Raw genomic sequence first — 72,089 nt, 5'->3', positions numbered from 1 at the left:
TCTACTCCAACCTTTGAGTCTTGATTTCTTTAGAGGGACAGAGATTTAAATAAGTTTTCTTAGTAGCTTTCAAAGAATAGGCACCTAAGGGAACAGAATTCCCTCAGGCTTCAGCTCTTGGGCTCTCAGCAGAGTGGCAGTTGCTGGATAGGTTAGCTGTAGCTTAAAGGGCAATTACAATGAAAGCAAACAACACTGGCCATCTTGTGTGGTCACAGAGTCACACTTGGCATCACCTGAGGGTAACACCAGCTATTCCCATGCCCCTTTCTCCTCTGCAGCTGCACAGAAGCCAGACAGACTCAGTTCCTGTCCTTTTGTACTTCTCAGGGTGGCTCAGACACTACCTCACAATTCCCTTAAACTGCCTCACACACACTAAGCTCACAGTAAATAGAAAGCAACAGTCACCTTCCCACAGGTAAGGGTTGGTGTGGTTGAACAGCTCTCTCTCCAAATTCTTTCCCCTTCTCCAACACTTCTCAACATGGCTTATCTGTTCACCGCTGGCCAGTGCTTGAAAAACACTGTACATTCTCAGCCCTAAGACTTCCCACTCCAAAGCCTGACAACATGTTGATTAAATTTCTTCTATCATTTTGAAATCTGGTTTGCTTACAGTTATTCATGGTCATGAACAAACCGTGACCAACTAGACTGTCATCTACTTGAGGGTCTGTCTTATTCCTCTGATGATCCCCAGGACTCAAACGAGTGGTGCTGATGAGGCGTTGGTGGAATTTCTTGAGGCCATTTCTAATCTAACGGAGAATTACAGTCAGAATGGATTCTTCATTTTCTGGCATCTGTTCTTTTTTATTTTGTCCACATTATTGGTAAGGAAAATGAAACAATGCCACAGGAAATATAAAGCAGAAGGCAGCTAGGAATGAGAGAGTCCAACGCTCTCAGGCTGAATGCGACTCTCGAATGAGGCTGTGATGATTTAAGAATGTCATGAGCCTGATCCAGGAGAGACAGCTGCAAGTTCAAGACAAGTTACTGCCTGCATCCATCTGTGCCATCCTTCCTTGAAGCACACCAGGAACATTGGTACCATCATCTCCGGTACTTCGGACTCTTGGGATCACAGAGCATCTGTGAGAATAGGCGTTTCAGACATCCTTTGGACTGGAAAGGAACAGGTGTGATGCCCATGCATCTGGCTAACTAGTGGTGAACTCCTTTCCATGACTTCTTTCAACTCCTGGGCCAGTGTCCCTAAACTATTCAGTCAATGTGCCGGGCTGTCACAGAATGCCAAATCCTGATAGATACAAGGATGACTGACTAGGAAGAGAGACTTCAAAGGAAAATTTTTCAGAGATACAGCAAGAACAAAGGCAAGGAGAGAATGGAAGGGAGAAGGGAGGCTGGGGAGTGAAGAAAACAGAATGGTGCTATGAACACAAAAGCTAAAAATATGTTTGCAAACAAAGCAAAGCAAATCGGCCCCCTCTGGTTCCAATTGTTCTCCCACTGGAAGGCTGTGTGGCTTCCAGTGCTCTGTGGCTGAGTGGCAGCAAATTACCACAAACAGCAGCTTTTGGCAATTCTCTCTGGTCATATCAGAAGTCCTGGAAATCCTCAGATGGCCCTCAGCTCAGGTCTCACAAGGCTATAAGTGAAGGACTGGGCTAGTCCCCATCAAGAGTTGTCACATTTGTTTCAGTGCGTGGACAAAATTTGGTTCATAGTGTCTGAAGACTTGCATAACTCATTTCAAAGCCAACAAGAGAATATCTCTACTCTTTGAGAAATGCTCAAAACTGCCCTATTTAGGGAATTAAAGGACACTGGTCTGGGAGTCACAAAGGAGTCATAAAGGAAACGGGTGATTACGCACCATACCTGCCCTGTGCAAATGACAGACAGGCTAGTCTAGATGATGTCTGAAACTCCTTTTCACACAGGCCTATCACCATGATTACTGTTGATTGTTGACTTCACAGAATCTCAAATCGCCTTGGAAACAGGCCTCTGGGCATGTCTGTCAGCATCATCTTGATTACATTGTTGAAGTGGGAAGACCCATCCACTGTGGGTGGCACCATTCCCTTGCCAAGGATCCTGGACCATATCAATGGAGAAAACGAGCTCAGTGGCAGCATGCGTGCATTGCTCCCTGTATCTGATTGTCCATGGGATGTGTCTACCTGCTTCAAGCTCTTGACCTCTTTACTTTCCCACCACAACAGACTGGATCCTTCAACTATGAGATGCATCAATCCCTTTCTCCCTTAAGTTGCTTTTATTGGGGTATCTTATCAAAGCAACAGGAAAAGTAATTTTTAAAACACCCATTTAAGAGAATTTTCTATTGAAATTATCAAGTCAACATACTAGTAATCTAACTGTGGAGTAACATCCCATCACAATTTACTATCTTCTTGTACATTAGCGGTAGCGCCGCATTAGAGGGTAGGATTTAGAGCCGAATGGTCCAGGGCTCATGCTTCTTTGAAATACAAAATACATACCCTTTCTCTCAACTTCACAACAACCTCATCCTATCACAGCATCATGCAAAGTCCAATATCTATATATAGATATAGATATAGATATAGATAGATAGATAGATAGATAGATATAGATATAGATATAGATAGATATAGCTTTTCTTACTGCAATGGTTTGTGTATCTGTATCTTCCTCAAAAGTTTTCTGTTGAAACATAATGCTCAATGCGATAGGATTAAGAAGTAAGATTGGAGCTGAAGGGACGGCCCTATAGGTAAAGTTGCTTGTCACACATGTGTAAGGACCTGACTTCAAGCCCCCAGAGCATACATAAAAGCAGGGTGGGTAGTGTATGTGTCTGTAACCCATAGTGTTCTGACAGGGAATTTCGAGGTGGGGATAGGAGAATCTTCAGAAGCTCATATTCAGGAAATAACCTGAAATATGCAGAAAACAACAAAGAAATCATCTCACAAACAAGGTGGAAGGTGACCACCAGCATCTGAGTTTATCCTCTGATCTCCACATGCACCACGGAATACAGAATACATGCCTGCACATGCTCGCTCGCTTGTGCACACACACACACACACACACACACACACACACACACACACACAGAAAGAGAGAGAGAGAGAGAGAGAGAGAGAGAGAGATGAGATTTTAGAGAGGTGATCAGAACATGAGGAAAGACTCATATCCATGGTATTTGTTGCTTTATTAGAAAGGTCTCAGTGAGCTGCCCTGTTCCCATAACCACATGGGACACAGGGGAAAAGTGCAGTTGATGAACCAGACAACCAGACACACATTCTGTCAGCTCCTTCATCTTGCACTTCCTGCCTCCAGTCCCCATTGTTTGTGGTTGCATTATTTCTGTGTCTCTGTGACAGAAACAACTTAAGGTGCTCATGGTTTCAGAAGGGTTCAGTCTGTCACAGGAAGGCGAGGAGGCATGGCTAAGTTCACAGTGATAAGAACACATGGTAGAGTCTCCTTGTAGTACAGAGTGCCAAGAAGCAAACCTCAAGGTTGAATCAGAGGCCCAGACTATAACCTCCAAAGGCCCCTGTTGTTTTTATCTGAGTTGTTCTATTTTACCAATAAAGACTTGGGAGTCAGATGCTGGGGTGAAAACCTGTTAGATCAGAGAATCCAAGAAGCAACCAGATGACTTTCCTTTTAAAATGGCCAGGTTCTCAGCAAGAGAGCATGTCTTCACCTATCCTAAACCAAGTCCCTCCAAGTCCCTCCCTACTCCCTCCTGTGGGTCTCTCTGTCTGTCTTCCTGGGTCCTCACTATGGCTAATCCTTGTGATTCGAGATTAAATTTATTAACACAGTCTTAAAGTGTCACAGTGTGACCAAATATCCCCCAAAAGTCTCCACCTGCTAAAGACTCCACAGCCTCCCAAACTACATCTCCAGATGGGGACCAAGAACATGACCCTGTGCGAGACACTTCACATCCAATCCACAGTGGGAGGGCCAGTGTATTGCAGCTTGTTTCAGGGGCCTGACAGACTAAGCCTAGACTTTGTAAATTCAAAGGTAACAATTCTAGCCATCTGTCAGTTAAACAAAGGTAGATTTATTATTTCTAAATATGAAGACATTTGTTATACAGGTCCGTCACACCTGTCATCACGGGCTGTTCCCTGAGTGACACACACATCCAGGCTGCGATGCTGAGGATGCTGAGGTTCTACAAGCTGCATTGGATGTGTTCATAACCTGCCACCATCATGCACTGGGCTCCTCTATGGGCTTACAACACACTCCAGCTAGCTTCCTTAGCTCTTCCGCTCAGAATCATATCATCTGAAAGCAAAAATTTCAAAGTCCATTTAACATGTTTATGCCTTTTGTGTTTCTTTTTTTCAGTTTTAATAGACACTACTTCTAGGATTAATGAAATGCAGCTGAATAAAATCTAAAGGATAATTGATTGGTCTTGTCCCATTAATAACTTGAAGTATGTATTTTCAGTTTTTGAGTTGAGAAAATATTTTACTTTAAAATCATAAGTGGAATAACTTGGTCAGATAGCAGTTTTCTGTTTAATGAGATAATACAGTCTGAGTTTCATGGAACTACTACAACAATGCTATATGCCCATTTATTTCTAGATAATGAGGCATTCTTGAATTCCTGGAATGAGCTCACATGGAGTCAGGAGGTATAATTGTCTTAAGGTACCTCAAGTCCCTATGGGCTGGTGTTTAATAGGGTTTTCCACCTTCATGTTAGAAAGTATGTTTCATCTATAGTTTCCCTTGAAGCACTATCATTGCCTTTTATACTATGTTTTTATGCTGAAATTTTATAAAATAAGATCTTTCTTTCTAAGACATTGGAAAAGTTCTAATCACCTGTTCTAAAATTTGATGCAATTTGATTATCAACCTACAAAAGCCCACTTTCATTTTGTTTTTAATGGTCAATCTTGACAACTTTCAAAATGTCTTTCAGGATAATTTGCTTATTTTGTATGAAGAAAATGATGAATTTAGCATACCTACAATTTTACCATCCACAAGGCATCTTTCAGAGAAATAGGGGATTCAGACTTGGGAGCATCTGGTCCTAGCTGGTCAGTTTCTAAGCTTAGTCATGGGAGTTCTATGGTCAACTCGGAAGGTCAGGCTGTGTAGAGTAGGAGGCTGGCACACTTACAGCTGTCCTGGTCTACTTCCTGCAGCTGCATGTGAGCACTGGGGTCGTTGACATGAAAGTGCAAACCAGGTATAATCCTTGTAGGATCCCTTTTCCAGCATGTGATCGACACTGGGATCGGTCCTTTTCCCCCATCTTCTGGGCTCATGAGTCTGGATCTAGTACCAATGTCTGTTTTTATTTGGTTCTTGGATTTTCTTAATTGACAATTTATAATTCATTTATCAACTAAACTATGTTTATCAAAAAATTCACAAGTAATTCCTTATGCTTCTATTTTGTGGGATTTCCCCCTCAATTTGAAATTGGGTACTTAGTTAACTGACATTTACTCTTTCTTTAAAAAGAAATAAATAGAAAGTGTTCAGATATTAATTTAATTCTGTTTAATACCTTCTGTCATGACTGTAGGTTTTGATAGTCTCAGTATTTTTCTAGACCTCTCAGAAATGAAACTACTAAGTTATTTCAAATGGGTATGTAAATCTGTGGTGAGGGCATGAATTCTACTTTTGATGTTTAATCCTAATTTCAATTCATCCTTCCAAAATTATATAATCTATACTACTTTTATTTTGAGGAACTCAACTAGTTTCATCTAATGCTGTGGGGTATTTGTAGGCTGTGTGAAAATGCATTGCTGTGATTGGTGTAATAAAAAACTGAACTGCCAATAGCTAGAAAAAGGTTAGGCAGGACTTACGGAAACCAAGAGAACTCGGGAAGAAGGGTGGAATCACCAGTCAGATGGAGAGGCAACAGGAGTTGCAAGATGAAAGAAAGGTAAAGAACCATGAGGCAAAACATGGATTAGTAAAAATGGGTAAATTTAAGTTATAAGAGCAAATGTGACAAACCTAAGCTAAGGCCTAGCTTTCATAATTACTAAGATATTTCCATGTCATTATTTGGTATCTGGCTGGTGGGACAGGAAAAGACTTTTTACAATCTGATATATGGTCAATGTTTGCTTTAAAACTAAATGAGTGGCAAAAACATGCATTTTCTGGGGCTGCAGAGATGGCTCAGCAGGCAAGAGATGAACAACTCTTGTGGAGGAACTGTGTTTAGCTCCCACCACCCATGTTAGTTGGTTCACAGCCACCTGTGACTCCAGCACCAGGGGACCCACGGTCTTTCTCCACAGGCCATGTGCACATATCCACACAGATCCGTACATGCAACTGAATAAAATAAGACTTTTTATTAAAATCTGTCTTCTGTTTGGACATACAAAGTTTGGTACCTAGATTTTAACATCCGTATCCATGGATAAAGTATTCATATCTCAGCTGTTTTAGTTCCTAAATCTTATCAAGGCCTGGGAGATAAGGACATAACAAGTGCCACAACTAACATACTAAATTTTATTTATATTTATTTGCTTTTTGCACTTCAAAACTTCATTTGGCTTGTAGAATCCCATTATTTTAACTGCATCATTGAGAACCAAACTCCTTAACAGACTTCTTGATTATTCACTATCTTGGCTTCATGTTTACCTGGCAAACTTCTGCTTTAAAGTTACTTTTGTTGGCTCATTTGGATGCCATGTTGCCAGATATTTGCTTCTCAGTCCATCCTGGGGATGTTTTTTGTTGTTGTTAGGTAGCTCATCTACCATCAGTAAAAACTAATTCGTTTGGTTTTGGCATGCATTTAATCTCTTATCTTTCTAAAGTTTTTTTTTTTTGTTTTTTGTTTTGTTTTGTTTTGTTTTTGCTGCAAACTGCATGAGGCTTTATTGTTGTTTAACTAGCTAACCCCATGTTAGCTCGGGTCTTTCACCCACCCGCCCTGGCAGATGGCTAGCAATGACAGTTGGAATCGGCTGCATAGAGATCTTGTAGGGCAGCGTAAGGGGAGTATCTAGGGGTACGCACAGGCTCAGGATTGGTGTGCCTCCAGGCTTGGAGGGCTTGTCCTGTGTTGATTGGCCAACTGGTTGTTATGGCCCATAGGCCCTCCCAGAGCTAAAGTTTGTTTTTATTTGTATTTATACTTTTCTATTTTCTGTTTCTTTAGACTTTAGGTAGGTGTATAGCCTATTATGTTCTTAACGTATTTAACTGCAATTTAAGTTTTGTGCCTAAAGCCATGGTACTTAGTACTTCAATGTTTGACATAGAAGAAGAACCAATGAGAAAAAAAAAAACCAAAAATGCAGAATTTTTGTGGGAAGATGGGGGGGCGCTAAAAATAGTAGGACAGTGTGTTTTATATGAAAATCATGGGTATGTGTTAAGGATCCTAGATTGAAGGATAGGCTCCAGGTGTTCATTATAACATTATACCTTACACTTAGAGAATATTTGTACAGTCATGTATATATCAATTAATATTTTAAAAATAAAATATCACTTGGGAGATGGTAACATGTACCTGTAATCCCATACTTGAGTAGTTGATGTGCAGGGTAGAAAGACAAACTATAGACTGAGACTGTATCTCAAAATAAATGCATGTGTTAGTTAAATAAATATGCATGGTTTTGTCAGGAGCCAGCCCTGGTTAGATATAAAAGTCCCTTTTACAAGACTTGATGACCTCCATGCTAAACCGCCAATTAGTCAAGCACCCCACCCCTTAGGTTAGAGTTCGAGATAACCACAGCTACAGCTTCCCCTACACCTAACAAATGCTCTCTCAGGGTTTCCTACCGGGTCAAGGTCTTGGTAAACATGGTCAGGGTATAACTACCCCCCTCGCTTCACATCCAAAAAATGATCGCCATGGAATTGGATTTCAAATTTTTTCCTGAGGGCCATTGCTCCACCTGCACTCCAGGCTGATAAAATCACCTGGAAAAAATGATAGCCCTGTCTGGATCAACCAATGGCCCAAACTATCTACCTATAGTTAACTATAGGTAACTATAGTTACCTCCCAAAAACTATCCGCAGCCTTAGAGTTGGTGCAGGAACAACTAACTTCGGTACACATTGAACCCTCTACTTCCCCATGGAATACGCCCATCTTTGTCATCCAAAAGAAATCAGGTAAATGGCGCTTATTACAAGACCTCCGTGCCATTAATAATACTATGATGCCCATGGGAGCCTTACAACTCGGCCTTCCCTCTCCAGTAGCCATCCCTAAACAATATTCTCAAATTGTCATTGATCTCAAGGATTGTTTCTTTTCCATTCCCCTTCACCTTGATGACTGCAAATGCTTTGCCTTCAGTATTCCTATTACTAATCATATAGGCCCTATGCCTCGCTTCCAATGGTGAGTTCTCTCTCAAGGTATGGCAAATAGTCCCACCTTCTGTCAAAAATATGTCGCCCAGGTTATAGATCCCTTTCGGGTTCAACATCCTCATCTGTACGTCATTCATTACATGGATGACATCCTTCTGGCCGTTCCTAATGAACACAATTTGAGCCTTGTCACCCAAGAACTTGTTAAAGCCTTACAAACCCAAGGCCTACAGATATCCCCCGAAAAGATTCAAACTCACCCCCCTCAACTCTTTTTAGGTTACAAACTCTTCCTAAATAAAATTATGTCCCAAAAGGTTCAGATCAGAAAAGATTCCCTTACTACTCTTAATGACTTTCAGCTGTTACTTGGTGACATTAATTGGCTTTGCCCCCATCTAAAAATCACCACAGGAGAACTCAAACCTCTTTTTGACATTCTAAAAGGGGATTCTAACCCTCTGTCTCCCCTCACCCTCACCCCTGAAGCCACCCAGGCCTTGGCCCTGGTGGAGAAGCCATCAACCAACAACATGTTTCTTATTTTTACCCCAATAAACCCTTGAGCTTCCTTATTTTCCCTACACCATTTATGCCCACAGGCCTTTTTTGGCAGAACGATCCCCTCTATTGGGTCCATCTCTCTGCTTCACCTGGCCGAGTCCTCCTTACCTACCCCTGTCTAGTTTCTCTACTGATTAGGATGGGCAGAGAGCATAGTTTCAAATTATTTGGCAAAGACCCCGACATCCTTGTACTCCCTTATACCCCTTCTCAGGTATAATGGCTCACCCAAAATGAAGATACTTGGGCAATTAATCTTATATCCTTCCTAGGCCTTATTGATAATCATTTCCCCAACAAAAGACTTGTCCAATTTAAAAAAAAAAAGTAATCTTTCCAAAAGTAACAAAAAGGACTCCCCTTAATGACGCCGCACTGGTTTTCACTGATGGGTCATCACGGGAGGGCTGCCTATTCTATAGATGGCAAAATCTTTTATTTTTCAAACCTCTGCCTCCTCTGCCCAGATAGTAGAACTTTTGGCTATAATTAAAGTCTTTCAAACTCTCCCTGATGTACCCTTTAACCTTTATGCTGATAGTGCTTATCTTGCCTTCTCCTTTCCCTGTCTTGAGACAGTTCCCTATATCCGCCCATCTACAGGTGCGGCTCCATTCTTTTCCACTCTTCAGCACCTGATTTTAACCCGAACCTCCCCTTTCTTTATTGGTCACATTCGAGCACATTCCAGGTGGCCTGGGCCCCTTTCTTGGGCAAATTATGCCGTTGATCAAGCCACCCAAATAATTACCTTGGCTCAAAAGGGCCTCCCTCTTTCTGACCCCATATCCTTAGCCTGACAAGTCCATGCCACCCATCATCTCAATGCCCATACCCTACGCCTTCAGTTTGGCATTACCAGAGAACAAGCTAGAGAGATAGTGCGCTCTTGCAAAGGCTGTTTTACTCTCCTGCCAGAGCCCCACCTTGGGGTTAACCCCCGAGGTCTGCTTCCTGGACAGCTTTGGCAAATGGATGTCACCCACTTCTCCCAGTTTGGGAAATTAAAATACATATATGTGACTATTGACACTTACATTGGTTTCATTTACAGCACGCTCTAGGCGGGCGAGGCCACCAAAAATGTCATAAATCATATTCTTTCCTGCCTAACTACCTTACCCCAACCCAAGACTATTAAAACAGATAACAGCCCTGGATATACCAGTCTAGCTTTCAAACAATTTTGTTCTCATTTAAATATCAGCCATATTACTGGTATTCCCTACAACCCCTAGGGCCAGGGGATTGTTGAAAGAGCTCACCAAACACTTAAAAACATGCTGTTTAAACTGTATTCAGGAGGAGGAGTTCTATACCCCACTAATGGCAATCATAAGAACCTACTCAATCATGCATTGTTTGTGCTAAATTTTCTCACATATGATGCTACAGGAAAATCAGCCAAGGATCGCCTCTGGCATCCATCAATGGCTCAAAATTATGCTCAGGCCTTATGGAAAGATCCCCTAACTCACAAATGGCATGGACCAGTCCTCACTTGGGGAAAAGGACATGCATGTATTTTTGATATTTAGGCCAATAATGCTAGATGGTTGCTTGAACCCCTTTTAAAACTATATAATCCAACCAGGGAAGCCCCTGAGAAGTCTTCTAATTCTGCTTAATTTTAGATAAAAGATGCTGTCTTTTTGGCTACTTGTGTGTTTCTCACCTCCGATTGCCCTTGTTGCTGCAAGCCCTTATCAGATCTACAACTACACCTGGATGATCATCAACCAAACCGGTGATGTTGCCAATGCCTCTACATACATTGGACCTCAGCCCTCTTATTCCCCCCTAATAGTAGATCTTTGTGACTTGGCTATGGGAGCCGACCCTCTCTGGGGAACTCCCTCCCATTTTATGCTACAATCTAGACCTGTTATTACCTCCACGAGGTATGCAACCAACCCTAATTACTATAATCAGTTCACTAGAACTTATCTTACAAGGGCACCTATATACATCTGTCCTGGTTCTCACAGAGATCACTCTCTAGAGGCTCGCTGTGGATTTGAGAATGATTACTTCTGTGCCTCTTGTGGGTGTGAGACCACTGGAGATACATACTGGAAATCCTCCTCCAGTTGGGACCTTATGACAATTAAGAGACTAGACCCCCCCCCATCCCAACAACTTAATTCAGGGCCAACCTGCCTTAATTCCCACAGTGGCTCCCATTGGTGTAACCCCCTACAAATTACCTTTACCGATAAGGGAAATCATCCTCCCTTTGGCAAGGGAGAGGTGTCCACTGGGGCCTTCGCCTCTACATTTCAGGCCGTGACATTGGCCTTACCTTTAAGATCCAGCTGCTAAAAAACCTTCCTTTCACCAAGAAGGTAGCCATCGGACCCAACCCAGAGTTGCATCCCAATAAGGACACCAAGGGCAAACTTCCTCCACAGATACCCCCCTGCCACTAGCTCCATGACCCATCTCTCTACTGTGTTTCAGGCGACCATCCCCCCAGGACCTCCCTCCTCCACTGACCTTATTCTCTCATTAATTAACTCTACTGTTCAGGCCCTTCATCAAACCAACCACGCCCTCTTAGAGGACTGTTGGGTCTGCTATTCTTCCACCCCTCCCTTTTATGAGGGAATTGCAGGCGCTTAATTCCTACCTTGCCTGTTCTACTGGATTGACTACTTATATTGTCACCTCTACCTTCTTGTATAAAAGAGACTATTGTGTTTCAGTTCAGCTGCTACCCCGACAATCCTCCTAAAGGCCTAGATTTTTCAGGCCTTGAACATCAAACCTCTCAGTTCCCTAGGCCTTGGAGATGTCAATGACGGGATTATCATGATGCTGCAGGCCAGACACTGACCCATCTCACGGGCTGTAGTGCCCTCCATGATGGGATTAGCGTGAGGCTGACCCCAGGGGCCCACTCCAAAGCACTCTGGAGCTGCTAGCCTTATGAAAGGTCCCCGGAGTGCTGGGGGCAGATGCACCTAACGTAGCCTAAGACAGAGGCTCTACCCCTCATTGTCACTGTAGCCTAAGGAAGACACTCCATTCTATTATACATAGAAGGGGGAGATGTCAGGAGCCAGCCTTGGTTAGATATAAAAGTCCCTTTTACAAGAGGCTTGGCAACCTCCATGCTAAACCGCCAATTAGTCAAGCACCCCACCCCTTAGGTTAGAGTTCGAGATAACCACTGGGAAGTTCCAGACACCTGCTCAGGCCTGAGAGCAATTAACACCCATTCCTCCCCCACTTCCTCTTTCTCTACTTCCTCCTTTCTCTTTAAAAACTCCTTGTTTGCATTTAATAAAGTAGACCTTGACAAGGACACTGCTTGGTCTCACTTTTCTTTCCCGCCCATTATTTTCAGGCTTAGTCCACCTTGGACCCACGAATTACCGAGTTACCGGAGCCCCTCAGGCCAGGGCATGGTTTAATTAACAAAGTATCAGTTTGTGGGTTTCTTTCATCCCCCTTTGTTTTTCCACATTTTCATGCTCTCCCCTGTTCTCAGTATACCAAGCTTCCGTAACAAACTTGTGATTTCTTTAGCCTCTCAATTTGGAGTAAAGTATTATTTTGATACTGTTTAGTTAAAAGAATACCAAAACATGCACGCAATTATTTCAACAGTAATAGAAAACATGTTAAAACACACTGAGCATGTAAACAAGCACCAGAGGATAAGACATAATGTGAGAATATTTTACTAGTATTCTCAAATTATGTGCTCTCATTTTCTCTGGGAATTGTTCTATGTGAGCCAATTAAATGAAAAGAATCATCGTACACAACAGCACCCTCCCAACAAACTCCATGATGAAACAGTGTGTCTGGATGAATGATTTTTGGCAGATTGTGAAAGCATACAATTGTTGGCAAACTTGCACCTAAAAGAATTCATTTAATGCTAATTAGCTGTTAAACAGGTGAAAGTAAGTGAGGTGAGAAAGAGAACGACAAACCTATCCAAATAGTAACAACACAGGGACATAGACTACTCCAGAGCTAACGAATTAAAATATCCCAAACAAATGGAAGAGCGAACGCTGAAGTCTTTGTTCCATTAATGTAGAAAACCGGTGTTTCTAAGCGCTTATCTACCAAAGAGGCTGTACTTTTAATTAGTTCATGCTTTACCAATCAACTTCACATTAGCATAAGAGTTCCTACATGGAAAGAATTTAATTCTAGTACAGAGTAAAATTGCTTGGTATTTTAGTCAGCCTGAGGAGCCTGTGGTGGGTAAATGTGTACTTTCAGGATTTTTCAGATGTGACAAACAGCCCTGGACCCCCAGGGTCCGAGTCTGAAGCTCAGCAGATGTGGACTTTGCAAATCAAACCCCCATCAGTGATAGCAAATGTTACCCAGACCTTGAACCCACTGGAAGAACTGTGTGCCAATGGCTGACATTATCTTTATCTGAACTCACTCTCCAAATACCAGTGGCTCCCTGGGGTTGCCAAAATAAGTTAAATGCTCTTTATACAAAAAGCTGAGGTCATTTTTTTCAACCTAAAACTTTCATGTTGCTGAGAGTATCTTCACCCTCCTTGAGGCTCAGGGTCACATTCTTTGTCTTCCCAGAATATCTGTTCCAAAATGAGACACAACTGAGAACATTGGGATCTCCTCTGTCTTATATCCTTCACTCCCTCCCAGAGGGCAGGAGAACATCCCTGTTCTGAAAGTTCCTAATGTAGTTTCTGTTTTGACTTAGCACCTTCCCTTCCAAGCCTTTGTGGTAGAAGTGACTCTTTATCGTTGACATCCCTTATATCTCAATGGGATCCCCAACTCCCACTCTCTCTATCTTCTAGGCCAGCATTATTCAACCTGTGGGTTGTGACCCATTTGGTGGTGTGGGGGTTGGATGGCTCTTTCATAGGGGTTATCTAAGACCATTGGAAAACACAGATACTTACATTATGATTCATAACAGTAGCAAAATTATAGTTATGAAGTAGCAATGAGAATAATCTTATGGTTGGGGGGTCACCACAACACGAAGAACTATATTAAAAGGTTGCAGCTTTAGGAAAGTTGAGAACCACTGTTCTAGACCAAGTGTCTCTCAAGGTACACTCAGCAGTGACCTATCATCAGACTCAAGACACTATTCTAGGCACCATCATGGGTATTATGAGAATGTAAAACATACAAGAAGTAAGTCATCACAACATAAAGTATATAATGAGGGGGTGATTGAAAGAACCTCTTTGGGCTAATAGAGGAAGAAAGATATGATTTCATAGGAAAACACAAGTTCATTGTAGCAAGCAACATTTTAGAGAGGACAAAATTCAGAGAAACAGTGCAATTGTGTGGAAGAAACAACCCCGAGCATTTGAGAAAGAATGAGATAGCCTCAGCTAACTACGGGATGGGGATTGATGGGAGAATGGGATGGGCTGGCATAAGTTCTGCAAGAGTGAGTTTTTCTTCTAGCATCTTACAAGGAAAGCATGTGGCAGTTGGTCTCAAAGAAACTTGAAATTACTTTTGCCTTTTCCAGACGATGCCACTTTTCTAAGGGCAAATTTTGTTTCTCCTCTCTAAACAAAATAACCACCGTGGGAATGACTGGTCACTTTATTGAGGTGCTGCACAAACTCTCAGCCTCTCAGTGGACTTGGCCTAATTTGATTTAGCATTCTTTCCCAGTCATTCTCCAACACTATTGGATTAAATTGACCCTTGGCAGGAGGCAATGCAATATGCAGGACTTGCCACCAAAGTGATTACAGTATTGACTGTCATTGTGACCAAAATCAAAAGAAAGGCCACTCATAAGAAAGAACTACAGTTCAAGTCATCTCTGGAAATATTCAACAAATACCAGAGTGGAATGTTATCTAAAGTGATAGTAAATTGCATGCTGGGAAAACTACTGGTCCTGCACCAACAGGGAAGTTTCCTTCAGTAAAGGGAAAATAACTACTGCCTTAGGCTATGCTTGGAGTTTTCCCCTGGGTTCCAGGAACCAGGAGCTTTGGTCTACATTGAATATCAGACGCTAACTGATTTGCTATTGAATGACATGGGGAATGTCTCCTAGTTTGCATCTCTATGGGCCTAAGCATCTGAATAGGCCTGCACCTGGGCAGAGGTGCTAGGGGTTTAACAAGGAGGACAGAGGGTAGGTTCGAGCTAACAAGAGAGGAGAACAAGGAGAGAAATGCTTTCCTCGTGGTCATGAAAGCACGGTTACGAAACAGCCGAAAAGATGGTAAATAAAGAAAAGACTCTAATACAACATGGAACTGAGAGCTCTCTAAAGATGACAAGATGCCTGTGTTTGGTTTTTATAGCTGCTGGATTGCTAGGAGTTTCCAGGTCCAAGCACCCCCACTCAGGCAGAACCTCATGGCTTAAGGCTGAAACATGCCGGGTCAAGACAGCTTGGTTGAGGGGCTGGGAAGATATGAAAACGGAAAGTAGTAAATGTGCCAGTTTGTAGAACGGTAGGATGGGTTCAAGGGAGAGATGTGAATAGACCACAAATCTGTAACATCTGATTGAATGAGAGTGAAGGGACCAGCTTCCCTTTCGGCAGCCATAACAGTCGAACATGTGCTTCTATGACCTTGCCCTAGACACTAGAAAGTCAGATTCCTGTCTTGTGACAAGGAACCAATCAGAAGTTAGCTGGTGGCGCTATGCTTTACGACCCTGGGTGTGCTTTATGGACAAGCGCACAGCAATGACAAGCAGAGCATAGCAACCACCCTGGGAGGGCCTATGGGCCATAACAACCAGTTGACCAATCAACACAGGGCAAGCCCTCCAAGCCTGGAGGCACACCAATCGTGAGCCTGTGCATACCCCTAGACACTCCCCTTATGCTGCCCTATAAAGATCTATGCGCAGCGGCTTCAAACCGTCTTTTCTAGCTATCCGCCATGGTGGGTGGGTGAAAGACCCGAGCTAACATGGGGTTAGCTCGTTAAATTACAATAAAGCCTTGTGCAGTTTGCAGCAAGCTCTCAAATCCGCCTGGTGATTGGGGTGACCACGAACGTGGCCTGGGACCCCGGATACTTGAGTTTTCGGGGGTCTAACAAGAGGAAGATGCAGTTTGTGTCTCATAAAAATGGAAAAAGAAGAATTTTATATCAATAAATGTTTAACAAAAAGCTACTTGTATTACACTGATTTTATCTTTTTTCTTAAAAATCATAGAAATCTGTCAAACCTTTCCCACACATTCATCTATTCAGTGCTTCTAAATTATTAATAATAGTGAGCTTTTAATTTTCTTTAGCAGAATGAAAGGAGATACTATATTATAAGAATGGTGGAGATTTACCCATTTAGTCATTCCATGGAGACTTAATGCTGACCCGTCCCTCGGGTCAGTCATTCAGGGTTCCAGAGGGGGTCTGCCTGAAAGAGTCATGGGCAAGAGAAGGAAGGAGACCAAGTGGCAAAAAAGAGGGGACCAGAGTCCATCTGTGCAATTGTCAATGTCTCAATTTATTGGGGCTCAGTGTGGGTTTATATAGCCCTGCACCAAGGAAATTGGGTAAGCGGGGTAATAACAGGAAGGAACATCTGGTGTATGCTGGGGCGGGAGCATTCTTCTTATTAGCCGGAACATCTTGTGGTCTTCCCCGGAATAGCGAAAGCCCCAGGCCCTTTCTCGGAACAGAAGCAGTTAGCAGTTCCTTTTGGCCAAACCGTCTAATTACAGGTTATAGGAGGCTCACAGAGCTGGCTTGAAGCCGAAAACTTAAAGGTCATAAAGGACTTACAAAGATGGGCTTTAAACCCATAGTTTAGGGCCCATGGCCCTTAACATCTCCCCCTTATTTTTTCCTTAACAAAGGAGGGAGGTGAGGACTAGGCCACAGGTAGCATTCTTAGGGGGGTCTTTGTACATGACCGTCTCTGTCTTAGGTTAGTTCGACCTTGCCACCTCATTGACTTTACCAGTCTTCGGGTGATAAAAACCCGCCATCCAGGGGTCCCATGTCTCAGGTTAGTCTAGGAGGGAAGTTGCCTGTCGTGGAGGTGGCCATTTGTACCGGGGGCTACCAGTGTTGCATGCCTAGGGAGGGCAAGTTTGGCTCTAAAGCCTGTGACTAGACCTTTAACAGTTTTAGAAAAATTAAGCCTCTCTTGATGGCCTAAGGGGTTGCCTGGTTCGCTCTGCTCGTCACGCTGCTCGTCACCTGGGTTCTGGATCCAGTGATACTGTACAGAGACAAAATCTTTAGAAAGGGATGAATCTATTTGACCTTTTATAAAGGGAGTTATTCTTTGGAAGGCCCACGGGCCAAAAGAAATCAACAGCAATAATCCTATAAGAGGTCCCAGGAGGGAAAGCCAATTTTTATACCAGGACTCTTGTTGCTCTCTTTGTTTCTTTTTATCCTCTAGATTTTTCTTTATTTTTTTATATTAGCTTGTATTAACTCAGTTTTATCTTTATAAAAACAGCATTCCTCTTTAAGAGCTGCATAGAGGCCGTCTAAGAAAGACCAGGTCAAGACCTCCTATTTTGCAACATCATTTCAGATAGAGAAACCAAAGAGTCCTTTAGATTTTGGAGTCCTGTTTGTAGTAAATAGTCAATCCGGTAGAACAGGCAAGGTAGGGATCAAATGCCTGCAATTCCCTGAAAAAGGGGAGGGGTGGAAGACTAGCAGACCCAACAGTCCTCCATAAGGGAGTGGCTGGCTTGATGAGGGGCCTGAACAGTAGGGTTAATTAAGGAGAGAATAAGGTAATAGTTGTGAAGCATTGGCAGCATCACTGGCTCGGTTGAGGATCATCCAGGTGTAGTTGTAGATCTGATAAGGGCTTCCAGCGGCAACAGCAATCGAAGGTGATAAACGCCCAAGTAGCCAGAAAGACAGCATCTTTTATCTAGAATTAAGCAGAATTAGAAAGCTTCTCAGGGGCTTCCCCTGGGTGGATTATATAGTTTTAAAAGGCATTTAGGCAACCATCTAGCATTATTGGCCTGAGTATCAAAAAACCATGCATGTCCTTTTCCCCAAATGAGGACCGGATCTGGTCCGTGACATTTGTAAGTTAGGGGATCTTTCCATAAGGCTTGAGCATAATTTTGAGCCGTTCATGGATGCCAGAGGTGATCCATGGCTGATTTTTTTGTAGCATCATACATGAGGAAATTTAGCACAGACAATGCATGGCATAGAACTCCTCATTAGTCAACCTGGTGGCCGCCCGCTCTCTGGAGGTCACTATATTGATGCCGAATTTAGTTCGGACACCCAATCAGCATAGCGCACTACAGCCCAAAATTCCTGGACTCAAGTGATCTCCTGTCTCAGCCTCCCAAGTGCTGGGATTAAAGGCGTGCGCAACCATTGCCTGGCTTGTGCATCCCGCTGGCTCAGGAGCCACCTATGCCTGAGCTGCGGGCTCGCCTCATGTCTCACCGCCGCTATAAAAGTAAAGGCAGGCGTTTTACTTCCCCAAGTCAGCAGCATGCTGCATCCCCAAAGGGCCCAAAGGCCCAGCGGTCCACGCACACTGGGCGGGACTAGGCCATAAGGGCTGTTCCAGTAGCACCGGTCTCAGGAATTAAGCACAAAATTGCTGGAAGGCTTTGCTAGTATATCCAGACCCATTAACTGTTTTTATAACTTTTGGCACTCCCATGCAAGCAAAACATCTTAAACAGTGACATATAACATGCCTGGTGGCTTCTCCTGTTTGTGGAGTGGCACATTTTTAACTTGCCAAACTCTGTAATGTGAATCACATCCATTTGCCATAAATGGTTGGGGAGTAGGCCTTGAGGATTCATCCTTAAATTAGCCATAGCCATATTGTGGACATATTCCACATTGTTTGATGATTTGACCAGCAGTCTCTCGGTTAAGCCAAATTTCTTACTTAGACTTGCTATTATGATGAAGAAAAGTTACAAGCCTGTCAAGCTTTTCTATTTGAGGCAAATCAACTGATTTTGTTAATCAGACAATTTATTCCATTTGGCCAGTAATCAGGGAAAGACCTATTTAATAGGTTTCCCATGTGCCCCATAAACATGATAATTCTTAGGTGAATAACATTTTGAATTTGCTCAAATAACATTTTGATTATCCTGTGCATGGGACTGTTTCTGTTACCTTATAAGCCTTAAATACATAGTCACTGTCAGTATACAATTTAAGTGAATTATTTACCAGGATTTAAAAGACCATTGTAACAGCTTGTAGTTTGATTATTTGAGCTGAAGTCAGAGCTGTCTGCTCTATTTCTTTTTATTAATGACCTATGTAAGTGACTCTCCCAATAGAACCATTGGTAAAAATTAACATAGCATATTTTTATAGGACTGCTTTTTACAATTTTGGAAATACAAAGGGATGCATTAGTGCAAATTGTAACAGTCCATGAACTAGAAATTGATTATCAATTCTTCCTGAAAATTGAGCAAAGGCAATCGCCTATGACTCATTGTTCTGAAACCATCAATTAAACTGTTGCTTAGAGTAGGAGACATGTATCATACTTGGTTTTCTCCTAAAATACTTTTTAGAATCTATATGGCATTTCTGTACCAAGTAGGCTAATGCTTTAAAATAAGGGTTTAAAATATTTAGGCTAGTAAGATGGGTAGGCACAACCTAGTAATGGTTCCTTCTGCCATAAACCAGAAGTTGGACTATGCTTTGTAGGGAGTATATAAGTTTCCCATGGTTTTGTATAGTCAATATATCTGATGATGCTGAATCGCCTCCTCAAATTATAGAACTTGCCTACCTTCTTAGTTAGCTGTTTGGGTATATCTGGATCATTATCTCCTTATAGAATCTTACTTAAAGAATTTAAATCATCATTAGATGTCCCAAAAAAGGTACTTAACCAATGAATATTTTATTAATTTCTTTAGAATACAACATACATCCTTAACAATTTTCCAGATTTAAAGTTTCTGAGTAGCCTTTTTTAATCTAACCTTCGAGGCTGACAAGCTGATAAGACCTCATTTGCATGTTAGCTGACCTGCCAACCTGTGAATCTAACAGGTTGGCTCTTTTTTGAGGCTTCTCACAAAACCCTTCTCAAAATCATGCATCAACCCTTATTTTCTAGATGTCCTTTTTTAACCATAAAAATCTAGGGATATCTGTATCCTCTCATCTGTCAAATTTTACAGAATCATCCATAGATTTCTCATGTCTCTAAGCTAATGGTATAGGCTTTTGCTAACTTTTTAATTGACTGTCTCCTAGGACTCAAATCATAATTTCTCCTGTTAAGACATTGACTGATTGACTGGATGCTCTTTTTGGCAATGTTAAAGTGATTTTGATATTTTTTAAACAATATCTGAGGCAATGTAAATATCTCTAATCATATCCAAGGTAATTTAGGCATTCTCATTCATCTGCATTCATAAATTCACAATCACATCATGCATCCAGGTGTGGCCACACCTTTCATTCATAACTTGCATATGTCTCACATTTCTCCTTTTGCCTAGGTTATGATCAGTTTGTAGAAAAGAAAAATCCCTAATTGAAATTTCTAACATAGTAGCTTATAGTCAATCATTGAAATATGAGCATCCAAAATCTGAACAATTCTAAGCTTAAATATGTTGCCTTTTCTTTTCTATAAGTCTCAAAAACAGTCTGGCTGTTTCAATAGCATTTATATATATTAATTAGCCATCAACCATGGCGGCATCTCCCAAGGCTGTAAGTTGCAGCCCCCAAGCTTGGCTGCCTCTAAGAAATGCTGCCAGCAGCATTTCTCGCTGTGGGCGAAGTAACTCTCCCAACCTTTTCCCAGGTCTGGGGAGCTATGTCTGGTCCCGTTAAAATCAACCATAGACAAGCTTTATCAATAAAGCAGAAAAAATGAACTAAATCTTTCTTTTTGACTCTTATTTCTTTTTATCTTCTCCTTTTTAACTCTTACTCCTTTTTATCTTTCTTTTTAACTCTTACTCCTTTCTCCCTGCGGGCTACCTTAACTTCTGTTATGAATTTCAATTCTTTACCCATAACATGGCCCATGGCATTGGGACGGCAATGATTGGTACCTTACCTCCACCTGGAGAGGGATCGAGTCTAGCCGACTGCAGGATCCTCTTTGTCCCGGGCTGTCTTTCCGCCATCCGACAGCTGACTGTACTCCGGGTCCCCTGTTCCGGCTCCACTTGTCCCGTCCCTCGGGTCAGTCATTCAGGGTTCCAGAGGGGGGCTGCCTGAAAGAGTCATGGGCGAGAGAAGGAAGGAGACCAAGTGGCAAAAAAGAGGGGACCAGAGTCCATCTGTGCAATTGTCAAGATCTGGATTTATTGGGGTTCAGTGTGGGTTTATATAGCCCTGCACCAAGGAAATTGGGTAAGCGGGGTAATAACAGGAAGGAACATCTGGTGTATTCTGGGGCAGGAGCATTCTTCTTATTAGCCGGAACATCTTGTGGTCTTCCCCGGAACAGCGAAAGCCCCAGGCCCTTTCTTGGAACAGAAGCAGTTAGCAGTTCCTTTTGGCCAAACCATCTAATTACAGGTTATAGGAGGCTCACAGAGCTGGCTTGAAGCCGAAAACTTAAAGGTCATAAAGGACTTACAAAGATGGGCTTTAAACCCATAGTTTAGGGCCCATGGCCCTTAACATAATGCCTAATTCTTCTAGGCATTAAGAACATAAAAACCAGAGGTTCCTTTCCCTTTTATATAGTGGGAAGATTCTTATATAAACAAAATATTATAGATTAAGATGTGCTCAGTGTCATGATGAATGCATATACAAGGTACAATGTGCATGACTAGTATTTAACCTAGAGCAGAGAGAAAATGTTGTAGGAATTCCAAATGAAATGTGTCTTGAGTCAGTATTGAGTAGTGAATACAACTCATTCAATGAAGAGGAAAAGAATTATCTTTCCAAGCAAATGGTTACAAATGATGCATGCAGACTTTTGTGGGAACACACGTGGTTAAATAAGCCTAACCTGAGAGAGGCCAGATTGGTGAGGTTAGAGGCCACATGTGAAAGACCCTTCAGGTATGTCCAACCTGTCAACATTGGAACAAAATATTGCCATCTACAGAGTTCACACTTGGGAACTATACAATTGCATTTTCAAAAAAAATCACAAAAATATTTCATAATATTCCAAGTTTATAATTAGTGCTGGGTCAACTTCATACCTCTCCTAGGTCACATGTGAGCTATGGGACATAGGTTGGACAATCCTAAGCGATGGCCTAAGTTTAGACTTCACTGAAGGTTGGGAGAAAGCAATCAACAGCATGCACATATGGTTATAAGGAGAATATCATGTTGTTATTCAAGACCAATTATGGAATGTGAAAAATGAACTAGAGTTGAAGTATCTATTGGGACAGCACAGTAGGAAGCCTTATTTTAATTCCAACCCAAAGACAATGATAAGAACACAGAGAAGAGAGTTCATTCAAGAAATGAAAATGTATGAATCTAGAGGGCTTGTGTATGACCATGCATGGTAGAGGACAGGGTGAAAGATTGGGGAATGGCTATTGAAATTAATGACAGCAATATTGAGAGGCAAATTATGACTATAAATGTTTACATTAAAGTAGAAAAGAGATCTCATGTCAATAATCTAACTTTATAGAGTGACTAAGAAAGAGTGAATTTTGTAAAAGACCAAAGAGAGAAATAATAAAGATAAATTAAGTAAAAAGTAGAAAAAAGTTAATCAGATGTTTCTTTGGAAAGATTTTTAAAGTTATTTGAGCCTTTAGTTTGATTGACTAGTAAAAGAAACTCCTTTGAGCTGTGAGCCCAGCTGAGCTCAGGGCCAAGAATATGTGAGTGTGCTCTGTTCCATCTCCAGCACTTTCTACAGTAACAAACCTAAGACTACCAAAGTCAGGAGTGGAAGTGAGGCATTACTACCAACCTCACAGAAATAAAAAGAACCAGAGAGAGAGAGTACTGGGAATGACTACTGTGCACCAACAAATTAAGTGACATAGATGAAATGAACATATGATTAGAAGTACATAGTTTACCAGAATTGAATCATCAAGAAATAGAAAATGTGATCAAATCTATAAGTAACAGAAAAATTAAGTCAGTAATTATAAGCTTCCCAACAAAGAAAAATCTCTGAATCCAATGGCTTCACTTTTTGACTCCTGCCAATCATTTAAAGAATTAAAACCACTCCTCAGAATCTCCCCAAGAGGGACAATGACTGAAGAGTCACAACAGTTTCCAACTTAGAAATTCTTAGGCTAGCATTATTCTGATATCAAACCCAGAGTTTTTCACTGCAAGCAAAGAAAATTACAGATCGATATCCCCAATGAACATTGAAGCAAAAAGAGGGGGGAGAACATATAATCATCTCAATGCAGAAAAAAATTGACAAAATTCGATACCCCTTCAAGATAAAAGTAATGTCTCACTTAATGACCTCCAATAGAAGTGAACTCCCCCAACACAACAAAAGTTATACACTAAAAAACTCACAGATAGCATCACATTCAATGCTGAGATATTGAAATCTTTTTTTGCCTCATTTTTATTAGTTCCTGGAGAATTTTGTACAGTGTATTTTTATCATACTTTCTATCTCCTTCCACTTTTCCCAGATCTGACCTCCCTTCCCTACCCACCCAACTGCGTATTTTCTTCCTTTTGTAAATCCATCAAGTACAGCTGGTGCTGCCCTAACCTCTCAGATGTGTGGCCTTCTGGAGGAACATGGCGAGGTGACCAAGGGGACACCCTTAAAGAAACGGACTCTCCCTGTTTGAGAAGCTGTAGATCAAAACCCTCTCCCTCGTGATCAGGAAAGGCCAATGGTACACAATTTGTCACCTATATTTCATATAGTACTTGAAGATCTAGGCAGAACAAATGGTAAGGAAGGGGAAATAAAGGCATCAAAATTTTAACAGTTGTTAACATGAATATTTTGATGACATACATATATATTTTATAACAAGAGAAAGAAAAGTTTGGAAAACAGAGGAGTGTTTACTTTCCGCATTAAAAGCCTGATTGATGTATATCAAGGGGTTGGTTTTATTTTTAATATTTATTTTACTTTATGTGTATGCCTGAGTATATGTGCACCATGTTCACACATGCATCCTCAGAGGTCAGAGAAGGACAATGGATCCCCTAAAATGGGGTTACAGGTGGTTGTAACATGAATAATAAAATCCCAGAGACAGATATTGGGGTTAAAGCTGAAGATCAGGGAAGCAAAGTGGTCAACCACTTGAGAGTTCTCACCTCTACAACACTCAGATCAAAGGGTGATCCTGTCCTCAGACTGCTTTCTACCTAGACTGCATCTGTCTCCACCAAACCTCAGACTGCCTCAGATTGCCTCTCTCTCTTGCCTTCTCCCACCTTATATTCCTTTCCACCCAGCCATATCACTCCTATCTCCACCTCCCTAGTGCTGGGATTAAAGGTGTAGGATCCCAAGTTCTGGGATCACCTTTTTGTGAGCTCTGTTTCTCTTTTAGACAGATTTAATCTTGTGTAGCCCAGGGTGGCCTTGAACTAACAAAGATCTGTCTGCCTCTGTCTCCCAAGTGCTGGGATCAAAGGTGTGTTCCACCATTGCCTGGCCTCTATGGATGTGGCTAGCTTTGGACTCTGACCTTCACGAAAGCTTTATTGGATCATAAGCAAAATATCAGCACAGGTGGTTCTGAACCATTGTATGAATTCTTGGAACCGAGTTCTGCAAGGACAGTGCATGTTCTTAACCATTTCTATAGCTCCCATTTGATTTTTACAATGCAGTGAAATGAAATGCCATCTATTTCCATTTTTTTAAAATTATCATTTGAGTTGAATGCTATTTTAGTAGTCAATAGTCTGCATGTGGCAGCAAAATGCCACCAAAATCCAAGGATGAATATCTTCAAATAAGATAACTACCAATGAGCTGCAATGCTGCAGTACTTAAATTTCAAATAGACCATAGTCTACAGTTCAGCAATTTCTATAAATCACAGCCCAACTATAAAACCTACAAATGCCAATCTTTATGTCATGTTATTTGAGTATTCCTGTCTCATGGCTAACCCTTTGGGTCTTGATAGGTATACTGAAGACACATACATTTTAAGCTCTATTAGTCTTATTAGTCCTAGCCCCATCCTTCCTGGAGAAATGTGACTGGGTCACACACACACACACACACACACACACACACACACACACACACCAGATGTGTGTGATCAAGCAGACAAATAAAATATGTTCCCAGGGACAGGAAAATGGAGGGACCACGAAGGCTCGTTGGAGATCTCTGCTGGGAGAGGCGTCAGCTAGAAGGGGCATGGGAAATTATCTATGACAACATTTGAGTTATCAGACAAACAACCAGCATTCAAATGGTGGGTCTGCCTCTTACTAGTCTTGTGAAAATTCAACCTTGGGAAAAGAAATAAGTTTGGAGATCTCAGTTCAATCTCAGAATCACTAAGGATGTCCCCTCTTGAACCTACTGGTGCCTTGCGCTGTACTCTGACACTCCCAAGGCTGACAATAAAGTTTGCTTTCAATCAGAAGGAAGAGCTAGCTACTAGCTGACCAAGTTAGTCAAAGAGGTTTTTGGAGGAACCAAGACACATAGACAGAGACAGGAAGATGTAGGGAGGGGCTTAGGGAGATGCTCAGGCTTTTTGGATCAAGGAAGGAGAGAGAAAGGAGGTCACCGATCACTTCTCAGCTTCCCTGATCAATCAGATTTTTGCCCCAATATCTGATTCCTGAGTTTTTACTGATAAAAGAATAGATAAATGCTTCATACTTCATTTGCTATTATTACCAAAACAAATCACTGAAAACTTCATGAGTCAAAGCACACACACACACACACACACAGAGAGAGAGAGAGAGAGAGAGAGAGAGAGAGAGAGAGAGAGAGAGAGAGACTCACTCCCTCATGCTAAACATGTTATCTACCACTGTGATTCTTGACACGAGTCTCACTGGGCTAAAGATAGGGTATAATCAGGGCTGCATAGCTTCCTCAGAACTCTAGTGGGGACTCCATTTCTTGTCTTTTCTGGCTTTGGGCATTCATTTCTCCCTCTACAGAGAGAAAAGCAGGAAAGTGGAGAAGTGGAGAAAACCCCACAGGTCTCCATTCTGCCTTTCTCTTCTGCGTCTCCTCTCTCCTCCTCTTCTTCCCCTCTCTCTCTCTCCTCCCAACCCTCCCCCAGACATGGTTCCGTAGAGTAGGGGGTTGGCCTTGAACTATGTGGCCGAGGTTGACCTTGAACTTCTGATCCTCCTGTCTATGCCTCCTGAGTGCTGGGGATAGAGGAGTGTAAGCCAATGCCTATGCAGATCAGATCCGGGACTTCCTGAACACTAGGCAAGCACACTACCAGCTGAGCTCTTCCACGTTCAAGGATTCGTGTGATTACACTGAACCCCCCAAAATAATCCAGGACAATTCCCCATCTCAAGGTCCTTAGATCAATCACACCTGCCAAGTTCCTTTTACTCTATAAAGTAACAAATTGGAAAGTTTAAGAGACTGAAAATTACAGTAACAGTGCAAGTGATTTCCTTGAATAATTAGCTTAGAATTTACTCTTAAAAAATGCAGTCTACATTTTACATATATTACCACCATTTAAACCTTATTTTAAAAATATAACAAACAGTTCCAGCTGCTCATTAGCATTACCCCTGCTTTACAGCTGAAGAACCTGAGTCACAGCTTGCCCCAATAACAGAGAAACTGTCTGACTTGGTGTCCCCAAACCTCTTTACTGTGCAATACAGAAAATAGTAACAGAACCGAGGACAAAGGTAATCACCTTCTTTACAGACAGGGTCTCATATAGCTCAGGCTAACCTCAAACTTGACATGTAACCAAGGATGACCTTGAACTTTTGATTCTCCTGCCTCCACATCTGGAGTGTTGGGCTTGTAGGTGCTCACCACCGTGCCTGGTTCATGCAGTGATGGCCACTGAACTCAGGGCTTCCAGCTTGCTAGGCAAAGAATATAAGAGGCATGGGAGGATGGCAAAAGAAGCCTAGAATCTTTCCCAGATATGTTGTTGGTGGTGTTTTTTTGTTTTGTTTTGTTTTGTTTTGTTTTAGCAGAAATCTGAAGGGCAATGAAAAGACCCCTGTAAGGAAATTAGCCTGACTTCCCAGCATACAACACTTCAGACAACTTTGTCATGTTGAAAGCCATTAACTGCCGGCATCATTGTTATTCATGTTCATGCTCTGATGGTAATAGACCACAGAATTAAGGCTTTCTGGACTGCAAGCCAGACACAAAAGATAGATGGAGAATGAATATATAAATATATATATTCCCCTGACCTGTTTCTAACAGGCTATTTGTTGGCTTCCTCGATAGAAAACTCACTAGGATTTGTCTTCAACAGACTTTTCTATTTCCTTCCCGTACCCTGCCCTTTTACTCTATTCACCTTTGTTTAATGCATGCAGGCAAAGAGTGTAGTGCTACCCAAATCAGATCAAATGATGTCTCAATCCCTCATTTTCAAAGCCTTCCTAATGAGGGCACTTATCTCCTCTCCACAGAGATGCACCAGTACTGTGCTTTTTTTTTTCTTTTCCTGTCAAGGGAGCCACATGGGTGAGCCTGTAGGAACTCTTGGACCAGTGCTCCTGCAGGGAAGACTCTCAGATGCACAGCAAAACCCTGGCATGTCACCCTTTGGAAAGCTAAAGGAGAGATTATGTTTTGTTTTGATTTGTTTGATGGCACAATATTGTTTATGCTATGGACTAAGGCAGGTTTTACAAGAAGGTCTGCCCGATTGCCTCCATTTCCATATCTACACCCTGATGGGAATTTAGGGTGACTGGAGGAGGAAAATGTCCAGATCTCAGGAACAGGGATGACTTTGACAGCCCTTGACTTCTGCTATAGAGCAATTGTCATTCTTGAAAAATAGAGGCTGGCTACCCCAAACTCATGGAGAGAGGTTTCCGAGCATTTCTTTGGGAGATGATTCAGAACTCCCTACAATGTTAGCAGGAAAATCTGGGTTCTTAGTCTCATTAATGAAAGAATTTAGAAATGTACTAGGATGGAAGCTCAAGGACAATGTTATTAGAGTTTGAGGGAGAGCAAAGGGGGGTGGGTGAGCCGTGAATCTCAGCCGCTCCAGGAGAGGGGAGATGGAGGAAAGAAAGCTATGCCTTCTAAGTTGGGGCCCAGTGAAGTTAGCTTGCCCAGTGACCACGTGGCAGAACGGGAGAGATGGTGACATTTATTTTTTTGAAGTGAGAAAGTCCAGGTGTCAAGAGAGCATGCTTAGTGTTCGGGCCAGCTCCTAAAGAAAAAGAGAGAGGAAAAAAGAAGTAATGCTTACGAGTAAAAGCAGGCAGGCTGTATGGAAGAGGCTCTATCTGCCTAGAGCAGAGGTTCTCAACCTGGGGGGTCTCAAACCCCTTTGAAGATTGAAAGACCTTTTCATAGGGGGACCCTAAGACCACTGGAAAACACAGATGTTTACATTACAATTCCTAACAGTAGCAAACTTACAGTTATGAAGTAGCAATGAAAATAGTTTCATGGTTGGGGGCCACAGCATTAGGAAGGTTGACAACCACTGGCCTAGAGGAAGGACTTGTGAGGAAGATAGGAACAAACATTATCTCATGAAGGGATAACTACTATTCCCTTCCTTGTAGAATGTCTTCAGATGAATCTGACTTCCTGGGGAGTGGCTTCCTGGCTGGATGCTTGACAGGCTCAGCTGGATTAACTCTTCGTAAAGCAAGACACAACATATGTAGTGTTCTAATCGGTCGTCTGAATGTCCTGTCTCCACTCAAGGCCCGTAGTATTCCATTCTTCAGACCAGTAGGCCTAAAGAGTAGCAAAAACACTGTTTACCTTTCTAGTGTTACCAGGGAAACAGGAAGTATAGTCCAACCTCAATGGCCTCCAAGGAAACTAGAAGGAAATTCTCTCCTCAAGAGTTAAGAGCCTAAACTCATTTAGGAGATGATTTGAAACTGGGGACTAGATACAAACCACCTTCATCAGGAAAACCCAGAGATGCAGTTCCAAAGTTGTTCACCAGAAGGGACTGGTGTCTGGCCTGGAGTGTTTGTCACACCCTCATGGGCAGCATCCAGGCAGCATGTTCATGGCAATAGAGATATAAGAAAGAAGAGCTCCCTTCTGTCATTTTTTTGCCTCTGGCCAAGACAAACCAAAGACATTTCAGCTACTGTCCAAGAACAAGATGGGGACTGTGCTACAGCCTGGCTCATCTGAAAGATGAAGTTTCTTGCTCCTACTCTTACAAAAATAGCTGTGGCTTTCAGTCATAGTCAGAGAGGTAGAGCCAGCTCAGAATGACCCAGAGGTAGTTTCTGCTGCTCACTCACCCTGGGCTGCCCCTTTCTCCATCATGGATGACACTCTAAAGTTCTAGTAGGAGTGAACTAGTTCTTCACCTTGTCCCATTGCAAATGAACATCTGAGGGGAGGGGGGAGAAGGAGGGAGAGACAGGGAGAGAGAGACAGAGAAAACAATCTTCCAAGTCCAGCTTAGACCAAATAATATATAAACCTTCTGAAGGTCTTTACCTTAAGATCAAAACAAATAAGAAAGTACACGCTGACAGAAATCCAGGAATGAGAAAGCTCAACATCACGTGTCTTTCGGCAGCCTCCAGCAGGCAGACTGAAATACAGTGGGCTGATCTGGTTTTCTCTTATCTTAGCTCCTGAATGGAAACACAAACAGAAGAATGCATCTTCATTTAGCACTGGGTCCTGCATTTGTTCTCTGAAGCACAGGAAGGATCTATGCCCCCTTATGTCTGCCAGGAGAGTGGCAAGCGACCGTCTGTTAACATATTTTAGTGAATAGGTTTAAGAGCTTCCCTCCTAGAAGCCGGTCCCTAGAAAGATGTTTCAACTTTTCATTGTTAATCCATTACCCGTTTCCATGGAGACGGAGGTAAAGCTGCTGCTGGGGTTTTTCTTGTAGAAGCCACCATGACATCATTATGCCTGAGGGGTGCTGGTGCCTCTGCCTTCCTTTTTAGGATCCTGCCCTTAACTATGCCCTGGGGGGCAACTGGCAGGGTGTTGGGAGCAAAGAATGGAGGCACTGCCTGAGCTGGGGTCCAGTCCAGCAACATAATTTGAGGGCCTTGTGCAAAATGAAAATGTAGGCTACTTGTCCAAAAACCAAAGCAAACATTCAGTTAAAAGAGTGTCGAAAGAGAAAGCTTTATTCTACTTTTTACAGTTTCCCCAACCCTCTTCCTCCCACACTCACAAAACACACAGTCCTTGTTCCTTGGAAGTCACGTTGCTCTTAGAAAAGCTCTTAAGAGAAATGGATTTTACTGCTCACCTTTGTAAGGAATGCCGTGCAGCAAAGCAAAACAAACAAAAGCTTCTCTCCCCTATCCTCTTACTACTAGCTGCTCATCTCTAAAATGTCAGCTTTAATTAAAACACAAGGGCTTTTTAGTAAGGCCACACCAGAAATCAGGCAATCCCTGCCACAGAGGTCATCAGTACATTAACAATTTTTCTTCTCAGATGCTGCTGCACGAGTCAGCTCAACATGTCCTTCCATCTCAAGGTTGTGTTCATGATCCACCTTCAACTCAAAGGGAAAGGGGCGGGGGATACATTGTCCTGTGTTTCTTTTTCTTTCTGCCATTCTTTTCAGTATGATTGGTTAATATAGGGAAGTCTTCCAGATAAAGGATATGATGTGATACTGTGCACACTTCCTAAAATGGCATCTCCTTTCTACGTTGGGTCAAGTGGTGAAAGACCCCTGCCCCTTAGCCCTTTCTTTCTCAAGTTTGTCTCCTCCTCCTCCTGTCGGCGGCTTCCCCGATCCCCACCCCCGGCGGCCTCCACTTCTCCCGCCACCCGCCGCACGCCCGGCCCGAGAACGAGCACCAGGTGGGCCGGCACGAGAACGAACACCAAGTGAGCCGGCCTGGAGCCCTGCCCCTGAGCCCCCGCCCGATGAGAAACACTCCGTCCCAAGGTCTCCGCCCCCAAGGTCAGCCATCTGGACACGGAGGGGGGGGGAATTGAGTCTGTTGTACCAGACACCAGACCTTGAGAATATGCTGATCTGGAATGGCTCTGTGTCTCATTTGAACCATCCAATAGAAATGATTCTGTATTTCGCCTCATTTGAAAGACTCTGTGTTTCACCTCATTTGAATAACTCTGTACTTCGCCTCATTTGAATAACCCTGTATAGCGCCTCATTTACATTGACCAATGGGAATAGCTCTGTACAATGCCTCATTAGAATTATCCAATAGAATCCCTGCTCCTAGCTTGCGCCTTTTTCCCTATATAAGGACCCCTTTCCCTTGGCTCGGCGCGCTTGGCCTCACAGAAGCTAAGTCGCCCGGGTACCCGTATCTCCAATAAAGCCTCTTGCGGTTTTGCATCCAAGTTCATGGTCTCGCTGATTCCTGGGTGCGGGTCTCCTTCTACGAAAGTACCTCTTCGGGGGTCTTTCAGTGGGAAGCAGAAAGCATGGCCATCCTGGATCCTAGTCATGGACCTTTATTCATATTTATCTTAAGAGTTAATTGTCTTTGTCAGTTTGACTGGATTTGGAATTGCCTATGAGTCACACCTCTGGGTATATCTTTGACAGAGTTTTCTGAGAGTTTATATGAAGAAGAGACCCACTCTGAATGTGGGTGGTACTACCCAATGGACTGGTATAAAACAAGACTGAACACAAAGACAAAAGGGAGACAGCTAGCTTGTATGCCTCTTGTGGTGTGACAAGCTGTATCACATCAAACCATGAGCTAAAAGGAACCTTGCCTTTATTTTGTGTATTTACTTGTATGTGTCCATATGTGTATAGGTGCATATGTGTGTGGGGGGCGGGGTGAGTGTCAGGTGGAGGCTGAGGTTGAGGCCAGATATCTTTCCCGATTGCTTATTTCCCAAGACAGAGTCTCTTGCTGTCCAGTGCTCACCTCAGCAAGTCTACTTAGCCAGGTTGTTCTTTCGACTCCCTGCTCTGCCTCCCAGTGCTGGTATTATAGGTAGGCTACCATGCCACATGGCACTTTGCGTGGGTAGTGGGGACTCTAATCCAGCCCTCATGTTTGTTCAGCAAATACTTACACACTGAGCCATCTCCCCAGTCCTGGATTCTGAGTTTCAATCCAAACAAAATACAACTCAAGTGACCCACACTCAGGTGAACAATCTAATTGCTCCATTTCTTTTCCTTCCTCCTTGGTTTTTGAAATAGGCAAAAGCTACCTCTCTTTAACCAGCAATCGATTCAGGTAATTTGAAATTCCTCATTCCTCAGTGGAGGAAAGTCAGTAACTTGTGCTGTGTGGTTCCCTCATCCAAAAGTAAAGGCTGATTGACTGCATGTTTCACTTAGAAACCAATTTCAGAGAGCTCATGAAGAGGCAGTTTGGGATTGTTTCTTGCCAATGTTCCTGATCTGCTGGCCCTGCCCCCAGAAGACTGAAAGCTATTTCCAAGCAATATCGAAGAATGAAAGGGACCATACCATGTGGAAGTCGACTATATTCCCTTCACATGGCACCAGGTCAAAGCATGGATCGGTTGGCAACTGGACCAATGATTTGAGAAGCTCTTTGGCCACCCAGCTTCTCAGGATAATAGTCGTAGCTGAAGTCACAATTCAGAGAGCATTGTATGAGTGCTTCCTGCCAACTTGGCAAGATAGATGGTATTCTAAAAGGGGGCTGTGCCATCTGTTTCAGTGTGTAGTGGGTGAATTAAGGACTAGGTAGGTGGATGAGTCATTGAAAGAATTTCAAATGTAGGAAAAACAAATTCCCATGGCAAGTGTGTGTGTGTGTCTATGTGTCTCTGTGTATTTTATGAGGATAAAATTCACAAAGAAAAAACTCAACAAGTGGAATGTGATATGTTCTCATTAGCATACGTGTGAGTCAGGGTTCTCTGGAGGCCCAAAACCAGTAGAATGAATATACTTTAAAAGGAGATTCATTAGGTTGACTTACATGACACAGTCTTGACTGTTTTCACACTACTAAGAACTGGTGGCTTCCCCGTCAGTCTGGCCCAATCCCAATCTGGCCCCCATGGGCCTGGAGGATTCCTAAAACTCCACTAGTATTCAGTCAAGACCAAAGAAGCTGGGTCGCAGTGTGGTCTTGTGTTGGTGGTATAGCTGTGAGCATAGCAGTGACAGTAGAGGGTGACAGCCATCAGTCACAGTGTAGATGGGCTACTGGTGAGCAGGGTAGAGGGACTCACCAGTGAAGATTAGCAAGCAAAAACCAAAAGCTTTACCTTCCAGCCTGTTCATTTTCTTATTTCAATTAATGTAATCAAGAAGATTCCTCACAGGTGTGCCCAGCAGCTTGTCTCTGAGTCCAGAGCCAGTCAGATTAACAACCAAGACTAATCACCAGGGGCAGAGTTTTGTTGTTGGCATTGATTCTTTTGGAACCTCTGTGATTTTTTTTTCTCCTAGAGAAGGGCAAACCTTGGTTTGCTGTCAAGCTGAGAGCTGTGTTGGTAGGGTTATGGCTGCTAGGAGGTTTGACCTTCATTCAGCCAATGACCGATCCAAGAGCTGAAATTTATGGAAAGCAGAAACTCACAGGGAAAAACAAAAAAAGAGCATCATACATATGCCTCTGGCTTCATTAGACTATATATTCCTGAAAGGATAGAAGTTTTTAACCTCAGTAAATTTCTGCCATTTGGTTTTGCTGTTAAATATTCACTAAATAGTAGGAATTTACAAACACTGACTTTGGTTGGAACTTCCACAGACGTCCCAACATTTAAACCTACTGATTTTTCTACAACTTTGATTTTTGCAAACATAATGGTACATTATTGCATTTACTTTATTTCTGGGCTGGTAGTAGCAGTTTAAAGCCCTGAAATAGTTACATTTTAAGGTATCCTGTCAATAACTGTGAGGTTGTTTCATCTGTCTGGTGCCTCAATTTTATCATGAATTCTTACCCAGTTCCAGTTCCAGTCACTGTGTTCTTGACAAGAGAGGCCTCTTTGTCTTAACAAAGATATCCTGATTGCCTTCTGTGTGCCATGTGCTATTTCAGCCAGTGCAGGAGATACAAGGATGAGCAAAATAAAGTCGGGTGCCTACAGCAAAGGGGGATGCAATAAATAAACTGATGAGTTTGAAAGTCATAAAACCTATAGGAAAAATAAAACAGGGTGCTGCTACCTGCAAATGTTAAGCATGTTTGTTCACCTAATAATATACATAAAAATTCATGATCCCTCTGGAGCAAAGGAGGGAAATAACAAGCTGTACATAGCTGAAGGACTACCTGCCCCAACCTTTCCTCGGGCTGAGGGTTCAATGTGGCAAAATCTTTTAATCCAATGACAGTATGCATACTTACTGAAGTGGATGACTACAGGGGCTAAGGGTGCTCTCTTAAGAAAATCAAGGAACAGCTTTCTGATTTGAGCTGAGACGTGAGTGATGAGGAGCTTGCCACACATGAATGGGAAGCACCCTAGGAAAAGGAAATAGTACATAAAAGGTATGAAATTGTTTGCTACTTTAAGAAATGAACACCCAAAAAGGCTGGATATAATGAACAAGAAGGAAAGCAGAAGATGAAGAGGGAAGAAACAGCCAGAGATGAGAGTGTCCAGGAACCTAGAGGCTACTACAAGGACTCAGCATTGATTGACATTACAATAAAGAACCAATAGAAGTCTGGGAGGGTACGGGGGGGGGGGGGAGGATCGTGATCTGATTTGGATCTTGAAAGCATTAGTTTGACTTCCAGATGGAGACCAAACTCAACATGGACAAAGGAAAACACTGGGGGACCAACAGGTGAAGAAGAATACTCAAGCCAGGCAACCTGACTTTAATCCTGATTCCTTAACAAAGCTTGCTCAAGCCATTTAACACCTAGGTGGAAGCTTTATAGTCTACAGAATGGGAATAACAACCTCTCTGTAACAGAATAGGATTAAATGGAATCACACAAGCAAAGTGGCATTGAAGAGCAAAGTATTTTATGTATCTAGAGATTAAAACCACAAGCTACCCATTTCTAGTCATCAGAAGTGAACATGAAACACCACATCTGGTACTACTTCTAATCCTGTCTCCTTTTAGATCCTTTACCCATTAATTCTTTTGGAGCTGCATTATGTACCATATGGAAAACATATTATATAGTATATCATATTATCATATTGTCCTAAAACATATAATCATAAAACACAGTCCTGATTTGCATCCTGCTAGAAATATGTCTCTATGAAGAAGCTCAGCCTAGGGTGATTTGTTCTCCAAATAGAAACTGGAAGGCACAAAAATACCATTAGAGAGAGAGAGAGAGACAGAGAGAGAGAGAGAGAGAGAGAGAGAGAGAGAGAGAGAGAGAGAGAGAGAGACTGGGGGAGAGAGACAACACACACACACACACACACACACACACACACACACACATATACAAACACACATAGACATGGAGACAGTCAGACAGTCAGACAGACATACCAATGCAGATACATACATACACACACAGATAAACAGAGATACAGGAGAGTGAGACATAGGCACACCAACACAGGTATATACATACACACACACACACACACACACACACACACACACACACACAGACCCCTCATATCACACACACTACATCAAGTGCAAAGAGGCCTTGTGCACAGAGATGAGCACTGGAGAAGCCGGGAAAGTTAAATTCACAGCTCACCTCTTCAGTGGAAGAAGGTGCACAGCTACTCTTCCTAGGATGCCAGGAATGATGTAATTTTACAACCTGGTGATTTTGGCTGACTGATGAGACAGGCTCTGCCTATGTCTTCCAGAATTTTTGTATTTACTTATCTCAGACCCCTCCTCCCTGAATCTTGAGCACCTTTCCTTTATGCCATAACACCCATTCCTATGTGTAATGTTACTTGTGCTTTTCAACAGCCTAAGTGACTTCTGTGTTTTCTTAGGACCAGGCCAATACTGACTCCCACAGACATTATATTACCTCAGTCATTCTCCCCAGATCCTTATCTTGATATTCTATAATCTGCAATATCTATATCTATATCTATCTATATATAATATATATATATATATGTATATAGCTACAATATTGCATGAAGAAATATACATATGCTATTTTTTCTAGTCAGGAAAGTAAAAATTTTAATTAGGAATTCAGATGGATTTGGGAGCTGGTGACAGCTCAGCCAGTGTAGATCCTTCATTACAATGAAAAGACTTGAGTTTGATCCCCTATATCCCACGTATAACAAGCCAAGCATGGTTGCATGTATTTGTAATCCCAATACAGGGAAGGCATTGATCCCTGGGCTTTCTGGTCTACCAACCTAGCCTTTTTTTTTTTTATCAAGTTCTAGGCCAATGAGAGACTCTATACAGATGAAAAAAACTAGGTAGAGGAGCCTATAATATAGCAAATTTCAAACCAAAGGAAAAATCCAGACCAATGGGAAACCAGAATGAATGAGTCGGCCTTTAAAGAACACTGTTGTACATGTCTTCTCCCACATGCAGAGGTAAGTGTAAGATTCTGAGCATGAATCACACCCTTGCTTGGCAACTTTTAAAGACTGAATTTGTATTTCCTGCGATCTCACTTGCAAGTAAGCAGACTTGATCAGTTAGCAAAGAAACTCGAGCAGTTCAGTTGGGAAAGATAGATGGGTAAGAGCAGAGCTCTCTTAAAGGTGGAAGGCTCTACCAGCCTGAACCACAGCCCCACTGATACCCTCACTCTCAAGAACCTTGATATCTGCATGCATCCTGAGAGAGTGGTCCAGCCCCAATTCACCTGTATAAAGAAACAATGTGGCCATGAAAGAGAAGTTCCCAGCTTGTCCTAAGTCATGTGGAGCCAGACTGAGTGAGAGTGAGAGTGAGAGTGAGGTGAAGTTTGACTTTTACAGCCTGCTGCTTTGGCCAGCCTGATCAGGGCATTCTATATGCAACTTGATCACAGGAAAGGATCACAAATGCATTCAAATGGAGGTGCCTGTGACTTGTTATAGCTTTGAGCAGGAAGTCTTGGTAAAACGCTTCCTTCAGTAATTTCACCCTCTAGCATCAGGACCGTGGACTGACCTACATCATAGAACCTCAGGTATGGAGCTTCAGAAGATAGCTTTGATCTACTAATCTATAGGCCAATAACCAGAGACTGACAGCTCCAGGCCCTGAGAACTAGTAGAGGCTCTTCAACCTTGCATCTTCTCTACGCTTCCACTCTCCCCCATCAATCCTGATGCCTCCCCTGTCTACTGTCTTCAGCATCTTTGCCTTCAGCTACTCCAACCAATAACAAACACTCAGCCTACTCTACCCATAAAAAACATCAGATGAAGCAAGAAGAGACCATTTAGGAGAAGCCTTTTCTTGAGCATAAGGCTGCTACACCAGAGGCAGGAGAACAGAGCATCTTAGGTTGACTTGAAGAGCGCCAAACAGTCTGTTTCTACAGCCTGGAAGGACCAGTGTGCGATGTGGGTGTGGAAATGCCAATAAAGGGTGGTCCTCGAACCCATCATAGGCTCCATATGAAGAACCATCACAAGTTTCACATTTCACCAATCATGACTTGCTGAGTTGCTGAATTGCTGCAGGGTCATCTGAAATTCACTGAGGCTTTTCTTGCCTGGACTACTGTTTGCCAAGGCTGATGCAGCTATGATGGAGCTGTTGAGAGCGGAACAGAGTTACTAAGCCACCTAACATGAGTGTTGGGAATTGAATTCCAACCCTCTGGAAAAAGAAAAAAAACAGCCTGCGTCACTCCAGCAAGTATCTTGGGAAAAGTGCCGTTAGTTTGTCTCACCTGAGACAACCATGTAAGGGCAGAGAGTCTTAGGTCACCTGTGTAACAAATATTTATGGAAAAAATTAATAGAATGGTTGCGTTTCCTTTCTCCTCTCTCAGGCTACTTCAGCATTGTAGTGCCGCATCTGACAATCCACACAAAGCCTTGCCATTTAATGAGTTATTGAGTTACATAAGATGGACTTGTAAGATTCCCTTTGAACTGTATCATGCTCATTACCCTCTCCTCCCAGTTCAAAAGTATTAGCTTTTAAGATACACTTTTAACCAGAAAAGCACACCCTGAGCTCCTTGCACACTGCTTCTCCAAGTTTTCCTACATAGCCCCACCTCCATCTAGTGGGACTCACTCTCACTCATTCACCCACCTATCAAAACAGCCACACTACGGGCATTCCCCATGTGGGAGACACTAGAAAGCCCTTGTGCCATGAGAATGAATCATGTCTACCCTCCAGAAGCCCACGCCCTAATGGACCCACCACAACATACAACCCTTGTGGAAGAAGAATACCTTATGGGGTAGTATAGGAACACAGTGACAGAGACTTACTCAGCCTGAGTAAGACAGAAAAGTCTCCTCAGAAATATCTAGCAGATAGGAAAATGGAGCAGGTACAGGGAGCCAGCACTGGTGAGTAAGTAAGCAGCAGGCACTGGGCATTCTCACCATTGAAGTTCTAACATCAAACTCGAAGCTCCAAGTGGTCCACTCCATCTTCAGTCAAGTCTCGGGCTCTGTGTTGAAAATCCAGATTCAGCCCTTTGAGGAAACCTCCTGTTTAGATGGGAAAGGGCTTTTTCACACTATGAGTTTTGAATTGAGATTTGAGGTGATACTCTATGCTGGGCAGCAACAAGCAGCTAGCACCCGTCAGCCATGAGAGCTTGGGGATGAGAAGTGACCCCCTCCACCCCCGAGAACACTGTGTTGCTAAGTTATGGTGTTTGGCAACTCAAGTACACTAAATACACCTTTTTAACCTTTACCATTTCCAAACCGTGTTAAGTTTACCAGAATGTGGTTCCCCATCATGAGTCAAGGAGCATCTGTGGTTGTTTACTGCAAACACCACAGGGAGAAATGGATGTGATGAAAATCAACAGGCTGGAATAGTGAGCTTAGGAGAGAGGGCCACTAATACCCAGTTTTCATACATTATTTTCAAGGTAAAGGTAAGGGGATCAGCCACCTCAGGAAAGGGGTTGCTGGGGGAGTGAAGGAGGAGCAGGGAAAGGGAGGTCAGGCCCCTGGACAGGTAGAGTAGTTTGAGAATCATCAAGATGAATATGCATGGAGCAAAATACATGAGGTAAATAACTACCTGTGTGGAACTTGGATGAGCCTGCCACCCACCGCACAACATTCTGCTGCTTAAATGCCTTTCAGCTTTCTGGCTTTCCTTTTCATTGTTAAGGAAAGTGGATTGTTCCCATCGCTTATCTACAGGAAACCTAGTGCTAAGACACACACACACACACACACACACACACACACACACACACACACACACACACACACACGGCATGGGTTTGTGAAAGGCATGTGGAAGGCAGAGGACAACTCTCGGGAGTTCATTCTCTCCTTCTGCCACGTGAGTCCTGGCTATTGGACTCGGGTCATCAGGCTTAATGGCAATCAGTTTTAACCAATGCTGGCTCACTTGTCAAAATGTCTATAACGCCTGTGAATTCCCAAGGCATGAGGTCTAGAGTGTGCATCTTCATGCCTTACTCTTTATTACTTTCACTAGATTGTCTATGACTCTCCTAATTGGCTTATTTTGATTCAGCAACTCACCATTGTAAAGTAACATCCCACACTTTTATTCCATGTGGCAGGGGTGAGAAGTGAAGCTGAAGCCAGGAACAATGGGTTCTTGTACACCCTACCCCACCCTTACTGAGGAAATTGTTTCTCTGGATAGATTTCTTGTTAGCCCTTGACTGCTTTGCTCTTAGAGATAATAGCTGTCCCCGGTCCCCTGTCCACTAGCAGGTGCCACTTAGAACTCTACAAATTCTCTGCTCGTTTCTGCTTTATTGTCCCCTCTTCTTCCTGGACAGATAATGAATCTCAAAAGTCTCGTTCATTTACTGTGTAGATGGATTCGGTCCAGTTTTATAATTAGTTAAAACAAGGAAGTCTGGCATGTAGGGTGCTTTTCTGTCCATTAGGGTCCCTAAAGCCCCATCAAGGCATATTCTTCAACAGAAAAACATCAGCATAAAACAGGGCATAGTGTTTTTACAAATGACAAAAGCAGCAGCTGCTGCCTGAGGACAGATGTATTTCCTCCTGCTACATAGAAAGAGTAAAGAAGGGTAGCGTTGTTTATTGTAAGAGCAATCATTTTTAGCCACATTCCATAAGATGATCTCTTTGATCATATTACAGAAAAAAAAGTCAAAATAAAATAAAATTGCTGGATGACCTTAAAAATGGAATCTGGAGGCCAGCATTAATTGGATCTCAGACTTGTGGGCAGTGGGACTTTTGAAGGGGCATACCTAACTCCAGATGTAAGCTGACCTTTGGAACATCACTAACCTTTCTTGGGCAAAAAATAATTCTCCTCCAAAATACCCAGTCAGAGACTGTATCCAACCCCTTTTGTACAAGAGAGCTTAACTTGGGGTGTCAGCAACAGTCATAGTTCCTGGGGTTTCTGTCCCCTTTATGGTTTAAAGCTGTAAATATGGCTACCGTTTTATAAAAACTCAGCACATCTTTTTAAGACTGGTTGAATCTGTGTTTTCCCAGATTGCAATTTTAATTGGCTCCTTAACTGTGATTTCCTTTATTCAAAACTAGACTTGTTATAGTCAAAGCAGTCAATGATTCCACACCAGACACAACTTACAGTAAGAGATATGAAAGCTCAGAAAGATGAGGGGTTTCTCCCGGGGTAACAGGATTATTTTACAGACATAGAAATGGCCCATGTTAGAGCGAAATGGGCTGCCAGAGCAGTCCTTAGACAAGCTGTAACCTCACTGGAGTCCCATCTTCTCAACAAATGATTCCCCCCCTGCAAGTTCCACAACAGTTGACAAGAGCTATGGCATGGCTAGAAAGAACCATAAAAGGAACAATAAGAAGTGGCAATTGAATCCTGGAAGAACCTCTGTTCATTACCTCTTGACTAGCCTAACTCACTTGCTCTTTTCTTCCACCTTGAATCTATGCCCTCTAGACCCTTACCACATGGAGAAGCTGATTTGAGAGTCTGTCTCCCCCTTCCCCTATTATTGGCCAACAATGGAAATTTCCTTCACTGCTCAGTCTTCTTATTGGTTCCACAATTCTGAGCGGGAAGGATCAAGAGAAAAGTCAAAAATTAGCAATAGGCTGAAGTTCTTCAATGATTGACCATAGTGCACAAGGAAAAACCCTGTTTGTACCCAGAGTATATCTCACAAGATCAATTTCAAAGCATCAGTATGATGTCATTGCACACAGAGCGGGGAGAGATGCAGAGAGCAAATGAGTCCACTAGAATTACAACTGATAGATAACCCATGAGCACAGACAATAATAAACTACAGCAAAGGGAGTAATACTTAGTACTTTTTAAAAATGCTATTTAGCTCACAGTAAACAGTTATATTTTCAAAAAGCTGTGTTTAATGAATAGCCAGTGTGCAGAATTTTAACAACTGACTCTAACAGATGAGTCTAAGCCTCTCTACTGAACACACAACTAACTCCTCCAGCAGTGCTCATGAATATAACCCAGATTTAGAGGAACCAGGGAAGGAAACAGCATCAGGATGTAATGAAAATCAGAAACATGTTCTGTGAGGAAGAAGAAAAACAAAACTTCAATAAGCTGGGGCTGAAGATGGAGGAGGAAAGATTTTAAATTAAACAATACGATTACGTTGGGTTTGGGGCTATTCATCATGAGTTCTGAACTTGGTTCAATATTCAAAATGATTAGAGAAGTGTGTGGTTGCTAATTTACTGATGATTGTGAAGTTATAAACCCAGTGTGAATGTGATGATTTCTTATAAAGACAAAACACGAAATAATAATGACCACCATTTCTCTGGATTTAGGAAATGTTGGCTTGGTTTGGACATTTAGGAAATGTCATTGATAAAGACACCATATCAATGACAAATACTCTTTAATTTGCTATTAAATTTTCAACATATCATGGTGAAACATACCTATGAGAACTGAAATGACTAAAGACAATAATTCCCCCCAAATTTTCACACCAGCACCTCCTGGTTCATGGGCTAGAACAAAGTGGTGCATCTGTAACCTCTACCGTCATAGAGCAGAACCAGAGACCAACGTGAGGTAGGAGGGATGCCTTGGTACCAAGTACAGCTCAGAGGCATCGGCCAGGGATCCCAACCTCTGTCACTCCACTTCCCTGCTTTTTAAATCTGTGGACAAATCAACTGAATTTTCCTAACCTCCACTTATATACCCCCCAAATACTGATGATTATTCAAGGTGTTACACACTGTCACCCTTAGCATCCTGAGGACATGTTGTAATCTTTTCAGGACCTCTACTCATGGCTCAATGAAACACACACACAGCTTAGCCGGTATAAAGCTGAGTTAGAGGGGTTTTTTGTTTGTTTGGTTTTTGTTTGGTTTTTTTTTTTTTTTTTTTGACAGCTCAGTGGGTAAAGACACTTGCCACCAAATCGGGTGATCTGAGATCCATACTTGGAGCCCACATGGTAGGAGAGAACCCACTCCTGAAAGTTGTTTTCTGGCCTCCACATGAGAGTTATGCCACATAGTGCTAACACACAAACACACACACACACACACACACACACACACACACACACACACACACAAATGTAATAAATTTTTTAAAATAGATACTGAAGAAGAAAAAAAAGCACACTTAAAAGCATGAGTGTAGGCTTCTCCAACCATCACAAAAAGGCTTACCCAAATGTGACTAAGCCTCCTCAAGAAGCTTAGCAATTAATCATCTTAGCATGAGTCTTCTATGCCATTTTAATGGCATTCAAGTCATACTTTGGTTTAGGATTATTATTGTTGTGCTAAAACACTGTGACCAAGAGCAACTTGAGGAGAAGGGGGTTTATTTTTGTTTTTCCCCTTTTATTGAAAATAGAATTTTTTTCCTCGAGTACTATATCCTGATTATGGTTTCCCATCCCTCTACTCTTGCCAGATCCTAACCACCACCCCCCCTCATCTGGATCTACCCCTTTTCTTTCTCTCATTAGAAAACCAACAAGCTTCTAAGGGCTAACAAATGAAATAAAATATGATCTAATAAGATAAAACAAAGATGAACACATGAAAATGGGGAAAAACAAACATTACAAAAAGAGCACCAAAGAAAGCACAAGAAACACAGGCCTACTTGTTCACACACAGGAATCCCATAGAAACACTAAATGGGAAGCCATGATGTAGAGGGAAAGGACCCGTAAAAGAAATATACAAATATATATATATATATATATATGTATATATATGTATATATATATACATATATATACATATATATATATATATATTAATAAAGGAAAAGTCCCCAGACATGACTTTATAAATCAAGGAAGCTCCAAGATGACAATGATTTGTTTTCTGTTGCCACCACCAGGCATGCAGCCTACCTTTAAGAGCAGTTTGTGTCTCTAGTAAGAGTCCTTGGAGAATACTGAATTTTCATTTGCATGTAGTTATCAATCAGAGATTGCTTCTGGGTTAGGAATGGGAACATGTGTCCACTTCTTCTTTCAGCACTAGGACCCCATCTGATACAGACCCATGCAGGCACTGTGCATGCTGCCATGATCTCTGTGAGTTCCTATGTGTGTCAAACCTGTTGATTTAGAGGGCCTTGTTTCCTTGGTGTCTTCCACCCCCTCTGACTCCTACACTATTTCTGTCTCTTCTGCTGTGGGCTTCCCTGAGCCCTGAGAGAAGGGAATTGATGGAAATATCACCCCTTTGGGGGCTGAGTGTTCCAATGTTTTTCACTCTCTGCATAATGTCTGGCTGCGGCTGCGGGTCTCTGTATTTGTTCCTATCTGTTGCAGGAGGAAGCTCTATTGATGAGGACTAAGTAAAGTACTGATAAATAAGCGTAGCAGAATGTCACTAGAAGTCATTTTATTGCTACATAGTATTTACTTTTTACATTGGGTCCCTGTGCTATCTAATCTCAGGCTCTTGGTTACTTAAGCAGTGTTAGAGATGGGTTCCATCTTATGGAGGAGGCCTTAATTCAAACCATATATTAGTTGGTTATTCCCACAAGCTTTGTGCCACCATTGCCCAGGCATATCTTACAGATAGTACACTACTGTAGACCAAGGGGTTTTTGGCAGGGTTGGTTTATATGCTTCTCCTTTGGTAGCATGTGGAGTAACTTCCTATACCAAAGATGCTAACATGTAAGGATGAAGGCTCTATATCGGCACCTGCTGGATTTTTCCATGTTCAGTTAGTTGTGTAGACCCTTGTCTTCAGCAACGAGGCCTCACTGTCAGTCTGTGGAGAGGTCTACAGTCTTGACAACCACCTGGATTGTTTAAGGGTTCCCATAGAATTCCTTTGGCTAACAATTCAATTAGAGGTAACCCAATCCCAGGACTGTCAGTTTCATTTGGTGACAAAAGGTGTCCAGTTGGGACTCTGTTTCCCCATTATTTGGTGATTTTATTTAGATTGCCTTCATATATGTATATATTTCAGGAAACTTCTGCTATACTAGATTTCCATACTATCTCTCAAATGACCCTTACTTTTAGCTCTTTCTATATTCCCTCCCTTGTCCCCTCTTCCCTCCCTCTCTCCACTTGATCCTTCTGCTGAAGTCTCCCTATTTCCCAGTCCCATCAGAGCCATCTATTCTATTACCTTTTCTAGGGAGATATATCTGTCTCCCTAAGTCTTCTACTCTATAATTAGCCTCTATGGCTCTATGTAGCTTGACTATCATTTACTTTACATCTAATATCCACCTATAAGTGAATACATGCCACATTTTTCTTTCTGGGTCTGGTTTACCTCACTCAGGATGATTTTTTTCTAGTTCCATCCATTTTCCTGTGTATTTCATTATTTCATTTTTTTAGTGACTGAGTTGTACTTCTTTGTGTAAATCTACCACGTTTTCTTTATCCATTCTTTTGTTAAGGGACATCTTGGCTATTTGCAGTGTCTGAGTATTATGAATTGGGCAGCAAGGTACATGACTGAGCAAGTGACTAAGAATGATATAGCTGGATCTTGAGGTAGATTGATTCCGATCTTCCCGATTTCCATAGTGTCTGCCAAAGTTTACACTCCCACCAGCGATGGATGAGTGTTCCCCTTACCCCCCATCTTTGCCAGCATGAGCTGTCACCAGTTTTATTGATCCTAGACATTCTGACAGGTATAAGTTGAAATCTCAGAGTAGTTTTGATTTTCATTTCCCTGATGACTAAGGATGATGAATATTTTTTCAGTGTTTTGGGGCCATTTGAGATTCTTTTTTTTTTTTAAGAATTCTGTTTAAATATATACTTCATTTTTAATTGGTTTTTTTGTTTCCTTGATATCTGGGTTTTTTTAGTTCTTTATGTATTTTGCATATTAGCCCTCTACCAAATGTAGAGTTGGTAAAAAATATTGTCCCAGTCTGTAGGCTGCCACTTTGTCCAAATGACAGCGTCATTAGCCATGCAGAGGCTTTTCAGTTTTACGAGATCCCATTCATTAATTGTTGATCTTGGTTCCTGTGCTAACAGTGTTCTGTTCAGAAAGCCTTTTCCTATGCCAATGAGTTCAAGGCTATTCCCCACCTTCTCTTCTATCAGATTCACAGTGTATCTGCTTTTATGTTGAGGTCTTTGATGCCTTTGGAGTTGAGATTTCTGCAGGATATTAAGTATGGAGCTATTTGGATTCTTCTACATGCAGCCATCCAGTTTGACCAGTACCATTTGTGGAAGATGCTTTTTTTACGGCATGTGTTTCTAGATTCTTTATCAAAAATCGGGTGACTATGGTGTGTGGATTTATGCTTGGGTCTTTGATTCCATTCTATTGATCAACTTGTCTGTTTTGTGCCAATACCATATTGTTTTTATTATTCTAGCTCTGTAGTACAACTTGAAATCAGGATGGTGATATCACCAGCAGTTATTATTATTATTATTATTATTATTATTATTATTATTATTATTCTGTACTGTTTTAGCTACCTTGAGGTGTGTGTGTGTGTGTGTGTTTCTCTCTGAAGGTAAAAATTGTCCATTCAATTTCTCTGAAGAATTGTTTTGGAATTTTGGTGGAGATTATATTGAATCTGTAAATAGCTTTTAGTAAGATAGTATTTTTTTTTAACTATGTTAATCCTACTGATCCATGAACATGGGAGACCTTTCCATTATCTTATATCTTCTTCATGTCTTAAAAGTTTTATCATGTAAGTCTTTCATTTGCTTGGTCAAAGTTACCCCAGCATATTTTGCATTATTTGAGGCTATTGTAAACAGTATTGTTTCCTCTGATTTCCCTCTCAGTTCTTCTTGTCATTTGTATGTAGGAGAGCTACTGGGTTTTGTGAGTTAATTTTGTATCCGGTTACAATACTAAAAGTGATTATCAGCTTAGCAGTTTCCAGGTAGAATCCTCAGAGTCACTTATGCATACTAACATATCATCTGCAAATATAGATATTTTGATGTCTTCCTTTCCAATTCGTATCCCTTTGTTCTCCTTCAATTGTCTTCCTGCTGTGGTTAAGACTCCATGTACTATACTGAATAGATACGGAGAGTGTGGACAACCATGTCTTGTTACTGATTTTAGTGAAATTGCTTTGAGTTTCTCTGCATTCAAGTTGATGCTGGCTATGGGCTTTCTGTAAACTTCCTTTATTATGTTGAGATATATTCCTTGTATCCTTACTCTATCCAGGACTTTATCATGAAGGAGTGTTAGATTTTGTCAATGGCTTTTTCTGCATCTAATGAGATAATCATGTGGTTTTTGTCTTTCAGTTTGTTTATGTGGTGGGTTGCATTTATCATTTTATGAATATCAAACCATCCCTGCCTTTCTGAGATGATGCCTGCTTGATCATAGTGGGTGATCTTTTCTATGTGTTCTTGGATTCAGTTTGTGAGTGTTTTATTGAGAATTTTTGCATCCATGTCCATATAGAAAATTGGTCTGTGATTTTCTGTCTTCATTGTGTCTTTATGTAGTTTGGATGTTAAGGTAAGTATGTCCTAGTAAAACATATTGGCAATGCTCCATCTGTTTATAGTTTATAGAATAATTTGAGGAGTGCTGACATTAACTCTTCTTTGAACGTCTGATAAAATTCTGCTCTAAAACTATCTGGTCCTAGGCTTTTTTTTATGTTATTGTTCTTTGGGAGATTTTTAATGACTGCTTCTATTTCACTAGAAGTAATAGGTCTGTTTAAATTGTTTATCTTGATTTAACATCGGCAATTGGTTTGTACCAAGAAAATTGTCCATTTCTTTTAGACTTTTCAATTTGGTAGAGTATTGTTTTTAGAGTATGTCCTTTGATTTTTGGATTTTCTTAGTGGCTGTTGTTATGTCCCCACCCCATTTCATCTCTAATTTTGTTCATTTGGATCTTCTTTCTCTCTGCCTTCACTTAATTTGGCTAAGGATTTGTCAACCTTATTGATTTTCTCAAAGAACCAACTCTTGTTTCATTGATTTTTTTTGTATTGTTTTGTTTCTATTTCATTGACTTTAGCCTGAGTTTAATAATTTGGTATTTCTTGCCATGTACTAATTTTTGGGTATGACTTCTTTTTGTTGTAGAAAAAGGGATTTATTTCATCTTACTGCTTATCATCCTAATAAATCAGAGCAGGAACCTGGGGACAGGAACTGATGCAGAGGCCATAGAGGATGCTGTTTACTGGCTGGCTCCTCATGTCTTGCCTAGTCTACTTTTTTGTAACACTGAAGACCACTGACTCAGGGGTGAAACCACCATCAGAGAGCTGGTCCTCTGTCTTCACTCATCAATTAAGAAAATGCACCACAGGTCAATCTGGTAGGGGCATTTTTTTTCAGCTGAGGCTCCCTCTTTTGAAATGATTCTATCTGCGTCAAGTTGACATAAAACTAGCCAGCACATACCTCAAAAGTTTGTTAAGAGTCTTCCCCCACCCCCTCCGGGTAAGTGAGATTAACATAAAATTATAATCTAATAGTATAAAATCAAGAGACACTAGAATTGCACAAGCAAGTTGTTACATAAACTTTCCTTGTGAATAGGATTCCAGTGAAGTCCCCAGGAAGGCTCAAAGTTTGTGACTGCAAAGAGTGAAAAGTCATAAGCAGGAGGTAATTGTCCTGCACACTTGATTCTCTGCTAGTGAGAGACTCTAAGCAGACTCCTGGGTAAAGGGCTTCTTTTCCTTCACATTTCTTTTCCATCCTGCCTCATTGAAAACCACACTGGCCAATGCAGCTTGTTATCCATATGCTGGTGATTATAGAGGCCATGAAAGCCAAGGTTCCTGGAATCCAATTCACCCAGAGAAAGTGGCTAAGCATAGAATTTCTAACAGGCACTGGGGCAAAAATAATGAGCAAGATTGGGAAGGTCCTCTCTGAGGAGTGTCTTGCCTATCATGAAAGGAACAATATTCAGAGAAGGGAAAATCTGTAAGCAATCTGTGAACTGCTGTTGCCATTTCCTGCTCAGGAACACTCCTTGGCCATGTAGAGAATTAGAAAAGAATCAGTGGACCTGCAGAGCTTTCAGGATTTTGCACACAGCCTCCTGAAATCTATTCAACTCCACATCATCAGGCTGAATGGGCTGCATTCACATAATTAAAATAAAAGGACAAAGTTACACCACGATAATTATTTTCATCATTAAAATAGCCCATCATTAGCACATCTTCCACAGCCAAGACAACCTTACTACTGACAATGTTTCTTTTAAGAAATCAATTAGATAATTCCATTACAAATAGCATACGCAAGATAATTATGTGATAAAAATAAAGCCAAGACAAATGTCTAAAAGCTTTTTCCATCATCTCCTACATGGCTAGTGTTGAAGATGAGGTTAGTTTTTAGTTGGGCTCTGGGCCTTTAACCTTGAATGTCCGGTTTTGTTTGCATAACAATAAGATATGGCTACTGTACACTCTGTCCAAAAACTCCAAAAAGCTCCTATTACTTGGCTTAATGGCCTGTGTAACCTAATTGAAAGTAGGAAAGAGGACTTCAGGTTTTCTCTCTTCAGCTTACTGTGAAGTAGGCATTTTAGCATCTCATTGTCTTGTAGCTATCATTTATCATTTATAGTTCCTTCCAGTGAGAGGAAGCTGCCACTTCATGGGTTTGGTTTGAAAATACCTATTTAAAATAGCTCAGAAGGACACCGGGGAGCTCAGCAGATGGTTATAGGCTTGGGCTTTAAAAGACACCAAAATTTACATTTCATTCTATGCTCTCCATTTCACTGATGATGCAATGTGACCTTGAGCGTAGCAGGTAACCTGGCATAATGGATCCTTCCTTGTCTCATCTGAATAGTGGGAACAGAGACTGCAGTAGCAACCTCCTTCAGGGCTGCCTCCTTTATAGAACAGGGGTACCGCTCCCCCACAGGTCACAACTGTACCTAGCAATCATTTCTGTCTTAGTTTTTGTCCTGTCACTATGATGAAACACCCTTACAAAAGCAACTTAAGAAAGAAGGAATTTATTGCAGCTCACAGTTCCTGGTGCAGCCCATCGGGAGAGTGAAGTCAAGGCATCAGGGAACAGAAGCAGCTGTACACATCATGTAAATAGCCAGAAACAACAATGGATGCCTGCTGCTGCCTAAGATTTCTTTCCCCATTTATACTGTTCAGGATCCCAGCCAGGAGAGTGGTGCCACCATCAGTGGACAATTAATACAACCAAGATAATGCCCCACAGATGTACCCAGAAACTAATCTCCCATATTCTGTCAAGTTGAAATACTAACCATCACATTTCCATACCACTTACAAATGATGTATCCCAAGGAGACACTTACCTTAACATTGGCCCTGGTGATGATGATGATGCAGTAACTACAGAGCATACTGTGTGCCAGAGACTATTGTAAGCAAGTATAAACATCAACTTGTACACATCTTCACAACCAAGCCATGTGCTGTGTGCCATTATAGCTATTACCCCTAAACAATAGATAAGGAAACTAGGCACAGAGAGTTTGAGTTCAGGTCACACTAATGGAATTCCTTTGGGGAAAGATGCACAAAGCCATGTTTGCATAGAGGCTCTCAGTCTTCCAGCTAAGATTTGGATTCTACAGCAGCCCTCAATGCTCCTTTAAAAGATTCCTCTGTGCAGTTTTCACCAGAGTCAAGTTGTGATGGGGGGAAGTATTTCTCTGTATGTTTATCTTATTGATTGTTTAATAAAGTTCTGTTTGGCCAATGAAACAGACAGGACTAGGAATCAAAGAGGATTCTGGGAAATGTAGTAGAGAAGTGTTGATCCAGGCCGGAAGTGACATAGCAAGGAGACTCATCTGAGCAAGGAGAAACAGGAAGTTCCTTCTTTTCCCCTTCCTCCTCCAGCGGCAGGATGTGAGCCACCAGCAAGGAGGGACACCAATAAGGTATCCAATAAGATAAGTCTTATAAAATATATAGATGTATGATAATTAAGACTGAGCTAACAGATGAGAATCCTAGTCATTGGCCAAGCAGCATTGTACCTAACATGTCTCTGTATTATTTTGTCCATCCACGTGGCGGGCAGAACTCGGGTGACTGGCAGAGACCGCCCACATGGCGATAGGGCTCAGGTGGCTTTTGGCGGAAAGATTTATCATAACAAAGTTGTTTCTACTTATAAAATGTTATATGCAAATGAACAAACAAAGGAGCTTGATGAGTGCAATTTGTAGTAACGGCCAGTGTTACAGCATCTCATGGTTTCCGGTGAGGGAATCTGAGGGTTAAATAAAGACAAGACAGTGGGTCATTCTTGCAAGGAGAATGCCATTTATTTTCAAACAGCAGCCACAGTGGAAATTTACTCAGATCAAGGTCCATGTCCACAAGCCCCCTGGCAATGGGCAGATAGTTTGCATACTTGCATGCATACAGGCCTAGGTGGAAGGAGGGAAGTGAACGAATGCCTAATCGAGGTGGACAGAGAACACCAAGGGCACCTTAGGTCACCCAGCAGGGTCTCAACAGCAATTCTTACATCAGGGTTAGATATTGTATCGCTTAAGCAAAGCAACTTTAAAATGTCTTAAGAGAATTACAAGAGAGAATGGAGAGTTTTACCACTCAGCCATCTCAGCTCTCTATTCTGCTTGGTATGAGAACTGGGTAGGCCTGTCCTTTCTCCTCTACCAGTTGAGGCCTTCAAGGCATAAACACTGTTGCATCTCCTTTCCCCTGCTCACCCCAGCACACCTCCCCACCACCAGGACCAGGCTTTGCCTTGAACCCTTCAGACTGAGGCCCTGATAGAGGCTGACAGGAGAGGTTTCTGTCTTAGAGAAAGCATGCAAGGCAGTATGGGCTCCAGCTCCATCTAGCTCCATCCCTCTGGCACAGGGTCTTTGAGAAGTTTCTTCAGCAGCCAGACATGTCACATCAGAATAATAAGTTACACATTGGCTCATTTCTGCAGATATAGCTAGCTTATTACCTGATTTAAACGGACAAGGAGAGCCAGGAAGCCCCCCTGACAGAATCGGTTACATTTACTCTGGTAATTTCCCCTGGTGCTCATTGGTCAGGAACTGTTAGCTTCATCACACATCTCCCAGCTCCACCCCAGGGATCAGCAGTGCCCAGCAGTTCCTAGCACCCCCGATGGCCGCTGAGGTAGTGGCCACCCTTTCCCACATCCACCTATTGCTGCAAGACACCAATGAGCTTCCCAGGTTGCCACTGTGAGATCTGGGCAATGGGGACAACCTGCCTATTTTTGTGGGGTAAAAATGTTTTAAGAATTATGGAAAAAGAAAGAACACTGCAAGTAATCATCATATTAGAACCAGTAAATTCAAACCACTGCCAAGAAGTAGATGAGCTTCTAGGATGGTGCCTGTGAGAGATGCTATCCATGGAGTCTAATTGGAAACACTCAGGAGAGCAGTCTCAGTCCCCGCTAGCACATTTCATTGTGTTGCTGTTAGGTTTAAATACCAATGGGGGGGTGGGGTATTTGCAAACTGTCTAATAAAGAAGAAACTAAAAATGTGTTGTGAGCTTTCTCTCTGATGGTCAACTCTCAATTTCTGTGACAGCAATGTTATCAGGCAGCCAATGTGGTAGTTTGGTGGGAGTATCTTAATCCCTTGAGATAAACACTAAAGTGCTAAGTCTTAAAATGTCTGTTCTCCACAGCCAAACACACCAACCAGGAGCCTGCTGGCACCATGGCTCCAGGCAGTTGGGCACTATAATGATCTCCTTGTGATGAGGAAGCATGGATCAGCCTGCATCATGGTAACCTGAGTGATACAGAAAGACTCACATACAGCCCTAAGGCTGCCCAACCCAGGCTCCAAAGAGAAAATGCAGGCCCACCCGATACCTTGCAGCACCAGACAAAGGCCACTGCTAGAGTGAGCTGTTCCTGACCCCCCACCAGCTGTAACACTTGGAAGAGCAGGATCTGCCCCTCACCAGGGCAGCACAATACAGTCAACACTGTTAACACAGGTGCAGGAAAGGCAGCCCCTAACTTGTAACCATGGGAAGGCTGTCCCCATTTCCCATCTGGCTGACCAACCTTTCGGAGCTGCCAAGTTCAGACCCAGGGTTATGACTTGGCATCCCCCAACATCCACCCCATCTGTGATCTGCTGGAGCACATGAGGGGACCTGACCTGCAGTCCCAAAGCTGCAGGATCTCCACAACACGGAGCAGTAGAGGCATATCCAGGGAGAGTCCTGGTGGGGGCCCAGGGTTGAACGTGTAGTGGACAACAGGAACCTGGAACCAGACCAATGACACTCTGCACTGAACACTTGCAAGTAGAGATGTATGTACAAAGAAGTATGCGGAGTGACTTGTTGGGTTGCCCTGCAGCTTGCATGGTGAGATTTTTAAATCCCTTCCTTTTTTAAAATTTTATTTTCTTCCTTTTTTCTCTTCAATTTTGATTTATTTGTGGGAGGGGGGACTTCAGAGGAGGAGAGTAGATGCAAAGGGATGGGGAATGAATGGAATCAAGATACATGATGTGGAAAACACATAGAGTTAATTAATTAATTAAATGTCTTCTCATAGAAGCTGTTGTTTTGTAAGAACATAATAAAACATTTCTTCTGTGCTATTCTTGGGTTGAATTGCATTATTTAACCTTTTCCACATTTATACCACAGCTGTCTAGTCTTACTAGGTGCATGAAGATCTTAGAAGGAACACTAATTACTTTTCTCATCTCTGCAACCAAATACATAACAAGAAGCAACTTAAGAGAAGGGGGCTTTCTTTGGGTTCGGGGTTTTACAGTAGGAAAAGCAGGGCGGCAGGGCCAGCCATGGAGCTTACAGACCAGGGAATGTACAGAGATCAGGGCATAACTATTACCTTCTAAAATCTCCTAGAAATCCCTTTCTTCTGGCTAGGTCTTACCTCCAGGGTCCCACAGCCTCCCAAAACAGCACCACCAGCTGGAGGATCAAGTGTTGAAACACATGAGGCTGTGGGAAACATTTCAAACTCAATTCATAACCATGATGGTAACCTGTCCTCACCCCAGGTATGAATTAAACTGTGAAAAACCCACAGACTCCAAATAAGACAGCTTTATGTTTCATACTTCTGAGCTCTAAAATGGTAACATAAAAACACTGCCCCAAAGTCTAGAAACTATAGCCCCTGTCCTTCCGAGGTTTTAGCAGCACCCAGGAGCCCAGCTGCTTGTGTATAGTTCTGAATAAACAGCATAACATGCACTTTTCTTTTTATGAAATATGTGGCCTATGCCCAGCCCTCTGCTAAGATGTAAGGCTGGCCCAGTTGCTATGATGCCCTGTGATTTCATGCTGGCCACAAGGAAATGCTAAACTCTGTGAAGCACCGAGAAGTAAATGAAATCAACTTCTAGTTGGAAGATGAGGCCTGATGGGAAAACAAAAGAATGATGGGGCATAGATCAGCATATTTGCAGGAGGGAAGAACATTCCAGAAACAAGGTTGGAGGCATGAATATGGAAACAAGAATAGTCACTTCATGCTACAGGAGGTATGAAGATGAATGCTACCCTTGGGCTGGGGCTGGGGTAAGTTTGGAGGCCACAGGATTACAAGGACATAATAGGGTATGAAGGAGGAGTTCACGTGTGGATTTTCAAAGCTATCTCTCCTCTCTATGCTAGTATAAAAATTGTTTTTACACTTTTAAATACACATTTGACATAAATACTAGACACCCAACTGAAGCCCTATCAAGTTATCATCAAGTATGGGCCCTGTCAAATCCCTAGCACTTGAGATCAAATGTAGATGGACATGTTACCTGTTCCCTCCAGTGGTCCCCATGAGTACAACATGGATGCCACCCACTCAGGGCAATGACTATTTTTAGGCAATGGAATGATGGGGAGCTTTATTTTTTTCTTACTTGTAATTTCCTAAATTATTTTTCAATATTACGCACGGGGGGGAAAGATTACATTGTTACAGAAAGTTTTACAGAAAACATCATAAACAATGAATAACAGGATGGGGTTAGGAAACAGAGAATTTGGGGGAAATGAGTAAGATCTCCCTTGTGTCATGAAAGACATGAAATCTGGGAAATATAAGCCAAATTACTCTGGGAATGAGTTCATTTTCAAATGTACTTAGGTGGAAGTAGCTACATGAAGATTCTGGATTTAACAAGAATAAAATGACCAGTACCAACATTCTACCTATACCAAGAACAGTGAGATGGAGCCTCTGGAAGCAGGCATCTGAAATAGATGTCTCCTTGGGCATCTCATCTCACACTGGGATGGTGGCCAGTTCTGCTTCTCTCTTCTCTTTGGACCTTTGAGAGCACCCATGAAGAATAGCTAGAAGAATTCCCTTCCATTCTCATATTTTCCCATGACAGTGGGAGCCAAGAATTCTTGATATCATGTCTGTCATAGTTAGCCTCAGGCCACACCTAGAGTCCTAAAGGAAGATGTCCCATGGTGTCTATTGTCTGTTCTCCTCCCCTTGCCTACACTTGTTCCTCTACAGGCAACAGAGGGTGACCAGGAGCTTGGTTGTTGACAGTTGGAGGTAAACTAACTTCTGGATTTTACTTCCTCTGTGGTAACCAGTAGATATATGGATGGACAGACAAACAGACAGTTATGCTTTGTATTTAATATATGTCCCCAAAGTTCACATGTGGCCATCTTTGCCTGACAAGGCAAATACTTTCTCACAAATGACAAGTTCAATCTCACCCATTTGTTCAACTTCCAAACTAATGTGGTTGCCATGTAAATTCTTATTGTGCATAAGAGATTTATCCTTTTACTTAACTTTTTATAATCATTTTAGTGGGATATTTTGGAAGGAGTAGAAAATGGTGGATAATGGAACCCACCTCCTTTTGAATGTCCTATATGAAACAGCTCCAGTGATTTTTTTTTTAATATTCAAGTCAGGAGGAGAAGATATCATTGCCTTCAAATGATGTAGCTACTGGTGAATCACTCATACTCTAGTGGACAGCATCACACCCTGGATAAATCCAGTGGGTCGCAAAGCAAAACCAGAAACAAAATAAAGACAGACATGAAGGTAGTGCTGTGGAATAATTAATCCTTGTATAAACTGTGCAAATTACGCTGTGATTGGTTTAATGAAGAAGCTGACTGGCCAATAGCTGGACAGGATAAAGTTAGGCAAGAAACCCAGACTAAGGACTCTAGGAAGAAGGGTGGAGTCAGAAGAGTTGCCAGGAGATGCAGAGGGAGCAAAACATGCTGGCAGGCAGGTAAGCCACAAGCCATGCAGCAGCACATACATTAATAGAAATGGGTAATTTAAGATATAAGAGCTGGTTAGTAATAAGCCTGAGCTATCAGCTGAGCATTTATAATTAATATTAAGTCTCTGTATTGGTTATTTGGGAACTGGTAGTTAGAAAAGAAAAGTCTACTTACAAGATAGGGCTGGGACTTTGTAGGAGGAATGGAAAGATAGGGATAAGAGACGGTGGAGGAAGGGGTACTGCCAGAATGTATTATATACATGTATTAAATTTCCAAGGAATAATTCATTTTAAAACCATGAAAAAAATTCAAGTCAGATCCTATGACTACCAGGAATCCTGGCTGTCAAAGGCCTTTCATTGTCATTATAATAAAATTCAGAGTCTCTCTGGCTTGCAGTTCACACAACCCTGCTTTGCACAGGCTCTGAAAGATCTCTGACCTCATTTCCCACCCTTTACCCCTTGTGCAACTGGTCCTTCCCAGAGGCCTTTGCACTTACTCTTCTCACTCTGGGAAAATGCTTCCCCCTGCCATCCTCCCCCCCCCATCTTCTCTGGGGCTGTTCTCTATCACTCAGGTTTCAGTTCAAATGTCACATTTTCAGAAGGACTTTTCCTGACCACCCAATCAAAAGGACTCGGGAGCCACTTAGTTTTGAACTCTCTTGCTTCAGTTCTCTGCTGACGACTCATCATTACTTGATACTCACCTTGTTCCCTTGTTTATCTCTTCCACGCAGAAGGAAAGAAAGATGGTGATCAGTGAGAGCAGGGACCCTGTGTTTCTCATCACCATGTTATCTGTTCTAGTCAGAGTCATTCAAAAGAAACAATGCACACATGTATGCAAATCAAGTATTGCTAATCTCATCTGTGTGATCAGTAACACAATAGTTAAAAGTCTCAGATACTAGATTTTTCAGATTAGAGATGTTCAGCTAGTGTGATGATTTAAATGCCAGAAGCCTCCCAACACTCAGTACCTACCAATGATGCTGTTTGGGGAAGCCATAGCAGAGGTCTGACTGGTGCTGTAGGAAACAGGTAACTTGGAGCAGGCCCCTTTAAAGGTTATGCTTAACCATGGTGTCTCTCACTGCTTTCAGGCCACCCTTGTGTGAGATGTTTTGTTCCACCACACCCTCCTCAGTGTGATGAAGTAAAGCTTTTGAAACAGAGTCCAAATAAAGCTCCCTTCCTTCTCTAAGTTACATAAGATATTTATCATAATGATGTAAAAACTAACACAACAAGTAAGTACCCCCCGCTGTGTGTGTGTGTGTGTGTGTGTGTGTGTGTGTGTGTGTGTGTGTTAGAAGGAGACAGAGATTTATTGCAAGGAAACTGGCTCACAGACTGTGAAGGCTGAGACATCAAGCAGACCCAGGAGAACCAATGGTATAAGGTGCAGTCCAAATCAAAGAGTGAAGGCAAGACATCAGTGTTCCCACTGGCAGCCTTCTATTCTGTGTGGATTCTCCACTGACTAGAGAATTCCCACCCACCCATATCAGGAGAACATCATCTTCTCTCAGTCTATCAGTCTATCTGTTCAGATAGAAGCCTCATCCTCAAACGCCCCCATAGACATGCCCAGACTATGCTTAGACCAGATATCTGAGCCCTCCACGGCCAGACATGTTGGCATATAAAATTAACCGGCATAATACCTGTTGATATTATCCAGTAATATTTGCTGATAGAATAAACAAATAAGTTATTTGAGTTCAACAGAGGTAGACATGCTCAGGTGTGCTTGGGGGTGAATGAAGAGCATCTTGTACTCCCCAGTTATAACCAGAGGCAAAATGCTTCTACAAGTCCCAAGTACTGGTCAGCCCCCCTCTAAGGCTCTCTGCGTGATATGAAGGTCAAGGCTAGTCTTCTCTCAGATGCATAGCCTCTGCCTTTGGTACCACCATCACAGTAATAGGACTCAGAGCCTGGTTTTGCTAGAGGCTGCTAATCTTGGCAGTTACCCCTGCCCAGGCTGGGCATGGCCCACAGCATTGATGAGGAGCTATCACAAGAGAGCTTAGAGCCTCTAAGTTTCTGAAGGGTTCTTGTTCAGGGATGAAAGGAAGCCACCTCTGGTATAAGAGGTATACGGTGATAGAAAGTGCTCCCTCAAGGTAAACAGGGCATGACCCGGAAAGCCTACTGTAACCTTTCTCTAAATCAGCACCATGATAATCCGTCCTCCATTGTAGATCAATAAGAGCACTTCTAGGAAGCTTCTGACTAACAGGGCATAATGCTTCCCAGAACACTTTCCAAGTGCTGTATTGGCCATCAGTTCCTTACTTACTGCATCTAATCACAAACCCCAGTTGCTGAGGCTATGTGAATATTGATCAAAGCACGGCCATCCTGTTACACTAGCGTTGCTATGGAGAAAGAAATAAACCATCATCTCCAGCTGCAAGATCACAGCCCCCTGTTTGGCTGGAGCTAATCCATTACTAAGGCAGTGGTAGGTTATACACCAAGTATTTAACATCTTAGCCTATAGTGTCTGAACATGGAGCGGACAGAATATTCCAGAAGAGGAAAAGAACTGCTTGTATATGGACAGTATATATAAGATACATGATTCTGAATAACTAAAATAACTAGTGACTTAGTAACCCTCCAGGACCTGAAGACCATATCCCATTATCTCTTCCCCCATACTACCCCAGACACAAGATAATCAAACTGGAGAGTCCCTGCCTTGACTGCATTTGCTATGGGACAGTGACTGTGATATGCCCTGTGGGTAGTATGTTCCTTGTGGCCCCTTCAATGGTTAATCTGGTCTGGGCAGATTCTGATTCTTAGCAACACACTTAGTTACCCTGCCAGAAATAAGAGTGCTTTGTATTTTTAAAATGAAATATTTTTTCTTAAAGAATCTTCATGTTACCCAAAGACACTGCTGATAGCCATTTCTTCCCCCCCCCCTGCCCTGGTTTAATTCACTTTATTTTTTGAAATAAAAATCATACGTAGTAGCCTTAGCTAGAGTTTGAGGCCTCTGAATGGAGACTCTCTGATATAGGTTTCTACAAAAATGGTTAGCGAATTCCTGATAAGGAGACTTGGTGAAAGCATTCTCTCTTTAGAGGTCAACTGTCATTTATCAGTAGGTCTTGTAGATAGCACCAGAGGTGCCATTGGTAAAGTTGCCCAGGGTAGAAGTATACCTGATATATAGATATCAATAACATGGGCCAGCAGCAGCAGCTTCATGAGCACAGGAGCAAAGATGATACCAGTGCTCATCTACACAAAGCCACCATGGCCGGTCACCTTACATGGGACATTGTGAGACTTGCCAATCTTGTTCCCCCCAGTAACCATTCTGATTTGCGACTATGGAAAGCTTGGCTAAGAGGATGGGCCCTCAGACAGCAGTGGCTGCCTGCTTGGAGCACTTAATATTCAAGCCAACATGACCCTTGTAGTCCCCAGAAGTGCCAAAGCATTGAACATGGTCTGCTGGCCATCTCAAGTCTGCTCTTGTACTAGCATCATCCTTAGAACATTACCATTTAGGGCTGCTCCCAGGAGAAAGAGTCAGTCATCTTAGATTCCTTAATTGCCAAGGAGAACAGGGAGACAGATCTCTTCCAGGGACTTGATCTTTGTGTTGTCAATGGGAGAGCTCAGCTCAGTGATAGAGTTCCACTCCTTGTCTTTGGCTAAGACCACTGTCTAATTTTCCTCAGATGCTCTGGCAGCCTCAGAAGCATAGGTCCTTAAGATCTAACATCTGATATTTTCCCAAGGAAGTTTTTTTTTTTCCTTTTCCTTTTATTTCCCCAGCTATGTATTTTCTACAGCACCTACTTTTTCATATCAGAAGATTCAGTGTCATGCTTTATGAGATGCATATCCAATGAAGCTCAAAATACATGGTGATGCTAGAAAAATGGGACCTTGGGACATCTGTGAGCCCCTCCCTTGGATTAGAGTTTACATATGGAGAGTCTGACCTTGTTAAGGCAGGAATTCTCAAGGAATGACTGAACTTGATATCAAGGCCACAGTGTGAGCCTGTCTAACAGGGCAGTCTGTCTTCCATTGCAGATAAGACTTTCCCTTCTCTTTTGACGAAGAAATGATATGAGTAGACTTGCACAGAAGAGCTCTAGGGGAGACTTCTTTACTCAGAATTCCATGTCAGTAAGTGCATTTACCTCAGGGCACCATTGGCCAAGTAGACAGTGAGATATGGAGGAGTTGAATATAGTACCTGAGGGGGGGGCTGGGAGGCTCCCAGGGAGAAATAACCCAGGCAGTGTGCCCAAGGGTGCTCAGGCAGGATGCTCTCTTTCAGCCTTCAAAGGCACCAGGCACACTTACAGTGCACAGAAATACATGCAGGCAAAATGTCCACACAGATATTTTTTATAAAATTCATCTTGCTATATGTTCTTACCCTTCATTACCCTTCTAAGTACAGTGTAGACGGCAAACATTTTAAATAAACTTTGCCATTTGTTTTAAGTCATACTCCCCAGAGTATTTCATCTGCATCTGACTAAGCAAGAGTCCCTGTTCTTTTCCTTTCCCTCAACTGTTTTATTACTGGATCTAACAAAATCAAAAATAGCCCGAAAATTGTTTGGAAGGGGGAAGAAAAAAAAGAGGGTAAAAAGAACTCAAAAGGGAAGCATTGATTCTTTGCCTGTTTTTAAAAAAGTTATTTTCTCAATGAGTGCTTGAGCCAAATGCTTTTGATCCAGTGGTTGATGAGACCTTATCTGGCATTTCAACTTGGAGAACGAAACTAGCATTCCAAACAGGGGTTCCTGTAAACAGAGTTGTTTTGGTTTTTTTGTTTGTTTGGTTTTGGTTTTTTTTTTGTAAACAGAGTTTTTAATTGGTCCAGATAATAAAAAGCCGGAGTCAGGTATAGAGGGAAACACTGAGAGACCAAAGAGAAGGAGCAAGCCACAGCACACCTTACCTCCTAATCATCTCAGCAGACAAGAGAGCCATTTCCTGTTTCTCCCTGATTATATCCTGTTTCTGTCCAGCTATCTCACTCCCTGTCTGTCTGTACAGACCTCCAGGTCTCTATGGTTAGCTAGTGGCTGTAACAATAAGTCTTTCCACCGAAGTCACGTGAGCCCTGCTGCCATGTGGGTGCTTTCTGCCAGACCACGCAAGTTCCGCCCTTCACCACGTTAAGGTCCCAAGTAACACACAGAGACTTATATTAGCTACAAATGCTGCTTGGCCAATGACTAGGATTTCTCATCTGCTAGCTCAGTCTTAATTATCATAAATCTATATATTTTATAAGACTTATCTCATGGATGATGCCTTCCATTGGTATCCTCATCCTGGGACCACATGGCAGCTCAGAGCAGAGAGCAGAGAGCAGGAGGAAGAGCAAAAGGAACAACATCCTTATATGAGTCTCCCTGATATGTCACTTCCTGCCTGGATCTCTTTACTACATTTCCCAGAATCCTCCTAGACTCCTAGTCCTGCCTAACTTGCTTGTGTCTCTACAGAAAATGGAAAGCTGTGGATTCCTTCCAGACTAATATGATCAAGCAAGACCCCCTGAAGCAGTGGCCCAACTGATCCTACATCCAAAACAGCTGAGATGAGGCAGTCATAGATGACTACAGCCAGATTTCTGCATTTTATCATGGATCTCCATGGTATGGACATCACCCCCAACCAGCAGGAAGCAGTTTGGAATGAATGACACCCAAATTTCCAAATATTTCTTATGTTTGTTTTCATTTAAATGGGGTTAGTTATAAATGGTAATGATCACAGTCAATCTCTTTTTAAAAGGAAAAAGGGGGAATAGGATATGGAGATGAATATTTTACATTGGTATGGATTTTCATTTATTGATACAAATTTAAGGTCAATTTTGTGATATGCATAAGTAAATACAGATTATATAGTCACCTATAATAGTCACAACCTACAGTTAGGTTAGTTAGATTTTCTAGATATACAGAGATGTATTTGAGATGGATAGATATCCTTCAAACCTTTCAAAGGCCTATATAATATATGGCATTTTAATGGTTTAGGGTTTTTCTTGACAGTGAGACACAACTGCTCCTGGCACACCAATTACCTCAGAAAGAAAGATGGGCATCAAAGAAACTCAATACAGACTTTGCCTTCAACATGGCAAGATTAGCCATTTGGGCAAGAAACTGCTCTTGCCTGGACTGTTTGTTGCTGTATAAACTGGACATGCAGGACCCACAAGAAAGTGACTGCTGAACTCACAAAACAAGATGTACAGTCCTGAAGGGTTCCTGCTGAAATGGAGAAGTGTTCCAGACACACTGTGGCCTATGGACTGAAGATGGATGCCCCAAAGTTACAGAGGAACTTTGGGTGACTGTCCAGGTAGCTAGATGTCTCTGTTAATTCTAGAGTTTTTATTATCCTTCTGTGGTCTTTGATGGAGTTGAAGACAGATAGTTATGGTTATAGTTTTCTTCAGTTATTATAAAAGGTAAGTTACCCTTCTTTTTATTTAAACAGAAAAGAGGAGATGATGGGGAATGTCCTTCTCTGTGTATGTTCATCTTATTGATTGTTGAATAAAGTACTGTTTGGCCAATGAGGCAGCAAGTTAGGCAGGACTAGGAATCTAGGAGGATTCTGGGAAATGTAGTAAAGAGATCCAGGCAGAAAATGACATATCAGGGAGACTCGTATATAAGCAAGGGCAAGAAGGAAGTCACTTTCGCTCTTCCTCCTGCTCTCTGCTCTCTGCTCTGAGCTGCCATGTGATCCCAGGATGAGAATGCCAGAGAAAGGCATCCTCCATGAGATAAGTCTTATAAAATATATAGATTTATGATAATTAAGACTGAGCTAGCAGATGAAAAATCCTAGTCATTGGCCAAGCAGCATTTGTAGCTAATATAAGTCTCTGTGTGTTACTTGGGACCTTAACGTGGTGAAGGGCAGAACTCAGGTGGTCTGGCAGAAAGCACCCACGTGGTTACAGGGCTCAGGCAGCTTGGAGGAAAGGCTTGCTGTTACAAGTGGTAAGCTCCATTCTCTGACTACCAAATAAGCTTTATTAATTCAAACAAGATGGTGACAGCTTTATTAATTCAACCTGGTGACAGGTTCCCACACATCTGTGCAGGACCCCTAGGGTCAACCTTTCTCAAAGAAAGGCTCCAATGTAGAAAGATCACCCTTAGAAGGCAGAAGAGGTAGGTGTCAGATAGGAGAGTCATTTCTCACCCAGAAAAACGGCCAAAGTTTGCCTAGGCTGTCCCAATGTGCATTTCAAATTTGTACTTCAGCTTTCAACCTAGAAGAAAATGAATGGTGGTGGGGTGGGTTAGGGGGAAGAGAAAGAGCAGCTTGCCTTTTCTATTTATATGAGATTAGAGTACCAATCTCTTCAACTCTTACACAGAGGCATCCAGAATGCTGCAAAACTCCCAGAAGGAGTTCATTTGCAGAGAAAGATATACCTGTCTTGGCCAAGGGATGAGAGAGTTCTCTTTGCAGAATGCGAAATTTGCAAGCTAATTTGGTGCCTGATACACAGAGGACAACCACTCAATATATACTATTGACTGGCAAATAACTTGAAAAGCAATCAGAATGCTGGCGGAATTGATGATGTCTTAACCCCTTTCAGCCTGGTTTGGGGTGGGTTTTTAAAGAATCATTCTTGAGGTTTTTGTGTTAAAGACTGAGCTCATTTCAGATTCTTTTAGATCTTTACAGTCCTTTGTATTCTATAGACCTTGGGGATCTGAGGGTCAATACATCACAGGGGACTAATGGAAATGGAGAAGTCATGGTTTCTGAGGTTTAAAACAATGCCAGTCACCGAGTACAGAAACAATTTAGCTTCCCAGCAGTTCTCTGGGGATGGGGAGAAGACACAGTGGATTAAGTGTTTGCTGTGAAAACAGGAGGGAGGACCAGTGTTAAATCCTCTAGAAGCTACCTAAAGATTAAAGGCACATGTGACAGTACATAAGCATGCCTAAGTGAGAGGGGAAACTGAGGCAGGAGAATCCTCAAGGGCTTATAGGCCAGCTAGGCTGGTGTACTCAGCCAAAGATTCTGCTTCAAATCAAGTAGATGATGAAGACCGACAACCAAATGATGCTCAGGAGGCCGCAGTAGGTAAAAGATTCCAGAATGTGCAAAATGAGATCCATTTTCTCTCAGACAAGGTCCAATAACACCTCCAGTCCTAACTTGTCACTTCTGGTTTTTAAGTATGTTGGGTGCTGTGACCAGTAGCAACAGCACACAGCTTCTTCCCTTCCTTTGCCTGTTAATGTGAACTCTGTGCTTATGATCTGGTTTCCCCTGAAAACGACAGAATGTTAGGCTGATGAGTAGAATGGGGACATAGAAGATGACATGACATAGAAACCACAGCTGCCATCAGCACAGGGCTGGCAAGTTTAGGGACAGACAGAAGAGTGAGTACAGACAAGAGCAGAGGGAGCTGCCAGGGTAAGCATCGTGTTCATGAGATGCTGAGAGCGAACCAAATGGGAAAGAGGTTTTGATAAGCTCACTTCGTACTAAGAATAATCTAGGGAAATATTCATAGCATCAACATTGCTGTTCAGATATTGTCGCTAAATGTCATTGTGTCACATGTGCTAAGCCACGAGGGAGCTTAGCTTTGTGTGAACTGAGGGGATTGCCACAGTTTCACCCAATTCCAACCAGCAGTTGGAAGTGCATTTAAACACACAATGTCAGTTAGTTTACTGCCCAAACATAGGGTGATAAGAAGTGGCTTGTAAAAGCATCATCCCACAGAATGTGGAAACTGGACAGGGTTTCAAAATAAATCTAAACCAACTGTAATAAAATGGGGAGATGGGGTTTCCCCCCTTTGACGGGAGCTACTTAACTCAGGATTTTCCTGTTTCACCCTCCTAAGTGTTGGATTACTGGTGTACACCATCACACCCAGCTTGGATTATTTTCTAATGCAGATGAAAATTTTGTTGCTTCTATAGCTTTTGTAAATTTATTTTAGAACTTGAAAGATATTGCTTAAGAATGTTTTCATATATAATAGGCTACACTAAAATCTTTAAATGAACTCATTAACATTCTTTTGTTTTGTTTCCGTTTTGGGCAATTGCTTGTTAAAATATAATTAACATACCATGCCATTCACCCATTTAAAATAATGTTCACAAAGGAATTAAAGGGTTTTCAATATATTCACAAAGTTGTACAGTCATCATCTCCACAATCACTTTTAGAAGATTTTCATAACCCCAAAAGAAAACCTGAACTCCAGCTGTCAGCCTCCAACTGTATCTCCCCACACTGTTCTCATCCATGGGCAAACACTAGTCTACATTCTGTCCATCTAGATTTGTGGATTCTGAACATTTCATAGAGAATGATAATGTGTGGTCCTTCATAACTGTCCACCACTAGCATACTATTTTCAAGATCATTCATTCTTTAATTTGTGAGTAATTTTCATGCACGCTTTTGGTCAACTATTTCTTTGTATGTGTATACCATGTTTGTTTATTTACTCATCTACTGATGGACATTTGATTTGTCTCCATATTCTACCTGTTTCAGGTACTGCAAATAATGCGCTCCAATGTCCCCCGTAATGGTATTATGAACTGTAGAATCAAGTGAATAATTTCTTTAAGGACACCAGTTGAGACCTGAACAGAAATCATGTTAAGCTGGAGGTCATTTTGAGGAGTCCTGCCATCTTGGCACTATCCCAGTCCCTATAAGTGAAATACCTTTAAATTTATGGAGCTGTTCTTTAATTTACTTAAACAGTGTTTTGTTGTGTCTATAGTACAAACTTTGCACTATCCCCATACATTATTCTCTTTGATGCCATGTACATGTATTTTCCCAATTTCATTGCTATATTGTTTATTGTAAGTATCTGAAAATACATTTAATCTTTACTTACTGGCTTAGATTCTGAAATTTTGCTAAACTCATCGATACATCCTAATGATTTTTAGTGAATTTCTTAAGAACTTTCCATATGCATGATCAGGTCATCCACGAATAAAGACAGTTTTACAAAACTCTTCCTCCCTCATCTGGGTGCCTTTGATTTTGTTTCCTGCTGCCGCATCTCCCCCAAATAGTGGTGAGGTTTTTTAATTGCCCTTTACTGAGATGAGAAAGTTTTCTCAATCCTTTCATTGCTCTATTTTCAATCGTGAAAAGATGTTGAATTTTGTCAAATGCTTTCTCTATGGAGATGATAAGGTTTTTTTTCTTCTTCTTCTGTTGATACAGTGAATTGCACTAAGTTGATTGCAAATGTTAAACCAAATCTACCTCCCTAGGATAAGCCCTTTCACTGTGTGCATAACACTTTGTGTGCGCTGGTTTTCTAGCATTGTATTGAAAATTCTTATGTCTATACTCATAGTTGTCTGCAATTTCACTTTCTTTTGATGTTTTTGGATTGTCATCACAGAGATACTGACCTCAAAGAATGGGTTTGGAAATGTTCTTTGGTGTTTAGGACAGTTTGTGAATACCTCATATTAATTCATCTTAAAATGCTTGATAGAGACCCACTCTGATCATAAGCATATATCCAAGACCTACTAGGTACTGGGCACTATCTGAAACACTAGGGTGACAGAAGCAAGTCCCTACCCTCAAAAGGTTGATGTCGTTCTAATTTGGGAGGGCTGTTGAGGTAACTGAAACTCAAATATTTAGTATGCTTCTGCCTTTCCTCACATTAAGACTTTTAACAACAACAAAGGCATGGAGTTAAAAGGCATATATAAATGTAATATTCTGGTTCCTATGGTTTCATTAACCATTTAACATTACAGTGACTTCCCCACACACGACACATTCATTTTCTTCTCTCTCTCTTTCCTCTCACTCTCTTCGTCTCAATTCTTAAGTTCTGCCCCCTAGTCATGACCCTGCTGTTAGCTCCTGTTGTTACCCACTCTCCCAGTCAAGTGTAGGATTTTAACACCCAGGATCTTCCATACATAATCCGAACTAACACCTGCCAGTGTGTACCAGCAAATGTGCCACTCTCTCTAGGTTCCCTTCTTGGTATTTACTGCCTGCAAGATGTACTGAGAACTGTGGGTTCCCTGAAGCCATGGGGAGGCACTTGGGTGGTGGGGGTATCAAGGGCTTTCATTATCACTCTAGCCACATCCCAGCAGGCCCCACTACAGACAAGACTTTTCTGGCTTTGCTTTAGAAATGATCTCCCAGGAGTTCTAGCAATTTGTTGTGTTTGAAGTATGATGTGGAAGATCTGATGTTGGTGTCGTTGGCCAATTCAGCCTAAAATCACTGAAATGGGAAGGAACCTTTCAAGCCAAAAGCCCACATGAGGAGAATAACTCATCCACATCAATACATAAGTTCAATCCGCTTTTACTGCTGGATTTAACGATCTAAGCCAAGACACTTAGAGTACCCTAATGATGATGGACGCTTTAGGATACAACTCCAAGAAAAATGTGGAACTATGAGTAGGTTGCTTTCTGCCTCGTGATTATGTCACTGAACCAGTACATTCTGTTACACATTCATGCAAGGCCTTCCACAGATTTTTATTGACCCCATACTCAGTTCCAGGAGTGTGCTAAATAATTATGGAGGAAGATACATTGTCAGAGTTCTCTAGAAGAACAGAACTGATAGAAAATATATATGCTACAAATGGGATTTATTAAACTAACTCCATAGAATCCAAGTAGTCCAACAATAGCCATCCCCATGCTGGAGAAGCTGAGAACCCTGTAACTGGTCAATACACGTGACTAGATACCTCAGTAGTTCCAATGTGGTGCTGAAGGCCTGAAGGGTTCTTGAGGAATTACCAGTCTTCAATCTACCCTGAAAGGCCAAAGAAACTGGGTTCAAATGCCAGTAAAGGGTGGCAGCAACAGGAGGAACAGCAACAATAATAGGACAGGCATGCTCACTAGCAGGGAGCAAATGTAGGCAAGCAGGTGACTTTGCTTTCCCCTCACTCCCCTAGCTGGACTGCTAGGAGAGGGTACTAGCTCCTACTCTGGTGGAGGGCCATCTCCTCCCAGTTAACCCCTCCTGGAAATGTTCTCCCAAAGCCAAGAAGGCTGACCTTAGATGACAACAGAGACAATCAAGTTGACAGTCAAGATTAACCATCGTAGTAAAAAGAGATCATTCTCCAGGATCCAGACTTGGTGGGGAACTGAGTCCTGTGAGGTGTATGATAGAGTACTTGCTCTTAATTTCAATTCTTCATGACATTAGAGGATCCAGATAAGAATTCATGAAGGCATCAACTGAGTGTCTTCATTTAAAGCTTCAGTACATTGTAATCAATGTACCTCATTATTATATAATAACATGCACAGGAAATACCCACATTCCCCAGCATCTACACATTCTAAAATGGAATGAATAATTGCTGAGTGTAGTGTGCACACCTGTAATTAATCCCATGATTCAAGAGGCTGAGGCAAAAAGATGGCAAATCCAAGTCAAGACTGGGCTTCATAGTGAGACCCTGTAAGAAAACAAGCAAAGACCCACACAATGGAGAGATGCTCAGTTTCATTCCCAATACTCAGGACACGCAGTTCATAACTGCCTGTAACTCTGGCTACAGGAGGATCCCTTGTGTCTGGCCTCCATACGTACTGGCACTCATATGTACATAATCTCACACACACACACACACACACACACACACACACACACACACACACACACACATTTAAAATAATAAAAAGTTTAAAAATTAAAGAATAAAGTTAAGAATGTTCATAAGCCGCTCTCTGTGCTCAGTATTGGGATACTATGTTATATATGACATGTCCTCTGCTACAAGATTGAGGCTCTCTGATCATGCCAATGCATTAGACACAGAGAATCTGAGTTCAAACTTGAATAAAGGCTCTTTGCTTTTACTATGGGATTCGGTCTCCTTGTTGTTTTTGGGGGTACTCTTCAATTTGGGCATAGCAGTATACCTAATGTTTTAAGTAGAAAATGGGCTTCTGATTAAGTTCAGTGATGTCAGGGAATTAACAAAGATAGAAATAAGGTGTGACCCAAACCAAAGATTGGTTTTCTATGGCTGTAAATGCACTGCCTTCAGCTGAGAATCCCATCATTTCTGACAGAAGGCTACATGAAAAGAAAGGAAAGACTGAAGAAATATAGGATTTGATACATAAGGATGTGTTGACTAGTTCTTAGGACTCTTAAAAGACTGTCTCATCTGAGCTCAAAGCAGGAGCAAGCTAGGCAAGGGAGAGACCCAGAGAGGATAAGTAGATGACAGAGACCTGCTTCATTGGGGGGTTCAGGTCCCAAAGAAGATGTGTGGTTGGTACAGGTGGGGGGAGAAGGAGGAGAGGGACACATCTGAGGAGGTGAGTCAGGATGGCTGCCAGCAACCATTTATTTATTTATTTATTTATTTATTTATTTTTGTTTTTTTGAGACAGGGTTTCTCTGTGTAGCTTTGGAGGCTGTCTTGGCTCTTGTAGACCGGGCTGGTCTCGAACTCACAGAGATCCACCTGCCTCTGCCTCCTGAGTGCTGGGATTAAAGGCATGCACCACCACCACCCGGCACCAGTAACCTTTTATTGAGAAAAGATTATACCCTTTATACTGTATAGTTGCAAATAGGACTAAGCTGGAGACCAGAGACTCCTGAGATGGAATGTGGCTTGAGATCTAGGGTTGAGGAAGCTAGCCTTGACCTTGACAATAGGCACCATTCATATGTTAACATAAGGGCCATAAGTTCCTCTTGCTAGAGATAAGAAAATTGAGTGCTTTGTCAAGCAGGAACTCTCCTCATGCCACCCAGGGAATGGAGACCCTTCTCTATGAAGTTCTAAAAGGATTGGCTTATTCTGGGGAGCAGATTCCATACTACAATGTCTTAGTCTTACTCTATGGGCCTGTTTCCCTCATAATGCTCCCGGAAGGAAAGGTCCTGATGTCTTACTCTGTTCTCATGATACCAGACCACTCTGCCATCTTTGTATTTATTAACTGAACTCTTGTCCTTTGTGGCCTAAGGCTCTGGATCTGAATTGTAGGCATCTCATCCTTGGGATCAGGTATGACTAGTAAATCTCTAACATTCCTGTTCTTGGTGTAATTAGGAAGGCACAATGGAATTCCTGGTTCTGAGGTGGTAGGAAGTTTTTTTCCAAAGAATTATTTTGTTTAAAGAAGCTACCCATTGTACATATTTTAATATTTTACTAAAGCCCATACAAAATTTCCCAAAAGGAAAGGCATTAAAATAGAAGTAAAAAGGTGCTGGAGAAGTGTGGTCTGCAATGTCGACATGCTGGGACTTTTTCAAGCAGCAATGGTCACCATGTGGTCCATGCCAGGTAGACCAGAAGCCGCATTCTCTAAAGAGGAAGAAGAAAAACTAGAAGGAAGAAACCCATAATGTTAATGAGAATGTGTCAACGGTATGATATACATATTTCAAATTTCCAAATTCTGTAAAGTGAAAGACATCCATTTGCCACGACTTTCAGAAGTATATTCTTCCACCTTCTCTCTTTGGCCTGTGACAGCTCACGCTTATTGCATCTTTTCAAACTTTCTCCAAGTTTTTGTTTTAAGTATAATGTTGCCACTAGCTTATCCACATCAGTTCTCACACACACTCCCTTCAATAGCATTTATCACAGTCTGTAGCTATGTCCTGATAGCTTTCCCTCATCGTATCTCATGCACACCCACTCCAATTGAATTGATCACAGTCTATAGCTGCATTTGTTTGTAAACAGTGGATGTCCAGTGCCTAATGCCTGATAGTATGTCAAAGGTATAGGGTGACTAAATAGACTTAATTTTTAACATCAACTGTCTGTTTTTAAATACCGTTGGCCTAGTAGGTCCTAAAACTGAGCAACAGAACAAATTACTATGGAATTTACTAAAGGTAAGATTCCTAGGATCTACCCTAAACCAATTAATTAGAAATATCTAAGAGTTACAAGGAATCTGCTTAAAAATTTTTTCTCCAGATGTTTCTAGGGATTAGTTAGACTTGAGTACTGCTTTTGACATTCTAGCAAAACTAAAGATTGATTGATCCTCTGATTAAAAAAAAAAAAAAAAAAAAAAAAAAAAAAAAAACCGCCTTCCCATACAACTTTTTCACTGATGGCTCTCTTTAACATTCTCAGGGAAACTCTGAAGACAGGTAGTATAAATAATAGAATTGTCTGGGTGGAGATTTACTAACACGCTTATCAATACTCTTAAAATTGATTCTTTAAATATGTATACTCCCTGATACAATTATCCCAGATAATGAAGGCTTCATGAGTTAACCGCAAGAACTGACTGCATGTAGGATGGACGTTAGGTGCTGGCATAGAGTAGCAGGCATAACTGGTCCCACCTTTGGTCCTGCCCTTATGTTTCTATACTTAAAGTCTCACAGCCTGAGAGGAGGCACTGGGATTCTTTGGCTTCTTGATGTTCTTTGGTCCAAATCCTCTGTAAAGGAGGCAGGGAGCTGGGTGGAAGGCTTTTCCTGAAGCTTATCCTCCAACAGGAAAGCCAGCCACACATCACACTCAGATTGATAGCACCCTCTAAAAAGAGATTATCTCTTGGCCTTATGTGTCTGACTGGTGTTGTTAAAAAGGGCATTAATCCTCTGCCCACTCTAATCACATGCCAGGGCTGTGTATGAGCCAACTGGGAAAATAAGGTGCCTATGTATCTAGACATAACAAACCATTAAATGACAGTTAGAGCTTGAGCAGCTTTTCTGGGACTTTTTTTTTCAGTGCTGTTCCAGCATCTATGGATCCATTTCCAACTCAGGGAAAAATGACCAGCAGGCCTGGACCACTAGCCTGAGACTAATAGCTGTAGCCCAGGACTTAGCCAAGCTCTATTCCCCTGATGGGTTTCTCATTCTACGCCAGGTTTAGCTCTCATTGCTCCTTACCTAGAGGCTGGCAGGTTATACACCACCATGCCAACAGCAGTAACACTAAGGCATTCCAGATCCTTAAAGACATCACAGAGGAACCATGCAATGATAAAACACTAAGCTACTGCTCTTGTGAGACCTCCAGGTTGGGGAGTTGGGTGGGTACATATTGCATTGCAGTTTGACACTTGTTATGCAGGGCAGAGAGTACTCACAGTGAGGAGATGCCTTGCTGCAAAACTAAAAGGATTTTCTCTCCCTCTTATTTTGGCTTTAGGATTATTTCTCAGCCATTGATATAAGTACAGACTTATTTTTCTAGCTGCTTCTACCATAAAACTAAGTCTCCTCCCCTATTCTTGCAATACTGCTGCTGTTATGTGATTGGCAAAACAAACAAACAAAAAACCCTAGCCTTAAGTCAATAACTTTAGACTGTTAGACATAAACACACAA

The 72,089-nt window shown here is 42.0% G+C and overlaps 2 long non-coding RNA genes across 6 annotated transcripts; one reads left to right on the top strand and one right to left on the bottom strand.

Moving 5' to 3' along the window:
* Nucleotides 1-16,628: 16,628 nt before the first annotated feature.
* Nucleotides 16,629-50,177, bottom strand: LOC107980025. Of its 5 annotated transcripts, XR_003486092.2 has the most exons (7): nucleotides 49,767-50,177; nucleotides 38,394-38,501; nucleotides 34,262-34,378; nucleotides 33,855-33,995; nucleotides 29,445-29,584; nucleotides 20,922-21,081; nucleotides 16,629-17,756 (listed from the first exon to the last, which is right to left on the bottom strand). It is a non-coding gene; the product is annotated as an uncharacterized LOC107980025 (long non-coding RNA). The 5 variants fall into 5 exon arrangements; XR_004770327.1 differs by lacking the exon at nucleotides 16,629-17,756 and having other exon boundaries at nucleotides 20,515-21,081; XR_003486091.2 differs by lacking the exons at nucleotides 16,629-17,756; nucleotides 20,922-21,081 and adding an exon at nucleotides 24,409-28,715.
* A 124-nt stretch (nucleotides 50,178-50,301) lies between these two features.
* LOC107980024 lies at nucleotides 50,302-53,045 on the top strand. The gene is made up of 2 exons (XR_003486090.2): nucleotides 50,302-50,357; nucleotides 52,111-53,045. It is a non-coding gene; the product is annotated as an uncharacterized LOC107980024 (long non-coding RNA).
* The last annotated feature ends 19,044 nt before the right edge of the window (nucleotides 53,046-72,089 follow it).

Source organism: Cricetulus griseus, chromosome 5, assembly GCF_003668045.3.
Source record: "Cricetulus griseus strain 17A/GY chromosome 5, alternate assembly CriGri-PICRH-1.0, whole genome shotgun sequence".
Taxonomy (NCBI): Eukaryota; Metazoa; Chordata; class Mammalia; order Rodentia; family Cricetidae; genus Cricetulus; species Cricetulus griseus.
This window is presented reverse-complemented; position numbering and strand designations above follow the sequence as displayed.